Genomic DNA, 71,243 nt, shown 5'->3' with positions numbered 1-71,243 from the left:
AAATGTATGCATGACCACGTATCAGGGATTGCTGAAAACCCACAAGTGAAGCTAACTGTAATTAGTGCTCTCAACTCAGCATCCTTACTGCCAGTAGATGAGGAGAGCCCAACCCTTGATTGTCTCCGAACCATCGATGAAGTTTACTCTAGCCGAAAGAACCTGACTGATGTCCCCATGCCAAACCCAGACATTATTTTACTGACGGCAGCAGCTTTGTCGAAAATGGGGTTAGAAATGCAAGGTATGCAGTAGTAACTTGGACAAAGAATATAGAAGCTAAACCCTTGCCACCCAATACCTCTGCTCAGAAAGCTGAACTTACTGCTTTAGCCAGAGCTCTTCAGTTAGCAGAAGGATTAAAAGGTTAACATTTGGACAGATTCTAAATATGCATTTCTTACTCTGCATGCTCATGGAGTTTTATACAAAGAGAAAGGTCTCATCACTGCTTCATGAAAACGAATTAAAAATGGACCTGAGATTTTGCAATTGCTCCAAGGCTTTAAAAAGCAACTGTCATGCATTGCAGTGGCCAGAGAAGAATTTTTGCAGCCATCCCATTTTCAATGTCCTTTTCCAAGTCCAGATGTCTGATTGGACTCCAAAGTATTCCCATGAGGAGGAGGACTAGGCTAGTGCTCAGAATACCCAGAGACGTGATGGCTGGCTTCAGTTTCCAGACAGAAGACTCTTTGGGCCAGAATCAATTGCTCATGCAGTAGTAAAAGCTGCCCATGAAGCCACTCATTATGGAAAGTCAGCACTAGCAGAGTTACTAAACAAGGACTTGTACATTGCTAAACTACATGGACTGTGTGCAGCTGTTTCCAGAAGCTGTGTCGTGTGTGCCAGAAACAACCCCCGACAAGGACCAGGTCCACCTCCTGGGTTCCAACCCCCGGGGTCTCTGCCATTTCAGTCACTAGTTGTAGATTTTACTGAATTGCCACGGTACCAAGTATTCCGATACTTGTTAGTGTTTGTTAACTCATATTCTGGGTGAGTAGAAGCGTTTCCTTGTAAAACTGAAAAGGCCAGAGAGGTAGTTCGGTGTCTCTTAAAGGAAATTGTAGGACGGTGGGGTCTGCCAGCAGTTATTTTAAGTGAAAATGTCCCCATTTGAGTTAATGTTTGGTAGGCCACCTCCTATTTTACAAGGTGTTACAGGAAACCCTTGTCAGTTGGGAGATCTGAGACTCAGGGAACAAGTTGTGGGCCTGGGCAAGACTTTGCAGAAAATTCAAAAGTATGTAGGAGAACAATAGCCTTTGCCAGTCTTTATTCTAGTCCATAAGTTTCAGCCAGGAGCTGAGATTTGGGTAAAGGACTGGCAAGTAATTCTGCTAGGACCTAAATAGAAGGGCCCATACACTGTCCTGTTAGCAACTCCTACTGCTGTGAAAGTAAAAGGCATTGCAGTTTGGGTTCATTGGACTAATATTAAACCTGCTGCCACGCCTTGAGTTTCAGAGATCTGTCCAGATGATCCCCTCCGTTTCTGACTGAAGATGCTACCCTCTGGATCTCAGCCTACCGGAAAAGGCTAAGATTCACAGGCAACAGTTCCAGGGCCTGGTACCTGAGCACTCCAGGAGGCTGTTCAGGTTCAAGGCTGAAGATGCTCTGGTCTAGCCACTCCTGGGCTGGCTAGTCTACCCACAGCTGAAGCTTCGATCATCGGTGGACTACAGTAACAGTTGATGTTTTTTCGCGTTTTCTCCTATACCTTTACTGGCTGTGCATTTTTCCGGTGTTTTGTTCTCCTTATCTGTTGTTTTTATAAGATCGGGACAGGCATCCAAGAGGTAGTTTGTCCTGACTGTGGTCAACAACATTGTAGTAACGTACCCTGCCCCCAGTGTTTCTTATATACTCCTCCTACTCTCCCACTCCAGGGAGTGGTGCTACTCCCCCACCGCTCTGATATTATATCTAGATTAAGCTTTGCTTGACTATATTATAAGTGCTTTGCTAAAAAGCCTGGTCCAGGGAAAATGTGCTAGACTCAGGCTGCAATTTAAAGTTAAGTTTTAAGAAGAGCTTCATGTCATACTCTGCCTTCATTATTATATCGGGGTGTGTGTTTGGGGTCTGGCTAACCCTTCTTTTCAGCTGCCTACTCAGGTGTATTTTGGGCAGACGACCATAAATAGAGACTTGTCCAGTCTGTAAGTGCCAACACTATGCTATTACGACGTGCCCCAATTGTAGGCTGTCTTCTCCTCCTCCTTATACTCCTTCCAACACAGATGACGCTCCCACAGAGAGGATGGAGGTGTAACCATTGTTTTGGCTTGAAACGGTATATCCGAACTTTTCATGCCGTAACCACCCCTGTTAGTACAAAGTGTTATCACAGACATCTTGCAAAAGTTTGTTATCATGAAGGGAAAATGTATGCAATGGTCCAAAATATAGGGTGGTCCTGGTCTGGTACGGTGCAAGGTTGCCCAACCATACCATGGTTATGCATCCCAGCTGCGTGGGGGAAGGATCGTGTGGCCTACGCCCCCAGAGCAACTCAGCCACCAGAAACTGAGGCCACAACTAAGGCCCCGATTGTGGTATACTCCTCCTTGTATCAGGAGGTTGCCTCAGATGTTCCAATCCCCGCCCCTGGTAGAAATCTCTTTTTGACTCTTGCTGAACAAATAGCCGCCTCTTTAAATGTCTCAGATTGCTGGGTGTGTGGGGGACCCCTTATGAGTGAGCAATGGCCCTGGGTGGCAATGGAAGTGACCCCTGAAATATTAACCCAGTGAAACCATACAGTTCAGGCCCCCCAGCGTATAATAGAGTATTATGGCCCAGCCACCTGGGCACAGGATGGGTCTTGGGGCTGCCACACCCTATTTACATACTGAACCGCCTAATCCGTCTTCAGGCTGTCCTTGAGATTATTACTAATCAAACAGCTGCGGCTATTGAACTCTTGGCCCGGCAGCAGACCCAAATGAGAGCACCTATCTACCAAAATAGATTGGCTCTAGACTACCTGCTAGCCAAGGAAGGAGGAGTATGTAGAAAGTTTAATCTCTCGGATTGTTGTTTATCAATTGATGACAGTGGGCAAGCAGTTACAAACATAGCTTCCAATATACGCAAGCTAGCCCATGTCCCTGTGCAGACGTAGAAATCTGCTTGGGACACTACCTGGTGGGACTCCTTCTTAGGAGGAGGTTGGTGGAAGAAAGCTTTGTTTCTGATGGGGTGTGCTCTAGCCGGTATTATATTCCTCCCTTGTTGTATTCCCTGTGTTATTCGCCTCATACAATCTACAGTTTCAGGCATGACAATGATGGTCACACCGGTGGCGCCTCCACCCAGGGGAGCCCCACCCCTGACTCAGCTATATACTGTTACCTCTGTATCTCCTGAACGAGATTATTCAATTAAGATGCGGGCTCTGAGGTTCCCGTCAGAGGATGAAAAGAAGGAGGGGGGGTATGAAGGGCTAAAGGCATAAATTGTACAGACAAAGTTTTGGGTCAGCCTCTTTGCTGCGCTAATCAGAGGCTGAAAGGGGGGAAATGTAGCTGAAGGAAATACCAATTGTTTAATTACTAATAGATTGCAAATGCTGTGTGCCATTAATACTGAATGATTATAATGAAAAATAAACTTTGTTCTCACATTTTACAGTAGCCTGCATTCAAAGTGAAAGAGGAAGCTATGTAGACATGCTTATCTAAAATAGCCTGCATTCAAAGTAAAAGCGGAAGCAATGTAGACATGTTCATCTAAATTGTCAGTTGAAGTGCCTCGCTGTTAGATGGGAAAACAGATACATTCTAGCTAAAATGAGCTTAGCTTACCTGACACCAACACCATGTGATGTGTCTATATGCTGTATGTATAAAATGAGGAACTGTGAATGAATCGGGAGCTCAGTTCTTTGTGGCACTAGTCATGCTGAGCTCTGCCGACAATAAACATCATTCCTTCCTGAAGATTCTGTCTAGTCTCAATTCTTGGGAACACTGAACCCTGCTACACCAATGCTACAAAAAGAAACTTTTCAGCAACTTGAGGAAGCCAAGCAAGAAGTGAGAAGGAAAACAAAAGGGAAAAGGTGGGAAACTGCCTCCAGAGCTAAGAAATAAACCCACTTCTTAGAGCAAACTGTATCCCAGCAACAACAAGAGAAGAGGCAGAGTGGAAAACACTAAAATCTTCACAGCTATTCTGCTGTGTCTGGAAAGAAATGGGCAGAAAGTCAGCTTCATGGCTGCAATAAAAGGGAGGAAAGTAGGGAAATTCTGCTGTAGCAACGCGCAGAGCATACTTGCTGCAGAGGAACAAGTGCAGGGAAAAATACCTCTGCACTAGAACCTACAACTATATAGCCAAGCTTTTAAGGTTTCCTCAAAATCTGAAAATCCTTTAAAGAGTTATGATGACCTCATCCAATCCTTAAGGCCACTTTTGGTAGGTGCTCGAGAGGGAAAACTGGTCAAGACCAATTTGTCATCTAAACCTGGGTTTGATCAGAGCTGTATTTGTGCTAAAAATGCTTTAATCTATGCCTATAAGTTAGCACTGAGAGCTGATGAAAAGACCAGACAAGATGCATATCGTTCTCTTTCATTTTTTAAAAAGAAATATAAATCACTGGTTGCCCGCTGTAAGAAAGAACATACCAGAAAACTGTGGGCCAATATAATTGAAGCAGCTACGAGCAAAAACTCAGTGGTGTTCTGAAAACTAGTGTCAAACCGCGCCTCCACAGCCGCCTCCCCCTTGGCTTCCTCTATCCCCCCCAGATAAATGGACTTCTTTTTTCCAAAAAATGTATGATGATCCTATTCAACCCCCTCCTGCCCTAACAATAGAAAATCTGGCCAAATGCCCCCCAGTTCATGCCGAAGAGGTAAAAGCTTATATTAGCCAGTTAAAGAATGCAAAAGCCCCTGGGCTTGATGGAATATCTCCAGAATTACGAAAAACAAATAAGGACTGGTGGGAAACTTTCCTAGCCTCCCTATTTACTTATATTGATGAAACCGGCTACATCCCCAATGATTGGGGAATGGCTATAGTAGTCCCCTTCCATAAGAAGGGAAAGAAGGAGGATCCATCCAATTATAGACCAATCAGCTTACTAAGCATTGTAAGCAAGTTGTCTACAAAACATCTGCTGAAGAAATCTTTAGACTGGCTAGAACAGGAGGCAATAATTGCTGATGAGCAAGCTGGGTTTAGAGCTGGCAGGTCAACAATAGATCACTGCCTAGTAATGCAACACCTTGTAGAGAAATACGCTACAGAAAACCAAGCATCACTTTACCGGGCATTTGTTGATTTAAAAGCAGCTTTTGACACAGTCTCTAGAAATAGACTTTGGAGGAAACTGCAGGCCTCCTCTATTGATAGGCGACTGCTGTCCTTTTTGGGGGCTATGCACAAGCAAACTGCCCTGAGTAAGGTGCAGCCGAATTGGGCATTTGACTGACCCCATTCAAACTTACAGGCAGGTGTGCCTTCTAGCCCCCTTTCTGTTTATCTTCTACATCAACAATTTGGTAAACCTTTTGAATGCCCCTGGATTGCATCCTCCCAAATTAGCAAATAGGCACATTCATGTACTGCTCTATGCAGATGATGCTGTATTACTTTCTAGGACCCCCATAGGGCTGAAACGAGCCCTAAAAAAATTCTCCCAATTCTGTGATACTGAACACCTTCTAACTAATTACCAAAAAACTAAGATCCTGGCTTTTGGTAAAAATCCAAAGACCAGACGATGGGAGCTTCAGGGGCGTCAGTTAGAACAACTTACCAGCTTCAAATATTTGGGTGTAGTTTTGCAAGCCTCAGGTACCAAAACAACACATAGCAGCTTCATTGCTGATGTGGGAGAAAAAACAGCACACGGTATACTGAAATTCTATCGATCACAAGGGTGGCAGTATGTACCGGCTGCGCTCAGATTGTTTAAAGCCAAACCATTGGCCCAATTAGTATACGGATCATGGGGCTGCCATCCTCCTCTTTCTCTCGAGAGAGTGCACTCCAAATTCCTTAGAGCTCTATTACAAGTGCCCAAATGCATGCCTAACTCATGGGTTAGACTGGAAACAGGAATGTTAAGGGTAGAGGCCAGAATCACCATCCTTTCAATTTTCAAATGGCTGTCAGGGTGTCTAAACCCGCAACGTCTGCTCCCTCTGTTATTCCAAGACAAATTTCCATCTAATTGGCAAAAGGCGACTCTGAAATCCCTGGGAAAATTGGGTCTTTCCCCTCAAAGTTTGCTAGTCATGGGGTTAGACCGAGAAAAATCACTCATTAAGCAGAGAGTGACAGACATTGAAAGACAAACATTTTCTTAGAGCACCAGGTTTTATTTCTTCAGATACTACTAAATATATTGCCGCTCCTGCAGCCTATTTTTACTTTCTTGAATCCAGTAACTCCAGAAGGGCATTTGCTTTAGCTAGAAGTTCAACTCTACCATCTGCCGTTCTGGAAGGAAAGTTTAAAGCTGTCCATTACTCTCTTAGGCTTTGCTCCTATCCCCTAAGAGAAACTGACTCAATGAAGCACATCTTCTTCAACTGCCCAAGTCATAGTAAAATTAGAGCAGAAACCATTAGTCTATTAGTAGAAAGATTCCCTGGAAGTTCAAATAAAATCAAACTTGATTATCTTTTGTCTGATCAGAATCACCAGACACCATGTCAAGTAGCAAGATTCTGTGCCCAGGTCTACAAGCAACGTAAATCACATAAGGCAGCTTAAACAACTAATTTATGATAATCTTATTTTTTTACTCTTATATTTATTCATCGTTCTTCCCCAGTATCCAGTCTCAACGGCTTTTAAACTGATTTGCAAATGCTTTTATATGTACTGGTCGCAGACTGTAATAATAAACTTGACTTGACTACCTCTGCACTAAGAACAGCAGAAATACCTGAACCTACTTCATGGGGTGAAATATCCTAGCTACCACCAGAAGAAGCTGAGAAATGGAGAAAAGCAGAGGGTGTGGTGTCGGTGTTGAAGAGAATGATAGCACATTGAAAGAGCTCCATCTCTCCCATGCCGGAAATTTAAAATTTATGTTGAAAGGGTAAAGTAAAAGTATTTACCCTTCCAACGTAAAAATACACTAAGAGATCCGAAAGGCAGATTCATATTTATTAAAGGCACTATAGAAAACCAAACTTACACATTTAGCTCAATTTATGCCCAAAAACAAGACAGCCTAATGAAATTCTAAAACAAAGTTCATTAGAATACACATGTATCACTTAGTATAATTTGCTCTAAACCATATTTTCATGACAAACCCAAAGAAACAGCAGCAACATAATCTAAGAGTATAATGGAGAGCAACAAATAGAAACAGAAGGATTAAAAATATCGTGCTCACTAGGTTGGAGGCAAGTTCTGACGACAACAGGGCCAACAACAAAGATTCTCAGGTCAAACTCCATGGTCAAGTAACAGATTCCAAAATCAAAGACTGTGACCCACCAAGGCTCAGGCAGCCAGAGCCTAAGAGCTCACCAACAGCCAAGTCCAGAATGCCACAATTCTGACTAGCTAATCCCATGCTAGCTGCAGCCTTATAAAGGGAGTTTCTCCTACAGGTGAGGCTGGGTTCATTAAGCTTCTTTCTCCAAGCTGGCTCATCTCTGCTACTCATGAGTAGTAGATCAGATCCTGTCATTACAAACCTGGAGAAAGAAGCTTAATGAACCCAGCCTCACCTGTAGGAGAAACTCCCTTTATAAGGTGGCCTGGCTTGATGACTCTGTGGTTGTCAACCCTCCTGGAGATCCCCACAAATTACAACTGATCTCCAAATGCCACAACTTGGTCTTGACCAGTTTTCCCTCTCGAGCACCTACCAAAAGTGGCCTTAAGGATTGGACGAGGTCATCATAACTTTTTAAAGGATTTTCAGATTTTGAGGAAACCTTAAAAGCTTGGCTATATAGTTGTAGGTTCTAGTGCAGAGGTATTTTTCCCTGCACTTGTTCCTCTGCAGCAAGTATGCTCTGCGCATTGCTACAGCAGAATTTCCCTACTTTCCTCCCTTTTATTGCAGCCATGAAGCTGACTTTCTGCCCATTTCTTTCCAGACACAGCAGAATAGCTGTGAAGATTTTAGTGTTTTCCACTCTGCCTCTTCTCTTGGTGTTGCTGGGATACAGTTTGCTCTAAGAAGTGGGTTTATTTCTTAGCTCTGGAGGCAGTTTCCCACCTTTTCCCTTTTGTTTTCCTTCTCACTTCTTGCTTGGCTTCCTCAAGTTGCTGAAAAGTTTCTTTTTGTAGCATTGGAAGCTATTTCCCCACCTTTTTCCTGGCTGGCACAACAGAGTGTCTTCTACTCCCACCCCCTTCTCATGTTTGCTGTGAGACAATGAGAGAGAGAATTGTGTTGTACTTGAAAAGGAGATACTTTTGTCTGCAGATACTTAATTTGTTTGCTTTCTTCTTTTTAGCTGGCTCTCTGGAGAGCTAAAAAGGAGTAGTTTCACTAAGGATTGTTCCTCTCAAGTTGACTGAGACTTCTGAGATAACTTTGAGTAATTGAGAGGGTGGTAGCAGAACAGCTGCAGGTATACCTGGGTGATGCCTCTATCCTGGATCCATTCCAGTCCAGCTTCAGGCCTGGCCATGGTACAGAGATGGCTCTGGTTGCCCTCACAGATGATCTGCGGCGACACCTGGACCGGAGTGGGTCGGCACTGCTGATACTTTTAGATCTTACAGCAGCATTTGACATGGTCAGTCATAATCTTCTGACCCATTGCCTTGCCGATGTGGGGATTCGTGGAACAGCCCTGCAATGGCTGAACTCCTTCCTTCACAATCTAGGACAGAGGGTGGCACTCAGGGAACAGATGTCTGCTTACCATTCTTTGGTATGTGGCATCCCTCAGGGGGCGATTCTTTCCCCGATGCTATTTAACATCTATATGTGCCCCCTTGCCCCGTTAGCCCACAGCTTTGGGCTAGGTTGTCACTGGTATGTGGATGACACTCAGCTCTATCTGCTGATGGATGGTGTTATGACCTTTACTTTCTTTAGGGTAGATTTTTCTTTTAATCTATCCCTTAACCCTCTGGGTAGTCTGCTGCCACCTGGAATATTTTATTCCAAGATATTTTATTTAAATTTTCCCTTTGGTAACGTTCCTAAGCGTCAGGCTCCTTCGTGGTTCTATGTGGCCCTGAAGATAGGAATGGGATATAGCAATGACAGCTACACTGGGATATAGCAAAACAAAAATAAGCTTTTATTTATTCGAGAAGCGTATTGGTTTCAAAACGTAGTTCTCGGTTCTTAAAGTTACTTCATTTACTCTCATTCACACAGCTGGTCTCTCTTTCCCTGACTGAGTGTCCTTTCACAAACATGCTCAGTTCAGGTTCCACACAGGTTATATTTCTCTCATAAACACTTCAACATATTCAGGCAGCACACAGCTAGTCTGCTTCCTTCTGACTAAAAATTTTCTCTCTACTCTCAGTCTCAAACTGCATTCACTCCACCCACCCTCTCAGTCCTCAACCAATCATATTGTCAGAAACTGTTTTAACCTAAGTAACGCCATATTTAATCGTATAGTGTTTAGACTTCTTTCCCTCCAGGCAACACCAGCAAGGAGCCGATTCCATGGGAAAGGATCCTGTCTTATCTGCTGTTTCGACCTTGGCCAGCTCAGCGCACCTATGAGAAGTTTTGCTGTATGAACTTGGGGGGGGGGGGGGAGAGGCTGGGCTCCGGGAGTGTGAAATGTAACAACCTTTACTCTATGATTCATTCCTAACAACGCTTTGCTCGGCCAGGATCTCTAATCCTGGAATATGCACGTCTGGGCTTGAATGCTGTCTTTCACAATAAACCTTTTGAAATCAAAAGACCTCGTCTTCTTGCAGAAGGGAGTGAAACAGACTATCAAGGATGGAATGCCATAGCCTGACTCATATCACTCACTCATCCATCTCCTTCACCCCCCACTCTTCACCTATCTCACCAAGCATTTAAAGATACATGCACACATTTACTTGGAATCATTACAGATGGCCAGTCCGATCTTGCTTTGGATTCCTTGGTCAAGGGTCTTAAGGCTGTGACGGTATGGTTACATCAGAGTCGCCTGAAATTGAATCCCCTGAAGACAGAGGTTCTGTGTCTGGATCATGGGGCAATCGAGCTGGGAACCGGCTCCCAGCTGTTGATGGGGTACAATTGAAACCTTCCCTGATGGTGAGGAGTCTGGGTGTGACCTTGGATGCTACACTTTCAATGGAGGCCCAGGTCATGACTGTTGCCAGGTCTGCCTTTTTTCATCTTCGACAGGGCAGGCAACTGGCGCCCTATCTTTCACCACAGGACCTGGCCACAGTAATCCCTGCAACGGTCACCTCCAGGCTAGACTACTGCAACTCACTCTATCCTGGACTGCCCTTGGGTCTGACCCGGAAGTTACAGCTGATCTAGAATGCAGCGGCACGCATCCTTACCGGAACGCCCATCCAAGCGCACATTCATCATGTGCTGTGCCAGCTGCACTGGCTTCCAGTGGAGTTCCAGATCTGGTTCAAGGTGTTAACCTTGGTATTTAAAGCCCTTCATGGACTGGGACCTCCATACCTGCCGGACCGCCTCTTCCATTACGTCCCCTGCAGGGTGTTGCGCTCTGCAGACAAGCAACTCCTGGTGGTCCCTGGCCCAAAGGACATCCATCTGGCCTCAACCAGGGCGAGGGCTTTTTCTGCCCTGGCCCTGGCCTGGTGGAATGCTCTCCCGCTGGAGATCTGGGCCCTGTGGGACCTGTTACAGTTTTGCAGGGCTTGTAAAACGGAGATGTACTGCTGGGCCTTTGGCTGAGTGCCAGCGAGTGTCCTTCTTCTTCCATCTAAGACCACCATTTCTTCCGGAGCTGCCCTCAGCCATCTGCCATGCCTGTATACGGACTCCCAATATTTGTTTAAATAGCCTGCTCCTGGACCATTTTAATTATTTTTTATAAAAAATTATTGATTTTATGTTTCTGTGATTTTAATGTATTTTTTAATGTTGTTAGCCACCCTTAGCCCATCTGTGGGGAGGGCAGGGTATACATCAAATAAATAAATAAATAAATAAAAAAGTTACGGTGAGCTTTTGAGCTGCTTGATGTCTGTGGACAAGACCATTTAGGGGGTGCTCAATAGGTTTTCTCAGTTGCATTTTTTTCAAGAAAGTAATCTGTTTAAAACTATGCCCCTCTTGAGGTCTGTGCCCAAGGCGGCTGCCTAGTTGGTCTAATGGTAGCATTGGCCCTGTCTATAGTTATGGCAAACAGAAATGGGGAAAGGGGACAGCCTTGTCTAGTTCCCCTTGCTATATGTATATCTATTGAATGTACATTGTTAGTCCTAACTGTAGCTTTTGGAGAAAGATAAAGAGCATTAATGGCATTTTAGAATTGGTCGCCAAAACCCATTTTTTGAAGTAAAAGTTTTAGATATGGTATTTCCACTTAATCAAATGCCTTCTCTATATCAAAGGCCAGAAGTAATGCAGGGGCTTTGTATGCTTCACAGAAATTAATTATAGTTAAAGTGTTATGTGTATTGTCTGGTCAAGGTGAATGTAGTTGGTTATTTAAATTTAGACAATGTTTTGGCAAATATGCTTGAAAGATCTTTTGGTCTTGATTCAGGAAGGGTATTGGTTGAGAAGATTTAGTATTTGTAATATGGTTGTCCTTTTTTGGAGTAACTACTATCTCGGCCTCTGACCAAGATAGAGGGATGCTACCTCCTAACATAACAGAGTTGCATGTGGCAGTTAGTGGAGTTGAAAGTAGGTGAATGTATTTTTTTGTAAAAATTTGGCAGGGAATCCATCCCTGTCTGAAGCTTTGTTGTTTTTTTCAAGGATTTGATAGTGACTGTAACATCTTCTGTTGTGACTGGTTGGTCCAGATATTGTTTATGTTCTTGTGAGGTTTTTTTCCAAATTTCCTGTGATGATAAATAATTTAAAATATGATTAGTGTCAGGATTGTCTGATGTACAAATGGTTTGGTAGTATTCAGCAAATACATCGGCTAATTTTACAGAATTAGTTTGAGTTTTTCCTGGGTGCCTTTAATAGCTTGTATAGAATGTGAGGAGGTTTTTTCCTCTAATTTTCATGCAAGCAAGTTTATAGATTGGGTGGCCTTTTTGTGTTCATCTTCTAGTTTTCTTATTCTAGATATCATTTCATTTCTAATGTTTTCTTTTTGCTCTTCATGACAGGAGGCAACGGAGATTAATTTCCCTCTAAGTACCACTTCCATAGCATCCTACACGTGGATTTGAGGAATGCCACATAGTTTGTTTCTATTGTTTAATTTCTAAAGAGACTTCAGAAGAAATTTATTTGTTAAATAAAAGTGATTTATTTAGTTTCCAATTTGTTTGATGTCATTTATTCTCAGTGTACATTCTGTCCAAGCGTAGTCTGTCCACAACTTGTCACCAATCCTTGATGTAAGAGTTTGACTAATTAATTTAGGAGATAAGAATGTCATTTAAATATGTAATTTAGAAGATAAGAATATGTAATTAATCCTTGTGTATATATTGTGGATAGAAGAGAAGTATGTATAGTCTGTTACCAGTGGGTTTTGAAGATGTCACTAGATCAATAGATAAAACCTAAGAGCCATTAATTGATCTTAGCAGCTTAGTAACTGTATTGTTAATTTTAATTGCTTTGACACGATAGGCAGTAAAATTTAAAAGGTCATTCAGAGAGGAGTGATACAAATGTTTACTGCTGACACATCGATTTACCCATGTTGAACGAAAGCAGAATTGAAAGCCAAGAGAATCAAGCGCACTCTGCATGAAGACAGCTCGTCAGGTTGTTTTGATCTACAAGCAGCTCTCCACACTGAAAGCAGTGAAAGCAGCTTTCTCAGTAATCATGCTTTGCAGTATTATCCAATACAATTTTTAAAGTTTGTATATGTACACTCACACATTATGCAATGCATTTATATTTGGTATCACTTTCATATTTATCAAAATACTTAATTTCACAGGTCAAGGGATGGTGTCATGGAAATATAAATAATAATAATAACCGTGCTTATATACCGCTCTTCTACACATATTAGTGCCTCACTCAGAGCAATGAACAAGTTAGTGTTATTCTTATCCCCACAATGGAGCTGGGGCTGAGAGGAGTGGCTGACCCAAGGCCACCTACTGAACTCATGTCAGTAGTGGGATTCAAACCAGTAGACTGCTGATTATGGTTTAGAACACATACTTAGTGAAACATATGCATTCTAAATAACACTGTATGAACATCACTGTAGTTCTTTTTCTAGTATGGTGTATAACTGGTGCTTCTTTATCTTTGACAGCCAATTAAAAATAGTGAACAGTATCAGATACATGTTCTGTAATTGTTAGCAGAGACCAAGGATGATCTGGTCATGTAACTTTTCTTGTCACTTTTACTATCCATATCTCTTATCTTACAGCTGGGCATAGTGGTACTTTTGGCTAGGTAAAATGTCACATGATTGGAAATAGTAAAAAAGAATTAAATTATGATTGGTTTGATATTTATCTTTGTTATCATATGAAAAGATCTTAGATTTCTGCATAAGATAATATATAAAAATGGTAATCCAAATAGCAGATCAGGGTTTTGGCCAAAAGAAATCTCATGAAGATCTAGGCAGGAAACTTACCCTTGTAATATGTGCTACGGTAACTTGAATGCATTTCATCGTTAATCTGACTGAGTTAGATTTCATTAAGAAATGTTAGGAAACTTAATTCTTGTTGCGTTCATCTGTTCTATTTTTCTATGTTTTATTTAAATAAACATTTATATTTTGATACCTCACGTAATGAAAACGACTAGCGTTTGTTAATGAAAGAAGCCATTAAACTCTTAGGAGGAGTCTGTCTCCTGGTTGGGAGAGTGCAACAAAAACATACATCCCGTTTATTTTGTACTGAAAAGCAGTTTCTCTAAAACAGAGAAACATGTTTTCAGTTCTCACTTGAAGGTTTCAAGCTGCTCAGGATTTAAGATAAAACGTTCAACCCATCTCTACCGAGCGTTTAATACTTTTTACTTAATGTTTAAAAGTTATGTTTAATATTTATGCCTAATATGATTATAAAAGCAATACTGTCTATAAACTTATTTGAGTTGGATTGTTAGTAAAATTACAATTTTATGAAATTTTTACCATTTTATAACATTACAACTTTGTACCAAAAAAGTTTTGCATGTAGAAGAGGTTGCCAAAAATAAATTTGCCCATGCCCATGCCCATGCCCATGCCCAGGACGAGGACGAGGACAGCCGGGCCCCCAAGGGTTGCGGCTGCGCCGCTCCCCCCGACGCCCCCCGCCCCGCCTCCGCCATCAGTTATCAAACTCAGTTCAAAGTCTTGACTGTGAGATGGCCTTGGCCTGGCATATCGGTAGGACAACCTCTTCCTCTATGTTCCACCACAGCAGCTTTGCTCACCTGATCAGGGCTGTCTTCAGATACCGTCAAGGAGGGAGGGAGAAAGCTGCCATTTGTCTACTGAATGTAAAGCCTTTGTCCTTCACATATGTGAGAAGCTGTTCTCTTCCACATATGTGACAGGGGGAGGTAACCCCCCCCCCAATCCTTGCCTTTTGAGTGCTGACATCTACAATGGATGCCCTGGCTCCATTTTTTGGGGTTCACCAACCCACACTTTACAAACCAGTGGGTGAAGAAGACATCATTTGTGCATGTTATCTACCTACCTCTTTGTGGCTGCATGGCAGACAGATGTTTGGGATATAAACTTCCCTGTGTCCCAAATACCTGGTTCCAGGTCACAGCGTTAGCAAATATGAATGCTGTGCTGTCACAGGATGGCGTTGTCAACGATATCAAAAGGCACTAAGAAGTACAGGAAAACAAACAAGGATGCAGTTTCCAAATAAGAGGATCAGTGTAGGGCATTCATCAGGGCAACAAATTATCTTAGTCTGCCATGATGAGGGCAACAATCAGACTGAAATGGATCATCTTTATCACGTGGCAACGGGGGTGGACAGGGTTGCCAAAGAAGCCATGGAAATTGGTTCTTCACCATTGGTCCCATCCCTCTTCCATCAACACTGCCTCATCTGGAGGAGATCCAACAGATAATGGGCTAATATGCAAGTACAAGCCAGCAGCAGGAGGCAGCACCACAGTGAAGCCAAGGACTATTGCTGCCTGTCTCCCTCGGCTCGTCTTTGCCTCACTTGCCTCATCATTGGTCATCTGTGGCTGGTGTCTCTGATCAAGAGGGATCACTGATGGGGCAACTGAGGCAAAGGCAAGCCAAGTGAGGAGGATAGGCAGCATCTGCAGCACCAGGCTTTTCTGCACCACTAGACCACTGGCTGATTCTTGCCTAGCCAGCCTTATTGGCCCTCCTGGCTGCCTGGGCACTGACGTGTGTGTGTGTTGTGTGCAGACAAGTGGTACCCCAGACCACCATCCCATAGGAAATTTTCTCCTAGAGGCCATAATGGCAAACCTGATCTTGCTTAGAAGCCCTTTATCTGTTACATTCTAGAGTATGATATTTGCTGCTTCACCATCCTCAGCCTCCCCAGTCTTACAGTTGCTGACTCCTGCTTGTGCCAGAAGATTTAGGGGTAATATCAGAGGATGGTGTGGTTTAGGAAGGAAAGGAACCTCGGTGGCATATAATGTCATAGAGTCCTCCCTCCAAAGCAGCTATTCCAGGGGAGTTGATCTCTCTTATCTGGAGATCAGCTGTAATTCCAGGAGAACTCCAGGCTCTATCTGGAGGTTGCAACCTTACCCAGTCTCCTTCTCTTCAAATCAGCTCTGCTGTTCCCTCCTGTATGCTTGAACCGTCTCTCCAAGCACCTGCTGACACTTTAGTCAAAACCCTCTTCAGATACCAATACTTCATGCAGCTTTCCAACCAAGCTGTCACGAATTTTTGCATCACTGATTTTGTTCACATTAATCCACTGTTCACTGTACAAACACACACACCCTTCGCATCATTTTTGCACTCACCTTCATTTTGACCCTCTAACTGAATTGGTCTATGGGAAGCAATCCTTAAAGTGGATTCCTTTTTTTTGTTTATTATATATATTAATTGGACATCTCTTAATTTTTTTTCCAAATAAATAAACAAATAAATAACTGAAAAAATAGGACATATTTTTTGATTGTTACTTGGAGCATCCAGCCAGGTAACTCCTCTTCGCCTGAGGCTAAGTCCCAGGCTACCAACAGATAATTGTTGGGGTGGAGGGAAGCGAAAAACATGGTCTGGGTGTGCTTTCAGTCCCGAGTCTGCAGAAAACTGCAGTCTGTTTTGTGCTGTTCCGTGAGCATATTGGCATAGAAAGGGTTAATTGAAGGGTGCCAGTCCAGAGTTTTCATTTCTAAAATATTGTTCTGGAGTGTCTCTAACACATCCCACTGTTTTTTGTGGCACTGGCATTTCTTTAGTGCCCGTTCCGGGCTGTTTTGTGCTGTTCCGGGAGCTTTTTGGCATGGAACGGGTTAATAAAAGCGGGGCAGTCCAGAGTTTTCATTTCTAAAATATTGTTCTGGAGTGTCTCTAATACATCCCACTGTTTTTTGTGGCACTGGCATTTCTTTAGTGCCCGTTCCGGGCTGTTTTGTGCTGTTCCGGGAGCTTTTTGGCATGGAACGGGTTAATAAAAGCGGGGCAGTCCAGAGTTTTCATTTCTAAAATATTGTTCTGGAGTGTCTCTAACACATCCCACTGTTTTTTGTGGCACTGGCATTTCTTTAGTGCCCGTTCCGGGCTGTTTTGTGCTGTTCCGAAAGCTTTTTGGCATGGAACGGGTTAATAAAAGCGGGGCAGTCCAGAGTTTTCATTTCTCATAGAATCATAGAATCATAGAATCATAGAGTTGGAAGGGGCCATACAGACCATCTAGTCCAACCCCCTGCCCAGTGCAGGATCAGCCTAAAGCATCTCTGACAAGTATTCATCCAGCCTCTTCTTGAAAACTGCCAGTGAGGGGGAGCTCACCACCTTCCTAGGCAGCTGATTCCACTTTTGAACTACTCTGACAGTGAAAAATTTTTTCCTAATATCCAGTCGGTACCTTTGTAGTTTTAGCCCATTGCTTCGCGTCCTACCCTCTGCTGCCAACTGGAACAGCTCCCTGCCCTCCTCCAAATGACAGCCTTTCAAATATTTAAAGAGAGCAATCATGTCCCCCCTCAACCTCCTTTTCTCCAAACTAAACATTCCCAAGGCCCTCAGCCTTTCCTCGTAGGGCTCAGTCTCCAGACCCCTGATCATCCTCGTCGCTCTCCTCTGCACCCCCTCGATTTTGTCCACATCCTTTTTGAAGTGAGGCCTCCAGAACTGCACACAGTACTCCAGGTGCGGCCTGACCAAGGCAGTATAGAGAGGGGCTATGACCTCCTGCGATTTCGATGCTATGGCCCCTTTGATACAACCCAGGATTGAATTAGCCTTTTTTGCCACCGCATCACACTGACTGCTCATATTCAGTTTACAGTCCACTCTTACCCCAAGATCCCTTTCACATATACTACTGCCCAGAAGTGTATCCCCCATCCAGTATTTGTGCTTCTCATTTTTGTGGCCCAGATGTAATACTGTGCACTTGTCTTTGTTGAATTGCATCCTATTCACAGCTGCCCACTTCTCCAGAGTATTCAGGTCTTGTTGAATTTTAATTCTATCTTCTTGGGTGTTTGCTACCCCTCCCAATTTGGTGTCATCAGCAAATTTAATGAGCAGCCCTTCCACTCCTTCATCCAGATCATTGATAAAAATATTGAAAAGTACTGGGCCCAAAACCGAGCCCTGCGGCACCCCACTGGACACCTCCCTCCAATCTGATGAAATGCCGTTGACCACCACTCTTTGAGTGCGGTCCTCCAACCAGTTCCCTATCCACCGAACTGTCCTATAGTCTACTCCACAGTCTTCCAGTTTGCCCATCAGAATGTCATGGGGGACCTTATCAAAAGCTTTACTGAAATCCAGATAAATCACGTCAACAGAGTTCCCCCGATCCAGCAAGCTGGTCACTCAATCAAAGAAGGAAACCAGGTTGGTCTGGCAGGATCTGTTAGGAACAAAACCATGCTGACTTCCCCGGATCACTGAGCAGTCCTTCAGATGCTTACAGATTGATCCCTTTAAAATCTGTTCTAGTATCTTCCCAGCAACAGAAGTCAGACTGACTGGCCTGTAGTTTCCTGGGTCATCCTTCCTCCCTTTCTTAAAGATTGGGATAACATTCGCTCTTCTCCAATCTTGTGGCACATCCCCAGTCCTCCAGGAGGCCTTGAAGATGATGGACAGGCCTTGAAGATGATGTTCTGGAGTGTCTGTAACACATGCCACTGTTTTTTGTGGCACTGGCGTTTTAGTGCCCGTACCGGGCTGTTTTGTGCTGTTCCGGGAGCTTTTTGGCATGGAACGGGTTAATAAAAGCGGGCCAGTCCAGAGTTTTCATTTCTAAAATATTGTTCTGGAGTGTCTCTAACACATCCCCCTCTTTTTTGTGGCACTGGCCTTTTTTGTGGCACAGCCGTTCCGGGCTGTTTAGTGCTGTTCCGGGCTTTTTGGCATGGAACGGGTTAATTGAAGGGTGCCAGTCCAGAGTTTTCATTTCTAAAATATTGTTCTGGAATGGCTCTAACACATCCCACTGTTTTTTGTGGCACTGGCATTTCTTTAGTGCCCGTTCCGGCCTGTTCCGTCTCGTTCCGGCTTTTACCCTGTCCCGCCCACTTCGAAGTTCTTGCTGCCTGCGCTGCCCCAGGCCAAGAACGCGCGTCGCTCCAAATCCACACGCAGATTCTCCCCGTGTTGAACTCCAAGCGGGCACTGCGTGACTGCGAAGGGGGCGCAGCACAGGGTGGAAGAGGAAATGCCTGCCCCGCCTGCCCTGCCCTTTCTAGAGCCTGTTGGTTTTTTCCCCCCACAACGGGCTTTGTTGCTAGTCCTACTTTATAATTCCCTTAGCGGGTTTCCGATGCACCAGTAAGTGCATCAGGCAGGCCGCTTCTGGAGGGTGCCGCTCGATGCCGCAGGTTTCGCAGCCCGTTTGGAGGGCGGTGGCAGCGGCACGGGAAGGGCGGCGCGTCGGCAAGCCCTGGGGGAGCAATGGCGGGAGAGAAGCCCGCCACCCTCTGATCCATGCTGGAGCCAAGCCGCACCGCTTTTGGAAGGGACGGGGTGACAGGGCGAGGGCGAAGTGCTCGCTGCCGCGTCAGCTCTGCTGGAGCCAGCTGTGCCACTCTGCAAAGATCCGGGGCTTTGCACGGCAGCAGCACTCCGCTCAGCCCTTGCACCACAGCGGTGCCCCTCTCAGCCCTTCCCGCGGTGGCGCAGGAAGGGCAGCAAGGGCGGCGTGTCAGAAAGCCTCAGAGGAGCCGTGGCAGGAGAGAAGCCTGCTGCCCTCTGACCCCTGCCAGAACCGTGCCGCGCTGCTTTCGGCAGGGACAGGACGAGGGCAAAGCACCCGCTGCCATGTCAGCCCTGCCGGAGCCGGGCACGCCACTCTGCAAAGACCCGGGGCCTCGCATGGCAGCGGTGCTCCTCTTGCGGCGTCTCAACCCGGGTTCGAGGAGAGCAGTGCACACGGCTCCTGGGGCTTCGCAGGGCAGCAGTTCTCCACTCTCCTTGGGCCCGGGGAAAGGCGGCGTGAGCGGAGTGCCACCGCCCTGCAAGGCCTCTGGAGCCACGGCACTCCGCTCTCTGATCCAAACCCCCATTGCCTCCCTCCCTGCCTTTCCTTTCCACACCCTACCTGCCTCTGACCCCTCCCAAAAACCCCATTGCCTCCCTACCTGCCTTTCCCCTCCACACCTCACCTGGCTCTCAGCCCTCCCCAAAACCCCATTGCCTCCCTACCTGCCTTTCCCCTCCACACCCCACCTGCCTCTGACCCCTCCCAAAAACCCCATTGCCTCCCTCCCTGCCTTTCCCCTCCACACCTCACCTGGCTCTCAGCCCTTCCCAAAACCCCATTGCCTCCCTAACTGCCTTTCCCCTCCACACCCCACCTGGCTCTCAGCCCTCCCCAAAACCCCATTGCCTCCCTACCTGCCTTTCCCCTCCACACCCCACCTGCCTCTGACCCCTCCCAAAAACCCCATTGCCTCCCTACCTGCCTTTCCCCTCCACACCTCACCTGGCTCTCAGCCCTCCCCAAAACCCCATTGCCTCCCTACCTGCCTTTCCCCTCCACACCCCACCTGCCTCTGACCCCTCCCAAAAACCCCATTGCCTCCCTCCCTGCCTTTCCCCTCCACACCTCACCTGGCTCTCAGCCCTTCCCAAAACCCCATTGCCTCCCTAACTGCCTTTCCCCTCCACACCCCACCTGGCTCTCAGCCCTCCCCAAAACCCCATTGCCTCCCTACCTGCCTTTCCCCTCCACACCCCACCTGCCTCTGACCCCTCCCAAAAACCCCATTGCCTCCCTACCTGCCTTTCCCCTCCACACCTCACCTGGCTCTCAGCCCTCCCCAAAACCCCATTGCCTCCCTACCTGCCTTTCCCCTCCACACCCCACCTGCCTCTGACCCCTCCCAAAAACCCCATTGCCTCCCTCCCTGCCTTTCCCCTCCACACCTCACCTGGCTCTCAGCCCTTCCCAAAACCCCATTGCCTCCCTAACTGCCTTTCCCCTCCACACCCCACCTGGCTCTCAGCCCTCCCCAAAACCCCATTGCCTCCCTAACTGCCATTACTCTCCCCACCCCCACCTGCCTCTGACCCCTTCCCAAACACCCATTGCCTCCCTCCATGCATTTCCTTTCCACACCCCACCTGCCTCTGACCCCTTCCCAAACACCCATTGCCTCCCTAATTGCCTTTCCTCTCCACACCCCAACTGACTCTCAGACCTCCCCAAACCTCCATTGCCTCCGTACCTGCCATCCCTCCCCAGACCACTCCTGCTTCTCACCTCTCCCCAGACCCACCTTGCCCCCCACCTGCCAGACCTTTCTAACCACAACTTCCCACCAGCCCTCCGCAGCCCCAGCTTTCTAGAGCCCATTGTATTTATTTGCACAACGGGCCCTGTTTCTAGTATAAAATAACAAAACTTCACCCCCTACCCACCACCCATTGAAAGAGAAATATAATGTTGATAACAAAAACTATTGAACTCAAATTAATAAGAAAGCAATTTTCATACCAAATGCTAAATCAAAAAACATGATATATGTACAGCCTCTGAGAGACCCTGTGGAAAGTGAACTCATTTGGGCCTGTTGAACAAAAGTGCAAAATCAAGGGCCTGTCTTTATAATGTTGACTGTCATTCCAGTCCCAGAGCCCTTCTGGCCCACCCAGGGGCCGTCATTCCAGTCAGGGGCCTGTCATTCCAGTCCCCGAGCCCTTCTGGCACACCCAGGGGCCGTCATTCCACCATGGGGCCTGTCAATCCAGTCCCCAAGCCCTTCTGTCACACCCAGGGACCGTCATTCCAGTCAGGGGCCTGTCATTCCAGTCCCAGAGCCCTTCTGGCACCCCCAGAGGCCGTCATTCCAGTCAGGGACATGTCATTCCAGTCCCCAAGCCCTTCTGTCACACCCAGGGCCCGTCATTCCAGTCAGGGGCCTGTCATTCCAGTCCCAGAGCCCTTCCGGCACCCCCAGAGGCCGTCATTCCAGCATGGGGCCTGTTATTCCAGTCCCCGAGCCCTTCTGTCACACCCAGGGTCCGTCATTCCAGCATAGAGCCTGTCATTCCAGTCCCAGAGCCCTTCTGGCCCACCCAGGGGCCGTCATTCCAGTCAGGGGCCTGTCATTCCAGTCCCCGAGCCCTTCTGGCACACCCAGGGGGCTTTATTCCAGTCAGGGGCCTGTCATTCCAGTCAGAGAGCCCTTCTGGCCCACCCAGGGGCCGTCATTCCTGTCAGGGGCCTGTCATTCCAGTCCCTGAGCCCTTCTATCACACCCAGGGGCCGTCATTCCAGCACAGAGCCTGTCATTCCAGTCCCAGAGCCCTTCTGGCACACCCAGGGGTCGTCATTCCAGTCAGGGGCCTGTCATTCCAGTCCCAGAGCCCTTTTGGCACACCCAGGGGCCGTTATTTCAGTCAGGGGCCTGTCATTCCAGTCCCAGAGCCCTTCTGGCACACCCAGGGGCCGTCATTCCAGTCAGGGGCCTGTCATTCCAGTCTCAGCGCCCTTCTGGCACACCCAGGGGCCTTTATTCCAGTCAGGGGCCTGTCATTCCAGTCCCCAAGCCCTTCTGGCACACCCAGGGCCTGTCATTCCAGTCAGGGGCCTGTCATTCCAGTCCCCGAGCCCTTCTGGCACACCCAGGGGCCTTTATTCCAGTCAGGGGCCTGTCATTCCAGTCAGAGAGCCCTTCTGGCACACCCAGAGGCCATCATTCCACCATGGGGCCTGTCAATCCAGTCCCCAAGCCCTTCTGGCACCCCCAGAGGCCGTCATTCCAGCATGGGGCCTGTCATTCCAGTCCCCGAGCCCTTCTTTCACACCCAGGGCCCGTCATTCCAGTCAGGGGCCTGTCATTCCAGTCCCCGAGCCCTTCTTTCACACCCAGGGCCCGTCATTCCAGTCAGGGGCCTGTCATTCCAGTCCCCGAGCCCTTCTGGCACACCCAGGGGCCGTCATTCCAGTCTGGGGCCTGTCATTCCAGTCCCAGAGCCCTTTTGGCACACCCAGGGGCCGTTATTTCAGTCAGGGGCCTGTCATTCCAGTCCCAGAGCCCTTCTGGCACACCCAGGGGCCGTCATTCCAGTCAGGGGCCTGTCATTCCAGTCTCAGCGCCCTTCTGGCACACCCAGGGGCCTTTATTCCAGTCAGGGGCCTGTCATTCCAGTCCCCGAGCCCTTCTGGCACACCCAGGGGCCTTTATTCCAGTCAGGGGCCTGTCATTCCAGTCAGAGAGCCCTTCTGGCACACCCAGAGGCCATCATTCCACCATGGGGCCTGTCAATCCAGTCCTCAAGCCCTTCTGGCACCCCCAGAGGCCGTCATTCCAGCATGGGGCCTGTCATTCCAGTCAGAGAGCCCTTCTGGCCCACCCAGGGGCCGTCATTCCTGTCAGGGGCCTGTCATTCCAGTCCCTGAGCCCTTCTATCACACCCAGGGGCCGTCATTCCAGCACAGAGCCTGTCATTCCAGTCCCAGAGCCCTTCTGGCACACCCAGGGGTCGTCATTCCAGTCAGGGGCCTGTCATTCCAGTCCCAGAGCCCTTTTGGCACACCCAGGGGCCGTTATTTCAGTCAGGGGCCTGTCATTCCAGTCCCAGAGCCCTTCTGGCACACCCAGGGGCCGTCATTCCAGTCAGGGGCCTGTCATTCCAGTCTCAGCGCCCTTCTGGCACACCCAGGGGCCTTTATTCCAGTCAGGGGCCTGTCATTCCAGTCCCCAAGCCCTTCTGGCACACCCAGGGCCTGTCATTCCAGTCAGGGGCCTGTCATTCCAGTCCCCGAGCCCTTCTGGCACACCCAGGGGCCTTTATTCCAGTCAGGGGCCTGTCATTCCAGTCAGAGAGCCCTTCTGGCACACCCAGAGGCCATCATTCCACCATGGGGCCTGTCAATCCAGTCCCCAAGCCCTTCTGGCACCCCCAGAGGCCGTCATTCCAGCATGGGGCCTGTCATTCCAGTCCCCGAGCCCTTCTTTCACACCCAGGGCCCGTCATTCCAGTCAGGGGCCTGTCATTCCAGTCCCCGAGCCCTTCTTTCACACCCAGGGCCCGTCATTCCAGTCAGGGGCCTGTCATTCCAGTCCCCGAGCCCTTCTGGCACACCCAGGGGCCGTCATTCCAGTCTGGGGCCTGTCATTCCAGTCCCAGAGCCCTTTTGGCACACCCAGGGGCCGTTATTTCAGTCAGGGGCCTGTCATTCCAGTCCCAGAGCCCTTCTGGCACACCCAGGGGCCGTCATTCCAGTCAGGGGCCTGTCATTCCAGTCTCAGCGCCCTTCTGGCACACCCAGGGGCCTTTATTCCAGTCAGGGGCCTGTCATTCCAGTCCCCGAGCCCTTCTGGCACACCCAGGGGCCTTTATTCCAGTCAGGGGCCTGTCATTCCAGTCAGAGAGCCCTTCTGGCACACCCAGAGGCCATCATTCCACCATGGGGCCTGTCAATCCAGTCCCCAAGCCCTTCTGGCACCCCCAGAGGCCGTCATTCCAGCATGGGGCCTGTCATTCCAGTCAGAGAGCCCTTCTGGCCCACCCAGGGGCCGTCATTCCTGTCAGGGGCCTGTCATTCCAGTCCCTGAGCCCTTCTATCACACCCAGGGGCCGTCATTCCAGCACAGAGCCTGTCATTCCAGTCCCAGAGCCCTTCTGGCACACCCAGGGGTCGTCATTCCAGTCAGGGGCCTGTCATTCCAGTCCCAGAGCCCTTTTGGCACACCCAGGGGCCGTTATTTCAGTCAGGGGCCTGTCATTCCAGTCCCAGAGCCCTTCTGGCACACCCAGGGGCCGTCATTCCAGTCAGGGGCCTGTCATTCCAGTCTCAGCGCCCTTCTGGCACACCCAGGGGCCTTTATTCCAGTCAGGGGCCTGTCATTCCAGTCCCCAAGCCCTTCTGGCACACCCAGGGCCCGTCATTCCAGTCAGGGGCCTGTCATTCCAGTCCCAGGGCCCCTCTGTCACACCCAGGGGCCGTTATTTCAGTCAGGGGCCTGTCAATCCAGTCCCAGAACAGGTTATCTGAGCCCAGACACTTTCCTTCAATATCCATTCCACGTTTTCTTTGCACCTCTTTTTTTGCTCTAATGTGTTTCAATGGAGCCCATGCAAGACAATGGGCATTCCAGTTTCCCATTATTTCCTATGGGCATTCAAGCCTCTCCCATTATTTCCAATGGGCAATCCTGTCATTCGTTTTAGTACATCCCGCTTAGCTGTCAAGATCTGACAACAGTGGGCTGGCCTGGGCTGGCCAAGTCAGCGTACACTATTGGGTACTGTGTGCTGATGTAGATTTGCATGTACTAGATCATTTAGAAAAATATTGAAAAGCACTCTGCCTCGGAGGCCCCTTTCCTTCCTATCTCCCGGGTCACTTCTTAAGTTGGGAGCTCCTCTCCAAGGGTTAAAACAAGAGAGTCTGCAGTCCTAGAGAGGCACAGGGGTGTGTGTGTGTCTGTGTGAGTGTGAGTGTTTGTGCAGAGCCGTTTCCTGCCCTCCCCGCTTGCAGGAGTCCCGCCTTTGTTTCCCGGCCGCTGCTTGCACGGCTGGAAGGGAATCGGGTGAGTTCAGAGGGGCTTTGCGGGAGGAGATATTGGGGGGGGGGGTGCAATGCAAGAGCCGAGGCCGAGCAAAAGGAGGGGGGGCTATTGATTTGGGGGGAGAGCCCCTCCCTTCAGTTAACCCTACCCCCCACCCCCCGAGTTTCCTTTGCTCCACTCTGCAGTCCCCAAAGAAAGGCAGGGGAATAAAGACGGGCAAGAGGCACGAATAAGAATGGGTCCTGCTTGTCCTTTTGGGCTGGGGAAGGGGGCGAGGGGTCAAGGCTGCAGGGCGGCAGGAGGGGTGGGAGATTGGGGAGGGAGGAGTGGTTTCCCAGGGTTATGATCCAGAGTTGCAGGATCTCTTCAGGGCCGGCAGGTTGAGGAGCTGGTCGGAAGAAAAGAGACCAAGCCCCCCACTCGGCACACCTTGAAGAGGTCAGTCTCTGACCTAATTCAGACAAGCAGAGAGGGTGGACGCCCAATTTCTCCTTGTATGGCTAGTTTTCTGTCTGCAGGGAGGAGTTTTCCCATGATGAAAAGGAACATGTTGAGTTGCCAGGTCCAGGGCTGGAGCTTCCCCTTGCTGCCTTGAGTCCCACGGTCCCATCGCAGCCGCTCCTGGCTTCTCCCCAAGGGGTGGGGCAGGCCAGAGGGTCCCTCAGAGGAGAGGAGGGTGTGGCTTCTGGCAGGTTTAGGGATTCCTCAGTGCCCCGGAACGGATATGGCAGGCTTGGAAGGAAACATGGCCAGTAAGGGAGGCTGGGGGGGGGCATAGACAGACAAGGGAAATTGGACCTTCTTCCCGAAAAGGGGCTGGTTTGGAGGTAAAATGACAGGGTGAAGACTCTGGAGCCTTCCTTGAGCAAACCCAGTACGTTGAATTCTGTTCTGAAGCAAATCCAGAGACAGCCTCACTGAGGGATGCTGGCGCAGAAGATGTTTGTGTAGCCTGAAGGGTTTTCAGTCATCTTTCTTTCTCACCTTCCCAGGCAGCCCAGAAGCAGCCCTGATGCCTTCTCTACCGTCTCCTCCATGTGGTGAAGTGAAAAGAGCCGCCATGAAGGCAGCTCAGGTAAGGCGGGAGAGGACAGCTGTGCCGGAGGGAAGGAACGGTTCCTTTGGAGGACGGGGCTCTTTGCCAGAATTGGCAACCCTAGTGGACAGCTAGATGTTGAAAGATATTGTGGAGGGCTAGATGTTGTGTGTGAGGGTGAGACAGATTCCTCTTGGAAGGCCTGGCAGAAGCCCATTTTACAATGTTGAGGGCCAGGTGCAAAAAGGTCAAACTCTTGGAAATAAATCAATATAGGAAGCTGGTTTCGTATGGGTGGCCCTGTTATTCTGCAGAAGACATCCATGGCTTAATGTCCAGGAGCACCTCGAAGTCCAATGAGAATTTTTACTGTATAAGATTTTGTGAGTCAGGTAGAAGTAGACAGAGATCTCCAAGTCTTTCTATCCCTGGTTGTTGTGGGTTTTCCGGGCTGTATTGCCGTGGTCTTGGCATTGTAGGCACTACAATGCCAAGACCACGGCAATACAGCCCGGAAAACCCACAACAACCATCGTTCTCCGGCCGTGAAAGCCTTCGACAATACTTTCTATCCCTGTCAGAAGGTTTGTAAGGCAGAGAATTAGCCCCTGTTTTGAGATAAGAATTGTATGTCTCTGTTCACGCTGGGGGCTCCGTTGCCCTGAATTTGTGAATGAGCTCAGTTTCAGCCATCTCATATTTTCATACCCCCCACCCCACCTTTAACATTTCTCTGTTTGAGCACAGCCACCCACTCTTAGATGCGCAATGGAATGTGCTGAAAGATTAAAATGTTCTCCCGTTGATTTTTTAGTGTTGCAATTTTTCACGTCTGATTTATGTCCATTTATTCCTTTGCAAAGGGACTGACCTGTTTGTCCAATGTAGAGAGTGGAAGGGCGTTGTTGTCACTTGATGGCATAAATAACATGGGGAAACAATGAATGGACCCGAGATGCTGTGGCTGGTGTTGTTTGGTCCAGAGATTGTGTTGTTAGGGTGAATACGGGGACAGAGTTGGGATCTTGGTTTATCGTAGGGCCTGGTCCCAGAGTCCGTATCCATGTTAGGAAGTTCATTATTGTGAGTGAGAAGTTGTTTAGGGTTTAGGGGGTTTCTATGGGCAAGAAAAGGTTTGCCTCCCAATGACTGCGAGAGAGGAATATCATCCTCCAGCGTAGATTGCAGGTCATTAATGAGGCCTTGAACTGGTTTCAGCTGAGAGCTGCGTGTGGCCACCAGGGGGCGTTCTGTTCTTGTTTTGTTTGGGCTCTTCTAGCAGCTTATCTGTTGGTATCCTTATGGCTTTTTCGACCTGTTTCCTAACTATGTCAGTAATCCCCAAAATATCTGTTGTAGATGCTGCCGGTGAGCCTCTCTGGTAGAGGGATTGGAACAAACATGACTGTAGCGTAGAGCTTGGCTGTGGACGATGGATTCTTTGGTTGCTTAGGATGGTGGCTGGAGACATGCAGATACATTTGGCGATCAGCAGGTTTCTGCTCTAAAATGGTTCTTGTGCCTCCTTCCTTTATTTGTACAGTGGGGTCTAGAAAATGTGCTTTTCATGAGGATTGAGTGGTGGTAGAGAGGAAGTCGATGATGTTTTGGTGGAATTTCTGTAGTGCTTCTTTCCCACATGTCCAGGCTATAAAAATGTCCTCCATATATCTCAGGTGTAAGAAGGATCTCAGTGCGTGGAGATGAGGAAGCGCTGCTCCGAGTCAGCCATGAAAATGTTGGCGTATTGTGGGGAAAGAAAAAAAATGGTGGCCTTCCAAGTTGCCAACAAGTAGTTAAGTACAAAGGGAGACACAGGGAAAGTGGAAAAATGTAAAATGAATCCAACTTGTATCCAAAACAGAAACAGCGAAAAATGCAAAATACAGATAAGAGACATCAACCAGAGACGGGGCCTTTTCCATCATGGCTCCTGCTCCGTGGACTGGGATCCCTGAGGAGGGGAGGGGAAAGGGGGGCCCCTCGTTGGCGATCTTCAGGAGGCTCTGCAAGCCTGGCTTATTTGTCGTGGGTTTTGAGGGGGTGTGAAGGGCAGGCTTCTTTTAAGGGTGATAGGGAGGGACTTTCATCTTAATCTTTGTTTGGAAAGTTTTTGAGCATTTTGTCAGATACTTAGAACTATGTGGAAAGGTGAGCTATAAATATTTCAATGACGAAACAAATAAATGAATCGCACAGCGGTCCAGTAACTCACTATTCACCCATTATAACAACAATACATACATTACAACAATTTTTTCATTATAATAACAATACATTCATACATTATAACAACAAACATCGACAGAGTGGCTTCAGTCATCATCTACAGTAAGATCCTAAATAGAAAGGAACAAACGAAAATGAAGCGGAATAGAATGACGTGGTCTATCCAGTCATTTCAATGCATAATCTTCCTCCGATTCAAATCATGTTCCTTTTCCATCTCCTTAATAACAACAATGTATAGAAAAATTCTTAAAATGAGACCACCTGGAACAGTCAGATACCTGACAGGTGAGCTTCAGCTAAACTCTTCTTGAAGTAATTCAAAATATGTGACAAGATCTACCCTTTTAATATTCACCCTTACAGAAATTATCTACATCTTTAGCTCTTGAATCTTTTCCTGGTTTGCTTGGTGCCTTCTTCTCTTTGAAACCCATATACAGTAATATGGGAAATTCAAATAATAATTAAAAAAAAAAATTGGTCAAAGCCACCCACAAACCAATTCTATTAATCTGACTTTTGAAAGCCAGGTGCAGGACTCTGTCTCTGAGCCAAGGTGTCATTTTGAAGACTTGACTTTGCTTTGGGCCTAGCAAGGCTTAGACATTCAAACAGCCAGCTAGCTGTTCAGGCCCAGAGACCCTTGAAGGAGGGTAGAAAGCAAACCCAAAAACGTTTAGAAATGTCCAGTCTTACACTTGGGATTTAGCCATATATTAGTCCATACATTGCTAACAGCTTTTCTCTGCTCCTCTTATTTTTAATTTTTTCTCTTTTCTTCTTCAGGGCTGGGTGTCCTTCGAAGAGGTGGCTGTGTATTTCTCCAAGGGGGAGTGGAGCCTGCTGAGCCCGGCCCAGAGAGCCCTGTACAAGGAAGTCATGCTGGAGAATTTTGGGAACGTGGCCTCTCTGGGTGAGGGTCCCTTTCCCCTGGGCTGTCTCCATCATGCTCTGAGGAGGTCCTTAAAGAAGAAGGTTAGGCTTTGTGCTCTGGGTCCAATGGCTGATCGCTGCCCCCTTCTATGATTCGTCTTTTGATGTGTGAGGAGTTCTGTGTTGTCCTACGGACAGGAAGGCCCTGCTTAGCAGTGCTTGGACCACCTGAGAGGGCATGAGAAGAGTTGCCAAGAGATGCCAGGTTTGGGGAAAGTGAGAGGGTCTAAGCAGGGGCTTCCCCACAGGCTGGGCCTTGGGTGTGGCTCTGTGTGTGTGTGTAAGATGTCATCAAGCCATAGCTGACTTAAGACCATTCCAGAGGATTTTCAAGGTGAGAAAAGAATAGAGGTGATTTGCCACTGCCTGTCTGTTGGTAGCAGCCCTGAATTTCCTTGGTGATTTCCCATCCAAGGACTTCGATCTGATGAGATCAAGCGAGCCTGGGTGGGCCTGTTTGAGATGGGGCTATGGAGGGAAGTCTGCCGGCTTCTTTGCCTCTGAGTTCGCAGCTGGCATTTCCATCTCAGCTGGCCTAGGAGCAGCAGTAAAACTGCCAATAATGGATGGATGTTTCTCGGCCCATTGTGTTCTCCACCTTTATTAGCCCCTGTTTCTTGCCTGTTGTGTATTTCTGGAGGTCTGGAGTGAACTTGCATTGAAATGGCTGAACTGATGCACACAAAAAGCAATAATAATTTTCTGGGCTTCTTTTTCTGATGAAAGGACCTCTGATTGCCAAACCGGACCTCGTATCCAGGTTGGAGGAAGAGGAGGAGCTGCTTATCGGGTTCTCTGATGAAGAAGAGGAATTTGCAGGTAGCTGCCTCGGTTTGTAGTGGGTCTCTGTGTTTCTTGGGGTTCTTTCCAATGGTTGGGGGGTTTCTTATCTATCCCGGTTCTTATCTTCGCACTTGTTTGTGCTCAGAAGCTCTTAAAGGCTCAAATGGTGTCTGTAGATTGCAACATCCTTCTTCTGCCCTCTCTGATCCATTTTTAAAAGCTGAGCTCTGTTTCTTCCACACAGTGGCTCCCTGGCCAGGCCGTTTCCCAGCCCTGTTACCCCTGAGCAGCATGTGCTCCCCGTTCCTGCTTCCTTCCCATGTTTTATTGTTAAAAAAAAATTCTGGAGCTGAAGACTTTGTGAGGACCCCTGCTTTTCATGTGAAATAAACGTGATAGTCCGAAAGTTGCTGCACTCTTTGGCCTCCCCTTTTCAGGAGAATTGGAATTAGACTGTATGTTTCCAGTCAGTGGGCCATTGTTGTGTTCTGTTCATGTTGAAGAAGGATCTTTGCACCAATCACTGTCCCAGTGAAATACTTTTTTTCCGTTTAATTCTCACAAACAAAGGGGTTTTTAATACCATGTAGTATTTTCAGCATAGGATTGAAAATGTCCAGACATCAGTTCCTTAAACTCTTCCATTCTCAATGTCATTTGATTTAGTTCTAGGCTCTTTTTTTATCCTGTGTGTTCATGCTAGGTTTCTCTTTCTTTCTGCAGATGGTGTGTGGAAGTCGGCAACTGAAGATCCAGTGATGGAGAGTGAACACATGTATTCATATGTGGAAGAGAGCATTAAATATAATGATGCACGGATCGTGATGGAGGGAACAAACCAAGTAAATGAGAGGGAAATCCGTGATGCTTTCCAAGGTGACAATTCTCAAGAAATCCCACCCCTTCAAAAAATATCCAAAGTAGACAATAGGAATGAGTGCCCAGGAGGTGCGGAAGGATTTTCTGAAACAGCAGATACGGCTATGCATTGGAAAACCCATAATAAAGGGGGAACATTTAAATGCCTAGAGTGTGGAAAAATCTTTGGACGGAAAGATACTTTAGCTTCTCATCAAAGAATTCACACGGGGGAGAAACCTTATAAATGCCTGCAGTGTGGAAAAAGCTTCACTGAGAGTGGACACCTTAATTCCCACCAAAGAATTCACACAGGGGAGAAGCCTTATAAATGCCTGGAGTGTGGAAAAAGCTTCAGTCAGAATGGACACCTTACTGCCCATCAAACAATTCACACAGGGGAGAAACCTTATAAGTGCCTGGAATGTGGGAAAATCTTTAGACGGAAAGATGCTCTAACTTCCCATCACAGGATTCACACAGGAGAGAAACCATATAAATGTCTGGAATGTGGAAGAAGCTTTAGTCATAGTTCTGCCTTTAGTTCCCATAAAAAAACAGTTCACAGAGGGGAGAAACCATATAAATGCCTAGATTGTGGGAAAAACTTCAGTCAGAATGCAAAACTTACTCTTCATCAAGCAATTCATACGGGGGAGAAAAAGTATAAATGCCTGGAGTGTGGGAACTGCTTCAGCCAGAGTTCATCCCTTATTTCCCATCAAAGAATTCACACAGAGGAAAAGGAATATAAATGCCTGGAGTGTGGAAAAAGCTTCAGACACAGTTCAAGTTTTTCTTACCATCAAAGATTCCACACAGGAGAGAAACCATATAAGTGCCTGGAGTGTGAGAAAAGCTTTAGACACAGTTCGGAACTTTCTTCCCATCAAAGAATCCACACGGGAGAGAAACCTTATAAGTGCCTGGAGTGTGGAAAAAATTTTAGACACAGTTCAGGTCTTTCTTACCATCAAAGAATCCACACAGGAGAGAAACCATATAAAGACTTAGTGTGGAAAGAGCTTCTTTTCAAACGGCTACCTTGCTCAACATCACTGGATTCACAAAGGGAAGAAACCATATAAATGCCTTAAGTTTGGAAAAAGCTTCAGATACAGGTCGTATCTTTCTTCCCATCAAAGAACCCGCACAAGCTAGAAAGCATATAGTGCCTGGAGTGTGGGAAAAGGTTCAGTCAGAATGCAAAACTTCTTCTCCATCAAGTAATTCACAAAGGGGAGAAAAAGTATAAATGCCTGGAGTGTGGGAAAAGCTTCAACCAGAGTGGCCACCTGACTGTCCACCAAAGAATTCACACAGGGGAGAAGTTGTATAAGTGTCTAGAATGTGGAAAAGGCTTTAAATGGATGAACTAGCTACCCATGGAAGAATCAACACAGAATCCATGTAAATGCCTAGAGTGTGGAAGAAGCTTCAGGCAGAGTTCAGCCCTTATTACCATTAAAAAAATTCATACGGGAGAAAAAATATACATGCCTGGAATATGAGGAAAGCTTTGGGAGAAGGGACAGATTGAATTCCCATCAAAGAATTCATACACAGTTGAGGAGTCTTTATACAAACTGCAAGCCTTACTTCCCATTGAGTATAATTCATTGGGGGGGGGGGAACCTTATATATTCCAAGCAAATTGGATTATAAAATTAGATGGGAATGGAGTAATATAACATTACAAGTTATAATTCAGTAAAATTTCATTCATGCTTTGTAGATTAAAAATATGTCCCTATTTTCTTTAAAATAATGTTTTTTTAAAAAAAAAATAGTATTGTTTCCATTTACAGATTTATCTTATCCAGTTTGTGCCCCACCCTCCCCGTGAATGCGCTCAGGTCATCTAACAACAAAAGAAAACATTGTACATTATAAAAGCATAAATAGATATCTAAAAACAATAAGGGGGACCAGTGTTGTCTCCATGCCATGGTTAGGCCGGAAACTGGATTGTTTTTGTATGGAATGATGCAATTTTTGGAGCTTTCCGGACTTCGAGGGGCAGGGTATTCCACTAGGAAGGAGTTTCAAGAGAATGCTTCTGTACGGGCAGCCCTTGATCTTGCTCGTCAAGTTTTCTCAGGTGAGTGAAGCTGTTGCTGCAGATCATGTTGAGTGAGGAAGTATAACGAGAATATGGATTAGAGTACATTATACCTTACTGATTTATGTGCATTCTAGTGAACTCTGTATGGATCTTAATATAGTTCTCTTAACAAAGTGTATAACCACACAGATATTCTTTTCATCTTTAACAGCCAATTAAAATAGTGGACAATAGCAGATAAGTGGATTTGCAGTTCTTCATTCCCGCCAGGGGATCAAAGAAGGTTTTTCACAAACAACACAAGTAAGTTAGGGTGAATCCTAATATGAGACCAGATGAACCCGCCGCAACTCAGAGTCTCAATGAAGCGAAACTAGGTAGCTGCTAGATAGCTGAGCTACCAGCATCAATCAAAGATTATGCTCTGAGCTCGAGGCAGTTGATATTGCTAGCATTACTGATCTAAGCCTAGTAGGGAATAATTCAAGCCCTGATATATAAAGATGAGTTACATTTTGAAAATTTTAGCCATGAACAAATCTAGGACAAAAAGAGGTTACCACAGGTACAGATGTAAAGACAAAAGGGACACTGGTCCCCCGTGGGCTATCAGTCAATAACTATAAACAATACATTGTTGAAGGCTTTCACGGCCGGAGGGCGTTGGTTGTTGTAGATTTTCCAGGCTGTATGACCACGGCGATACAGCCCAGAAAATCTAAAATAACCAATTATAAACAGAAAAGAGTCCAGTAACACCTTTAAGATTAACCAACTTTACTGTAACATAAGCTTTCAAGAAACACAGTTCTCTTCATCAGATGCATCTGACGAAGAGAACTCTGTATTGTCCAAGGCTTTCATGGCCGGAGAACAATGGTTGTTGTGGATTTTCCGGGCTGTATAGCCGTGGTCTTGACATTGTAGTTCCGGACGTTTTGCCAGCAGCTGTGACTGGCATCTTCAGAGGTGTAGCACCAAAAGACAGAGATCTCTCAGTGTCAAACTGAGAGATCTCTGTCTTTTGGTTTGACACTGAGAGATCTCTGTCTTTTGGTGCTACACCTCTGAAGATGCCAGTCACAGCTGCTGGCAAAATGTCCGGAACTACAATGCCAAGATCATGGCTATACAGCCCGGAAAATCCACAACAACCATAGAAGAGAACTGTGTTTCTCGAAAGCTTATGCTACAGTAAAGTTGGTTAGTCTTAAAGGTGCTACTGGACTCTTTTCTATTTTGCTACTACAGACTAACATGGCTAACTCCTCTGGATCTACAATCATAAACAATACACTGCCGGAGAACAATGGTTGTTGTGGATTGTCTGTACATTAAACTCTTTATAATTTATAAAGTGCAAAGTGCTCAAAAGTGAATATATACTTGTAAATATCCTAACAATATACCTAAAAGTGATATACAGTAATAAATATAGAAGCAATAAGTAGTAATATTAAATATAGTGGCACACAATGCTCAATAGAAACATAACAGTATTCCAAGTCCAACTTTTATATACAATCCAATGGGACACTAGAGTTTAGAAAGTGCTTGTGGTACTTCACTCGTCAAACTGACAAAAATCTTCATATGGACAAGTGGCATGTGGTGTTGTCGCTTAAGTGTGCCAAACCTACTGAAGGTCTCGCTTCAGTGGCTGCAAAATGTGTCTGGGATCCTGGCCGAGAACGCAGGAAGTTGCATGAAACTGAGGGCCAAGCTACAAGTGACGAATGACACTTGAACAGCAAGTGGATTGAGTGGAGGGCAAGTGAACAGGGAGGAATACACTTGCTGTTCAATTGTCATTCGTCACTTGTAGCTTGGCCCTCAATCAGGCAATTGATCACCATCAGTCATCTACCCGGAATAACAGCAGGTCTCCAAAATCTCTGGCAGAGGTCTTTTCACTTCACTTCCTGCTTCAGTGTCACAAACAGAGAATAACAGTGCAAGAGGGGATGGGTAGCAGAAATGTCAGTACATCCCGAAAACCGATATAAAGCTGAAAGCAATGCAGAAATAAAGCATTAGCAAAGCAAAACCAGTTGGACATGGCATTTTAAATGATGCAAAAGCTACTCAGCAGGGACACAACAGAACAGTTCGCAGACCCCATCCCTTAACCAACGCATCTCTTTGAAGGTTTTCCTTACAGTAAAGCCCTCCTGAATAATTCAGCATAGGACAGGTGGCGGAAAGCGAGGAGAGTGGCAGCCCTCCAAACCACGTCCATGAGGTGGGGGCCACAACAGGCGAATCACGTCTACGGGCAGCTCTTGATTTTGCCCATTTACAGGGTGGCACCTGCAGAAGGCCCTGCACAGATGAGTGAAGCTGCTATGATGGAGCAGGGAGAGAGAGGTTCTTCTGTAGATAGGGGGCCAAGGCCATGAACGGCTTTGTAGGGGATCGCCCAAACCTTCAAGTGAGCCCAGAAACTAATAGCTATTCTATGGAGCGATGCTCCTACCAAGTCCCCAAAGTAACAGCTGTGATGTTCTGCACCAATGGGAGCCTCTGCTGTGTCTATGAGGGGAGACCTATTTAGAGTCCGTTCATTCCAGCCTTGACATTGCCCTGGGGGGGATGCCAGCGACCAGGCCAGCAGCGGCAAGGGAGGGGCCCTCTTCCAGGCTAGACTGAATTGGGAGAAGGCCTTTTGGTAGCTGCCTTAACTTGCTTCTCTGGAATCAATGCTGGATTCAGCGTTGATGTTTTCCTGGCAGACTTTTTACGGGATGGTTTGCCATTGCCTTTCCCAGTCATCTACACTTTACCCCCAGAAAACTGGGTACCCATTTTACCAACCTTGGAAAGATGAAAGGCTGAGTCAACCTTGAGTCGGCTACTTGAATCCGGCTTCCGCCAGGATCGAACTCAGATCGTGAGCAGAGCTTGGGCTGCAGTACTGCCGCTTACCACTCTGCGCCACGGGACTTCACAATGGGAGGTGAAATTCAGTATAAGGAAGTGCAAAGTGATACACAACTGGAGCAAAACAAAAAAGAAAATCCTAATCCCACATGTACACCGGTGGGATCTGAGCGGGGGGGTGACGGATCAAGAGAAGAATGTATCTTATTATTAAACAGGAATTTTGAACATGAATATGAGGATTATCTCTGCTGTGAAGCCGCAAGCCTACGGCCAGGAAGGGGGAACTCCGCACGCTGCTCTGAGACCCTTGGAGGATGGCAGGACCTTGATTCTGCTTTGCTCAGTGAATGTCCCAGCTGTCGATTATATTGAACTTCTACTCACACTACGGTAATCCGCCTTAGATCATAATGAGAAGGACGGACTACAAATAAAGAAATACATTCTACTAATTTGGGACTGTTTCAGTGCTGATTTTTTTGGTCATGTATTAAATATGTCCAGCATGGTAGATCTCAAAGAGTTCTCTGATCCCTAATCAGTTTGTGAGAGAGTCACCGTGCCCCCCCCTTTCTGCCAAGAGATTTGAGTCTGGTCTCCCCACTCCCATTCTCACGCTCTAACCATTACCCTTCACTGCCTTTCCAATGCACTGCTTTAATTTAAAAAGGAGAGAGATTGTAAAACATGGTGATTTACTGAAACTTGAGCCTAAGGGGAAAAGTCTCGTTAAGTTTCTATGAAAAGGCCTTCCCAATTTTTTCAAGAAAGAAAGGCCTGAAATAACGGGGTCAACAAAATCACTGGGGGTGGGAGTGGTACTCCAGCTTCTTAGTGGAGTACCTTGTGTGAGTCCCTCCCAAAGCTGAGTCTGCCAGGCTGGGCTCCAACCCTCAGAAAAGATCACCCCTTGTGAGACTGTTACGTGGGATTTCCCCCAATTCTGTCAGGCAAGAGAGAGAGAGCCTGACTTAGCAACTGTCCAGTCGCTGCCTCATTGCAAAGAGCGCCAGTTGCTATTCTAGGCTTTTGCCCAGAGACCTGGAGCTGGTGGGCAGTGGGAGGCTGGGGCTTTATTTTTATTTATTAATTTTCTCTTCAAGTAAAACACTCAAGGTTAAAGAATTAATGGGACACAGGAGCATTTAAGTGGGAAAATGGGCTGCGATGTGACTGGGAGAAGCAGTGCCCTAATGGAGCGTTGTGGAAGCGAGAGAAACTGCCCCTTTCCCAGGATATTTGGGTTCCCCCTGAATTCTGTCCCTGCCTTCGAGGGTGTTTGGCGTTCCTCCCAGTTTGGTGTCATCTGCAAATTTACTGAGGAACCCCTTCACACCCTCATTCAGATCATTTGGGCCCTGCGGCTCTCCACTGGACACCTCCCTCCAATGTGGTGCCGCTGACTGACAACTACTCTTTGGGTTCAGTTATCCAGCCAGTTTCCTGTCCATCCAACCATCCTAGACAACAGTCCAGAACATCGTAAGGAACATCATCAGACCGTCACAAGGAATGCTCTCAAAAGCTTTACCAAAATCGAGATAAACTATATTGACGTTCCTGTGATTCTCTTCCACCTATGACTGCCACTTTTTCTGGGACTGCCCTTGGCCATATGCTGTGGCCATCCATATCTATATCTATATCTATATCTATATCTATATCTATATCTATATCTATATCTATATCTATATCTATATCTATATCTATATCTATATCTATATTAATGATTTTTTAAAGATTATTATTGATTTTATAGTTTTACGATTAATTTACTGTATTTTTGTGAACATTGTGAGCCCATTCGTGGGGAGGGCAAGGTATAAATCAAATAAATAAATAATAAAGCCTGTCACTCAGTCCTAGAAGGAGATAAGGTTGGCCCGGCAGGACCTATTGGGGACCAATCTGTGCTGACTTCCCCGTATCACCACGTTGTCCGTCTGCTGCTTGCATCAGATGCTTTAATATCTGCCCCAGTATTTTCCCTGAGACAGAAATCAGGCTGCACTAGGGAATACCAGTTACCAGTAGACCTTTGAGGAGGTGATGCACGGGGTATGTGCGTGAAATGCTTGTTTTAAAAATTTGCTCCTCTGGATTTTTTCTTTGCAAAATGTTGCTGTCATTTGGCAGAAGTCTCGAGGGACCTTTGAAAGGAAAGGGGAAGCCCAGGTTCAAACTAGGAAAAGAGAAGAAAAATGAAAGTGTAATCCCCATGAGGTCCTTGGTTTAGCCCAGTGGGGTGGAGGCAGAAGCTAGAGGCTGGCTGCTGAGGAGGAGGCTGGTTCCTGGGGAGCTTAATAATTTATATGCTCTTATCACCTTGCATAAGGTAATCAAATGTTGTATGTAAACAATAAGATTTTAAAATGGTGCTTGTGTATTCTGTTTGATTGGTGTTACTGGGATTGTATTATTTTTGCAGGGCTGTAATTCCCCAACAAGAAGACAGAAGCCACAGTTGCTCCAAAAAAATTATAAAAAGACTCACCACTTCCTGGAATGTTTTACCTTTTTAAAAAAACATTTGTTGATTTAAAGTTTTCTGTACGGTTGCACTTGTGAGTTAGTTTAAAAAAAGTTGTATGTTCTTAATTGTGGTGTTTTTTTTAAAAGTTTTAAAACAATTTCTTTCTTAAAATTTTGTGAAAGTTGCTTCCGAAGCCCCATAGAACCCACGAAAAGAGAAGTTACAAAAACAGCCTCCTTCCTTTTTAATGGGATCATTCAGGGCATCTGAGAGCCAAGCTACGAGCGGCGCCTGCCACAGGTTGGACGCTTGTCAGCTTCCCTCAAGTTTTGATGGGAAATGTAGGCGCCCTGGTTTTACAGCTTGGCTCTCCATTACAGCTGCAAGACCAGGACGCCTACATTTCCCATCAAAACTTGAGGGAAGCTGACAAGTGTCCAACTTGTGTCAGGCATCACTTGTAGCTTGGCTCTGAGAGACTCCAGAAACCAAGACTTGGAAGGGGAAAAACAAAATTTCTAATTTTCCGGGGAAAAGAAAAAGTTTTATCTACCAGTGTCCCATTCAAATAGGCACAGCGTCTCCTGACCTTTTCCTGTAGGATATCCCCTCTTTTATTTCCATTCTCTCTCTTTAAGTTGGGAGCTCCAAGGGTTAAAACAAGAGAGTCTGCAGTCCTAGAGAGGCACATGGGGGGGGGGGTGTTTGTGCAGACCCTTTCCTGCCCCCCCCCTGCAGGAGTCCCGCCTTTGTTTCCCGGCTGCTGCTTGCACGGCTGGAAGGGAATCAGGTGAGCTCAGAGGGGCTTTGGGAGGGGGAGGAGATATTGGGGGGGGGGCAATGCAAGAGCCAAGGCAGAGGAAAAGGAGGGGGGCTATTGATTTGGGGGAGAGACCCTTCCTTCAGTTTATCTCCCCCTACTCCCGCAGTTTCTTTTGCTCCACTCTGCAGTCCCCAAAGAAAAGCAGAGGAATAAAGACCTGCAGGAGGCACGAAGCGGAAAGGGTCCTGCTTGCCCTTTTGGGCTGGGGAAGGGGGCGAGTGGTCAAGGCTGCAGAGCAGCAGGAGGGGTGGGAGATGGGGGAGGGAGGAGTGGTTTCCCAGGGTTATGATCCAAAGTTGCAGGATCTCTTCAGGGCCGGCAGTTGGAGGTGCTGGCCGGAAGGAAAGAGAAAAGGCCCCCATCCGGCAGGGTTTGAAGATATCAATCTCTGACCTAATCCAGACAAGCAGGGACAGTGGGCATAAAATTTCTCCTTGCAGAGCTAGTTTTCTGTCTTCAGGGAGGAGTTTTCCCAAGATGCAAAGGAACATGCCTAGTTGCCAGGTCCAGAGCTGGAGACTCCCCCCACCATTGCCTTGAACCCTTTCCCACCCCAGCCCCTGAGGACCTTCCCCCACTCCTGAAGGAGTGAGGCAGGCTGGAGGGTCTGGGGCTCCCTTAGAGGGGAGAGGGACTGGGGGGCTTCCAGCAGGGCCAGGGATTCGTCCGTGCCCAGGAATGGATTTGTCAAGCTTGGGAGGAAAATGGCCAGGAGGGGAGAGGGATGGATAGAGAAGGACAGTTGGACCTCGCTCCAAACAAAAGGGGTGGCTGGGAGGATAAAGAGCTTTCAGTCCTCTTTGTTTCTCTCCCTACAGGTAGCCCAGAACCACTCCTGATGCCTCCTCCACCCTCTCCTCTATGTGGTGAAGGGAAAAGAGCCACCATGAAGCCGGCTCAGGTAAGGGCAGGGGAGGAAGTGTGTGTCAGAGGGCAGGAACGGTTCCTTCTCAGTTCCCAGGCTTGGAGGACGGGGCTCTTTGCCTTTAGTTCTGGCCACAGCCTGTCTCGGTTTACATCTGCAAAGAAGCCCCAGCAGAGACAATGAAACCATACTGGTTGCCAGCCTCCAGGTGGGGCCTGGATTTCTCCTGGAATCACAACTGATCTCCCAAATACTGTGATCGGGGAAGACTTGTGTTATTGTGTCCCCACTGAGCTCTGTCCACAGATATTGCATGTAAATCTCTAGGAATTTCACATGCCGCAATTGGCAACCCTAGTGGAGGATTAGATGTTGACTGATTCAGAAAATGTGTCTATTTGTGTGTGTTTGTGTGTGAGAGAGAGACAGAGAGAGAGAGATTCTTCTTAGGAGGCCTGGCAGAAGCCCGCATTACAATGTTGAGGGCTGGTGCAAAAATGTCAAACTCTTGTAAGTAAATCAATATAGGAAGCCGTTTTTCATGTCAGATTTCTGTCCATTTATTCTTCTGCATACAGACTGATGTGTTTGATCTGGAGAGTGAAAGCACTTTGTTGTCACTTGGAGGCATAGATAACATTGGAAGGTAATCAATGAATGAACTACAGATGCTGGGGCTGATGTTGTGAGGTCCAGAGATTGTGTTGTTAGGGTGAATACAGGGACAGAGTTGGGATCTTGGTTTATTGCAGGCCCAGGTCCAAGAGTCCGTGTCCATGTTCGGGAGGCCATTGTTGTGAGTGAGAAGTTATTTAAGGTTTATGAGGTTTCTATGGGCAAGAAAAGGTTTGCCTCCCAATGCCTGTGAGAGAGGAACATCATTGTCAAGCGTAGATTGCCGTTCATTAATGAGGCGTTCAACTGGTTTCAGCTGAGAGCTGCGTGTGGCCACCAGAGGAGTGTTCTGTTCTTGTTTTGTTTGGGCCCATCTTCTAGCAGGTTTTCTGTCGGTATCCTTCTGGCTTTTTCGATCTGTTTCCTTACTACATCAGTAGACCCAAGAATATCTGTTGTAGATCCTGCCAGTGAGCATCTCTGTCAGAGGAATTGGATCAGATGTGGCTGTGGATGATGGATTCTTTGGTGTGTATCTACCCAGAGGCTCTCATCCCCCGTCCCTGATGGCTCTCTGGCCATTCAGGTCCCCTAGGGGCCTCTAAGAGCTCTGGTCACTTGTTTGAAGCCCCCTGGCTTCCTGGGTTCTTTTGAGTGTGTGTACCCCCTTAGCAAGCAACAGGGGACACAGGCTGGTAAAATATATGATTGGAGTTGATTAAAGAAAGAAGATAGGAGCGTATGCTAGGCAGAAACTGCTCATGAAAGCATTCAAGCAAGGCAGAAAACAAGTAACGGCTTGCTAGTCTATTTATGTTCTAACTGGATAAATTCTACTTGCTGGCTGACTAAACATTCTCTGAGTTGGTTCCAAAGCTGGTTGGTCTTGCCAAAGTCCATTCATGCCAGCTTGAATGCCTACAAAGTAGCATAACTGGTCAAGACTGGTCTGGAATGGTGGAGAGTGGTGGAATGGTAAAGTGCCTAAAACGGAGAGGCTTCTTCAAAGCGGAGGGGGCTTCATCCCACTGAAAGGAACCAATCAGGGCTCGTTTCTTCATTGGACGTTGCCTCAGTGTGAAAGTTTAGGGAGGGTGGCAGGAGCTGAGAACGTCACCGAACACGGGGGCTTCCCCAGGCCACTTTCTCAGGAAGGAAAAGCCGTGCAGGTGCAGCTTATTAGCAAAGGCTGTGCCTTTCTCAGCAAGCAGGCCTGGTAAGACTGCTTGCAAGACATGGGGCTGAACCAAAGTTTGACTCTGTATTGGGGGGAACAGGGCCTTCTCCTTACCGCAGGTTTCTGCTCTAACGTGGTTCTTGTGCTTCCATCCAGTATTTGTATAGTGGGGGGTCTAGAAAATGTGCTTCTTGTGTGGATTGACGGGTGGTAGAGAGGAAGTCTCTGAAGTCCTGGTGGAATTTCTGTGGTGTTTCTTTCCCACCTGTCCAGACTATAAAAATGTTATCAAGGTATCTCAGGTGTAAGAGGGATCTCAGTGCGTGGGGATGAGGAAGCGCTGCTCCAAGTCAGCCATGAAAATGCTGGCATATAGTGGGGAAAGAAAAAAAAGGTTGCCTGCCAAGTCTTCCTCCAATCCAAATCATGTTCCTTTTCCATCTCCTTAATAACAACCCCTGTACAGAAAAACTCTTAAAATGAGACCCACCTGGAACAGTCAGAAACAGGTGAGCTTCAGCAAAACTTTCCCCAAAGTAATTCAAAATATGTGACAAGCTTTACCCTTTTAACATTCACCTTTACAGATATAATTTACGTCTTTAGCTCTTGAAGCTTCTCCTAGTTTGCTTGCCACCTTCTTCCCTCTGAAACCTTCTAATATGGAAAATACAAATTCAAATGATTAAAAACAAAAGAAATTTTTTTAATTCATCAAAGCCATCCAGCTTCTGTTTTGTTTCCAAATCCATGTTCCAGTCCTATGCTGTCTTTTGGTCATTTTGACATTATTCAGAGTAAATATTCTGCTTCTATTTGTCTGAGTTTTGACAGCAAGGAGCAGGACTCTCTCTCTGAACCATGTCCTTTTGAAGAGCTGACTTTGCTTTGGGCCTAGCAAGGCCTATATACACTCAAACAGCCTGCAGTTGAGGCCCAGAGAGCCTAAAAGGAGGGTGCAAAGCAAACCCAAAAACTTTCAAAAAGGTCCAGTCTAACAGCATTTAGCCATCTATTGGTCCGTACATTGCTGACACCTCCTTCCTCTTCTTCTTTTTATTTTTCCACTTTTTCTTCTTCAGGGTCAGGTGTCCTTTGAAGAGGTGGCCGTGTATTTCTCCAAGGGGGAGTGGAGCCTGCTGAGCCCAGCGCAGAGATCCCTGTACAAGGAAGTCATGCTGGAGAATTTTGGAAACGTGGCCTCTCTGGGTGAGGATCCTTTTCTCCTGGGCTTTCTCCTTCATGCTCTGAGGAGGGGCTGAGGAGGGGTCCTAAAAGTGAAAGGATGTGGGCAGCTTTGTGCTCTGGGTCTGATGGCTGATCACTGCCCCCCTCCATGAGGCTTCTTGTGATGTGGGGGGGGGGAGGGTTCTGGCTTCTCCTTACAGAGAGGGAGCCCCTGCTTGGCAGTCTTTGGACCACCTGAGAGGGCAACAGGAGAGGTGCCAAGAGATGCCAGGTTTTGGGAAAGTGGGAAGGTCAAAGCAGGGCTTCCTTCTAGGCTGGGCCTTGCCTTGGGTGTGGCAGTGTGTGTCTAATTTGGTGTCAAGACACAGTGGCTTAAGACAGCCCCAGAGGGAGTTCCAGGCAAGACATGGTTTATCAGTGCCTGCCTGTGCATAGTGACCCAGGACTTCTTGGATAATTTCCCACCCAGCAACTAACCAGCACCAGACTTGCTTAGATCTGAAGAGATCAGGCTAACCTGGGCCATCTAGGTCTGGGCAGGTGTGCCTTACCTGTGCTGAGATGTGGCAGAGGAGAGGAGTCTTCCAGCTTCTTTGCCTCTGACTGAGTTCTCAGATGGCTTTTCTGTCTCAGCTGGGCTGGGAGCAGGTGCAGAACTGCCAATAGTGGATGGATGTTTCTCAGCCCATCGTGTTCTCTGCCCTCCATTGGCCCCCTCTTATTTGCCTGTTGTGTATTTCTGGAGGTCTGGAGTGAACCTGCATTAGAATTGCTGAACTGATGCACTCAAAAAGCAATACTAATTTTCTGGGCTTCTTTTTCTGATGAAAGGACCTCTGATTGCCAAACCAGACTTCATATCCAGACTGGAGGAAGAAGAGGAGCTGCTTATCGGGTTCTCTGATGAAGACGAGGGAGCGACTGGTAGCAGCCTAGGTCTGTGGTGGGTCTAGGTGTTTCTTGGGTTTCCTTCCAAGGGCTGGGGGGTTTCTGGGTCCTTATCTTCACACTTGTTTGTGCTCAGAAGCACTTAAAGGTTTATAAAGGCTCAAATGGTGTCTGTAGATTGTGAAAAAATGCAGCATCCTCCTTCAACCCTCTCTGATCCATTTTAGAAAGCTGAGCTCTGTTTCTTCCAGGCAGTGGCTCTCTGGCAAGGCCGTTTCCCAGCCCTGTTACCCCTGAGATGCGTTTAATTACAGCTGTCAGGGATTGAACCGCAGAACTTGCACTTGGAAAGCGTGTGCTTTACCACAGAGAAATTGCACAACACAACTCCAGACAATGTGCTCATGCACACACCGTCCCTCCTCCCCCACCCCCCAGCACAGAACGCTCTTGTAAGTGATTCTGAGGGAAATTCAACTCAATACAGAGGCTTCTCTAAGGGAGTGTGATGCACAACTACAATTACTGTATCAAATCCATATTTAACAACATTCAAAGTGCTCAGTGCATATAATAAATAATACGCATATATACTCTTTTAGCAAATAGTACAAAATATATAATCTAAAGTTACAATTAGAACAATATGTTGAGATAACAATCAACTATGTAACAATTCCGCTTTTGCATCTGTTGCTTCCTTGCTAGCAATAAATTGTACAGTCCAGGGGGTCATTTCGTAGAAAAAGAGCTGCAGGAACTCATTAGCATAATAGTATATGCCACTCCTCTTGATCAGGCCGAAATGGCCGGGATTTGGCTGGTGCCCAAAATGGGCCCAAAAGTGGCCATTTTGGGCCTTTTGGACCCAGATCAGGGCCGAAACAGCCTGGATTGGGTTGGACCTGGTCCTGGCTGTTTTGGCCCTGATCTGAGCCTAAAATGGCCAAAAATGGGGCCAAAATGGCTCAGATTGGATTGGTGCTGGGTGGGGGAGGCTTCCCCCACCTGGCACCAACCCGATTCAGGCCCATAAGGCCCCGATCCATGCTGAAATGGGCCCAAAATTTTCAAAAATGGCCATTTGGGGAACATTTGGGGAACATTTCGGCCTGGATAAGGGCCGAAACAGCTGGGACCGGGTTAGTGCCGGGCAGGGGAGGCTTCCCCTGCCCGGGTACTGACCAGATCAGGGCTGTTTTGGCTCTTGGCCAGGCCAAAACAGGCCAAAAATTCCCGTTTGGGGCCTGTTTTGGCCTGGATTGGGGCCAAAATGGCCAGGATTGGATCAGTGCTGTGAACCTGCATTGAAATTGCTGAACTGATGCACATAAGAAACAATAATAATTTTCTGGACTTCTTTTTCTGATGAAAGGACCTCTGATTGCCACACCAGACCTCATATCCAGGCTGGAGGAAGAGGAGGAGCTGCTGATCTGGTTCTCTGATGAAGAGGAGGGAGTGTCTGGTAGCAGCCTAGGTCTGTTGTGGGCCTCTCTGTGTTGCTTGTGGTTTCTTCCAAGGGCTGGGGGGTTTCTGGGTTCTTATCTTCATGCTTGTTTGTGCTCAGAAGCACTGAAAGTCTTATAAAGGCTCAAATGGTGTCTGTAGATCATGAAAATACGCAGTGTCCTTTTTCTGCCCTCTCGGATCCATTTTTGAAAGCTGAGCTTTGTTTTATCCAGACAGTGGCTCTCTGGCAGGGCCGTTTCCCAGCCCTGTTACCCCTGAGATGTGTTTAATTAGAGCTGCCAGGAATTGAACTGCAGACGTTGTGCTTGGAAAGCATGTGCTTTGCCACAGAGAAATTACACAACACAACTCCAGACAATGTGCTCATACACACACCTTCCCATCTCCCCCATCCCCCATTACAGAGCAGTCTTGTCAGTGATTCTGAAGGGCCTGGCCTGTAAATATTTGCCTAAGTAAAATCCAGCATCCAAAGGAAAATCCGGCATCTGGCAGAGGCAGAGGCAACCCTTGGTTTCCAAGCATATTTTCACCCATAAGTAGGATTCCCGCCTTCCAATTGTTGGGAGGAAGGATTCAGGAAGCTGCTTGAGTACCCCAGGCAAGATGCAGAAGTCATGTTTGTGATGGACGAGGACAGATAGGCAGGATGTTTGATAACGTGTGACCAGCTGTGGCAGCTAAGCTGAAAATTGTTGGAAGGGCATGATTTTGGAGGCAGACATGATAACCCCGCTCTGTTGGCCAAGCTGGTTCTAGCAGACTCCTTTCTCCAGAACTCAAACACAGAATTCATTAATCCAGATACACAAGATTTGGCAGTCTCAAGTGGCTTAGCAACTTTTCCGGATTCCTTTTTTTAAAGTCTGGATTCCTTTTTTTTAAGTCCTGAAACTATATACTAGAGTTGTGCCGGTAGTGAGAAAGCTGATTAACTTGGAACACATGACCTGGCTTCTTCCCCACGAGCCTTGTCTCTTGCTCACACTGCAAATGTTACCCAGTTCTGGCAGCTGCTTCTGGCTTCTGAAATATGGAGGAGGGAGCAGGAAACTGGGTGCAGGGGGGGGGGTGATGAAGATTTTGTTCTGAACTTGAGGGGTGCTTTTCTGAGGATAGCAGGACATGTCTTTCCAGTTATGGCCAGAGAGAACTTTGTGGCAGATCAGTGCCGTGGGGAAATACTATTTACTATTTAATTCTCACAACCAAGGGATTAGTCAATACCTCCTAGCATCCCCAACATAGGCTTGGAAATGTCCAGACATCAATCATTTAAACTCTTCCATTCTCAATGTCCGTTGATTTTCTTCTATGTTATGTGTGTCGATGCCTGGTTTCCCTTTCTTTCCACAGATGCTGCGTGGGAGGTGGCAATTGAATATCCATTGATGGGGAGAGAACACACGTATTCTTATGCAGAAGAGAATATAGAACATTGTGATGCACTGAGTGTGGTGGAGGGAACAAACCCACTTAATGAGAGGGGAAATTGTGATGTTTTCCAAGATGACAATTCTCAAGAAATCCCACCTTTTCAGAAAATATCCAAAGGAGACAAGAGGGATGAGTGTCCAGGAGGTGCAGAAGGATTTTCTGAAACATCAGATATGACCATGCATTGGAACACCCATAATACAAGGGGAAATTTTAAATGCCTGGAGTGTGGGAAAAACTTTGGACAGAAACATGGTCTAATTTCCCATCAAAAAAATCATACAGGAGATAAAAAACATAAATGCCTGGAGTGTGGGAAAAGCTTCAGACAGAGTGGACAGCTAACTGCCCACCAAAGAATTCACACAGGGGAGAAACCATATAAATGCCTGCAGTGTGGAAAAAGCTTCAGTCTGAGTGGGAGCCTTACTGCCCACCAAAGACTTCACACAGGTGAGAAACCATATAAATGCCTGGAGTGCGGAAAAAGTTTCAATGAGAGTGGATCCCTTACAGCCCACCAAAGAATTCACACAGGGGAGAAACCATATAAATGCCTGGAGTGTAGAAAAAGCTTCAGATGGAGTGGACAGCTAACTGCCCACCGAAGAATTCACACAGGGGAGAAGCCATATAAATGCCTGGAGTGTGGGAAAAGCTTCAGTGTGAGTGGAAGCCTTACTGGCCACCAAAGGATTCACACAGGGGATAAACCATATAAATGCCTGGAGTGTGGAAAATGTTTCAATCGGAGTGGAAACCTTACTGCCCATCAAACTATTCACATAGGGAAGAAACCATATAAATGCCTGGAGTGTGGAAAATGCTTCAATCGGAGTGGAAACCTCATTGCTCATCAAACAATTCACATAGGGGATAAACCATATAAATGCCTGGAGTGTGGAAAATGCTTCAATCAGAGTGGAAACCTTACTGCCCACCAAAGAATTCACAAAGGGAAGAAACCATAAACATGCCTGCAATGTGGAAAATCCTTCAGTTTGAATGGCCACCTTACTGCCCACCGAAGAATTCATACAGGGTAGAAACCATATAAACCAGCTGCACTGGTTACCAGTTGAGTACCGGGTCTGGTTCAGGGTTTTGGTTTTGACCTATAAAGCCCTATGCGGACTGGGCGCAGCATAGCTGCAGGACCGCCTCTCCCCATGTGTACCCCAGAGGATGCTTCGTTCAACAAATAATCAACTGTTGGTGGTTCCTGGCCCAAAGGAGGCCTGCCTGGTCTCAACCAGAGCCAGGGCCTTTTTGGTCCTGGCACCAACCTGGTGGAAGTCTCTGTCTGAGGAAACCTGGGCCCGGCAGGATTTGTTATCTTTCCGCCGGGCCTGTAAGACAGAGATGTTCCACCAGGCATATGGTGGAGGCTAGGTTGGGCCTTCACTGGCCTCACTAAAGATCTGTTCACATATGAGCCTATATATGAGCCAGGGCTTGAACAGCAGTATTTTATCGACACCATCTGAAGAGAAGCTGTATTGTATTTCTTTTATAAAGTTGTTTTAATGTTATTTGTATAATATTTTATCTGTTTTTTAACTGTTCTTTATGTAAATTGAAAAGTTGTACTCCACCTTGAGCTCATCTGGCATGGTGGGCGGACTAAAAATCTAATATATAATAAATAAAATACTTGAAATGTGGGAAAGCCTTTGGATAGAAAGATAGTCTAATTTGCCATCACAGAATTCACACGGGAGAAATCATATAAAGGTCTGGAATGAGGAAAAGGCTTCAGTGACCTTGGAAGGCTTATTTTCCACCAGAAAATTCATGGAGGGAATAAAGAATATAAGAGCCTGGAGTGTGGGAAAAGCTTCAGTTCGAGTATACACCTTACTTCCCACTGAAGAATTCACACAGGGGAGAAACTTTATCAGCGAGGACTGTGGATAAGAGAGCTGTGTTTGCTGGGGGAGTCCAGATATTGCCTAGCATTCTGCCAGTCAACGTCTGATTTGTGTTAACTTCATGTTGTTTGCAACTTTAAGAAATTATTTTTATTGCACATTGGTTTTTTGTGATGATAGGATTAATTATCATCTGTATGTACCTGTCTGGTTTTTGCCTTATGAAATGAGTTATGTTTTATATTAAGTAAAATAATTTACTTGACGAAGTTTGTTTTATCGGTGAAAGATCTGATGTTTTGTGCTAGAAAGACAGGTCTGTCTCAAGAGAGTGCCTCTTCCATAGATTTGAAAACACATCTTCGTAATCTAAATAGGAGAGGAATTTGTCTTCTGTTGTGTACAACAACGGAAGGGCTTTGTGACCTTTTCCAGCAAGTGGCTCAGAAAACAGCACACACCTGATGCTGTATATGTCACCATCTGTGGAAGTGAGATTTCTCTAACAAAGGAGCAAGAATAAAATGAATGATCTCGATTTCAGTTCCCAGCACCATTTCCTTCTCCTTAAGGATTGTTTCTCATTCCCTCATGGCTGCCCTTCCCAGTCTCAATCTCATAATTCCATTTCCACTGGAGAAAGCAGCTCCTTGGTAACCTGGAGTCTGGAGTGATTCCCTGCTGAGGTCCCTCTGCCCTCTCTAGGCTCCACCCCCCTGTATCCAGGAATATCCTGATCCAGAATTGGCAACCCCAAACTTGCCTCAAAGTTGGATTTAGAACAAAAAGTCCCACCCTGCTTTTTCCCCTGTGGGAAGCCAAAGTGGCTTCCATTTTACCCTCCCAACAAAGCTATGAGGTAGGTTAGGCTGAGAATGTGTGCCTAGTCCAAGATCAGCTGGAAACTTTCAGGGCAAAGTAAGGATTCGAACCCACATCTCCTAGGTCCTAGTCAGACATTCTACCCACTAAACCACACAGGCTCTCCCAGCTCAGGAAGTTGAGCCCCCTTTGTTTTGTGAAGGGTATTTTCCAGTGTCTCTCTGGGTAGTGCTTTTCTCCCCAATGGGTACTCAAATGGGCTTTCATTGATTGCCCTTCCATTTATCCTCACAAGGACCCAGTGAGGTAGGCCTGCCTGTGAGGGTGTGACTGGGCCAAGCCAGGCAGAATCTCCTGTGGCAGGATGGATTTTTGAGCCAGGATTTCCTTGACCTTACTTTGACATTCTACCACTACTCCACACAGGCTCTTATAGGTCAGGGAAGTTGTTAACACTTGGGGTTTTTTTCTACAGAGGAGCTATTTTCCACCATTTTGAGGCTCCTCATTTTATTTTCAAGGGTTTTATGCCTGCCACAGACAACCATGGCTTCCAATGCAAAAAGCAGGGGTGAGGAGGGGGTCCCGGAGCTTGCATGGGGCTTTGTCACATCAATGACAACACATTTATCCTTATCTGAAGAGCAGCTAAGGAGAGAGAGAACAATTACACTCACATACTGGAGGCTCCGTATGAATCTCCACCTCGGCCTTAGAATGCAGAATAAATCCTGGCTTGTCAGATACCCTGGACTGAAAATCGGGGAGCCTTTCTTGGGCTGAAGTCAGGTCCAGGACAGCAGAATCACCACCCTTTCTATGTGTGAGGAAACAACTTTACGTCTTTCCCCATGTATACATGTTCAGACACACAGAGATAAATAAAAATGGCCACAGGGAGATATATTCTCATCTCCTCTGTCTCTATTTCTTTACAGGAAGTCCAGACACACAGAGATAAATAAAAATGGCCATGGAGAGACATATTCTCATCTCCCCTGTCTCTTTTTCTCTAAAGGAAGTCCCAGAGTACCAAAATCAACATCCTCCATCTGTTCCACCTCCCTTCCAAGACATATGGCTAAAACCAGAAATATTCTCCTCTCCTAGGGAGAGATGCTGAACACAACAAAAAAGTGTTCTTCGGTTAGGTTCACAGCAAGGAAAAGAATAAGGAAGTGAAAGGCCCACTATGAGGGGAGAAAAGTGAGATTTTAACAGGTAATAAAGAGAGGGTGGAACAGTTCTCAAGTCTTACTTTGCCTCAGTCTTCTCTTGCAAGGGGAACATGTGAAGAGGAAGAACAGAAAAGGTGGTTAGGAAGGTGGGAGAGGAGAAAAGCCTTCGCAAAGCCTTTCAGAGCTGTGGAATTGTGCTTTCTCTGTGGACAGCTAAGGCTGTCAGGAAAGCCCCCACTCTCCTGGCTTTCTGCAAACTATGCAAAACTGAATTATTCAGGAGAGATTTCCACCCAGACTACAGGACTAAATGCTATGCTACTGGGCACTGTCTGCTGACATAGATATGCTTCTAGTAGGGCTTGGCTTTATGCTTCTATAAGAAATTTTCAGCTGCCGTTCCCTATTGTACCTCTTAACCTGAATGTCCTAACTATTGTTCATTATGGTACTTTGCTCAGTGACTGTCCTAGCTGTTCATTATATGGCATTTTACTTGCATTGTTGCAATCCGCCTTGGATCTCAGTAAGTAACGCAGACTATGAATGAATGAATGAATGAAATATGTCCAGCACGGTAGTTCTCGAGGAATTCTCCGATCCCAAGTCAGTTTGCGTGATAGTCACCATGCCCGCCCCCACCAAGAGATTTGAGTCTGGTCTCCCCCCCCCCACTCCCATTCCCACACTCTAAGCTCTCCACTGCATTCCCTATGCACTGCCCCAAAATGCTTTAATTTAAATTTAATTTGAAAAGGAGGCTGTGAAACAGGAATTGAGTAAATCTTGAGACCAAGGGTAAAAGTTTGCTTACACTTATCTGAAAAGGCCTTCCCATTTTTTTTTCAAGAAATGAAGGCCTGCAATAAGGGGCTAAACATATTCACTGGAGGAGGAATTCCCAGAGTCTTGGCGGAGTACCTTTGCGTGAGTCCCTTCCAAACCTGGTCTGCCAGACTGGGTTCCCGCCGGGGCACCTGGAGAATATATCACACCATCTAGTCCAACCCCCTACCCAATGCAGGAACAGCCTAAAGCATTGCCAAGAAGGATTCGTCTAGCCACTCCTTGAAGACTGCCAGTGAGGGGGAATCCATCACGTCCCTAGGCAGCCAACTCTACTGTTGGATTACTCTTAATGTGAAGAAGCTTTTCCTCATGTCCAACTAGTATCTTTTCTGATTCCTGTACTCTGTTGCCAACAGGAACAGCTTCTTTCTCTCCTCTAAGTGACAGCCTTTTAAATACTGCAAGAGAGCCATCATGTCTCCCCTCAACCGCCTCTTCTGCAAACTGAACGTAACTCCTATGAGGTAATTGGTTTAACGCAGTAGGGTGGAGTGAGTAGCTAGAGGCAGGCAGCTGCGGAAGAAGCTCGTTGCTGGTGAGCTGAATAATAATTAGCTTATCACCTTGAATAAGGTAATCGAATGTTTTTTGTGTTTGGTCGGTATGACTGAGGGCCAAGCTACACATGATGAATGACACTTGAACGGCAAGTGGATTGAGTGGAGGGCAAGTGAACAGGGAGAAATACACTTGCTGTTCAAGTGTCATTCGTCATGTGTAGCTTGGCCCTGAGTGTACTGTTCCAGCAGCAAGCTGACTATATTAATCAATATGTACCAGGCTAGACTGTATGCCTATAGTTTTAAGAGAAGTGCATCTTGGGAGTTGTAGTGCCTTACCCTGCAGGTTCCGTTCCGGAGGCATTCAAAGCCAGCCAAAACTTGTTAAGGCCCTTTCCTCTTTTGTTCATTCACACCTCAGCGGGGAGAGGAGCAAGTCATCTCTGTTTTTTCACCACATTCATTGGGTCTACAAAGCTCCATCAAGTGCCTTTATGCATGAAAGATGCACTCTCTCCTTTCGTTATTTAGAAGAATTGTGAGTAGAGATTCCTTACGTGTATGAAGAAGTTAAATAAAACCATTTAAGTCTGTAACCCATGCCTGTGCGTTGACACTTGACCACAAAGGGTTGGGATTCCCTCCTCGCGTTGGAATACTGGGATTGTATGATTTTAGCAGGGCTGTGATTCCCCAACAAGAGGACAGAAGCCTGGGCTACAGCTGCTTCAATTAGTGAAAAAGGACTCGCCACTTTGTGGAATATAGAACTGCTTTACCTTTTCAAAGACTTTTTGATATAGTTTTATTTTTTGGTATGGTTGCACTTATGAGTTAGTTTTTTAAAAAGTTGTCTTTTAGTAATTGTGTGAAAGTTTGCTTCCTAAGCCTCATAGAACCCATAAAAAGAGAAGTCACGTGAACATTCCTGGGCCCCTCCGTCTTTCCTCGCAGGGCTTGGTCTCCAGGCCCCTGAGCATCCTGGTTGCTCTCCTCAGCACCCGTTCCAATTTGTCCACATTCTTTTTGAAGTGAGGCCTCCAGAACTGCACACAATACTCCAGGTGAGGCCTGACCAATGTGGTATGTAGTGGGGTAATGATGTCCTGTGATTTGGCTGTTATGCCTTCTGTTGATAAACTCCAAGATTGTGTTTGCTTTTTTTGCTGCTGCATCACACTGACTGCTTATATCTGGCTTCCCATCCACACATCACCCAAAATCTTTGTTCACACGTACTGCTATCCAGAAGTGTATCCTTCATCTAGAATGTACACTTTGTATTTTTGTTACCCAGGGCAAGCACCTGGCACTTGTCCATGTTAAATTGCATCTTATTCAAACCTGCCACTTGCCTCACTTTCCTCACTGCTGAATTCTATCCCTGCCTTCAAGGGTGTTTGGTGCTCCTCCTAGTTTGATGACATCTGCAGCTTTAATGGGGAATCCCTTCACACCTTCGTCCAGATCATTTATTAAAATATTGAAAAGCGCTGGGCCAAGAACCAAGCCCTGCAAGCCCCGGACGCCTCCCTCCCATCAGATGTTCAAACTGGGGAAAGAGAAGAAAAATGAAAGCAGCCTTCTGCCTTTATTAATGGGACCTTTCGGGGTATCCTAGAGACTCCAAACACCAAGACCTGGAAAAGGGAGGACAAAATTTCCAATCTTCTAGTGTCCCATTTAAGTAGGCACAATAGCAGCTGAATCTTCCATGTAGGGTATCCCATTTATTTGATAATATATTTCATTTCTCTGCCCTTTCATTTCTCTCTCCTTGGTCAGTTTTTAAGTGGGGAAACTCCTCTCCAAGGGTTAATAAAAGATAGTCCACAGTCCTAGAGAGGCACATTGGGGAGGGGGTGTTTGTGCAGAGCCGTTTCCTGCCCTCCCCCCTTGCAGGAGCTCCATCTTTGTTTCCTGGCTGTTGCTTGCATGGCTGGAAGGGAATCAGGTGAGCTCTTTGAGGAGGAGATATTGGGGGGGGGTGCAATGCAAGAGCTAAGGCAGAGAAAAAGGAGGGCTGTTCTCAGGCCCCCCCTCCCAGGCGTGTGCTCAGATTCCTTCCTGGCTGAATTCACTGTGGCTGGAGCACCAGGAGCCCCCAATGCAATACTTAGAGGAGGTCAGGTGAAGGCTCTCCTCAAGCTATGCTAAGGAAGGGCCATAACTTTGGGCAGGGGACGGATTCACTGATGGGGCATCTGCATGCCTTTGCCACAGGGGCTTGCACCCAGGTAGACCTGCCAGTGTAATCTCATCAGCAAGGACCAGTCTTCCTGAGCCAGAAGTCTCCTATCAAGCAGCTCCAGGCATGGGAGAAGCCCCCACCCTGTCAGCTCCCCTCCCCCCTCCCCCCAGACAATCACCTTTTGGTTCCCTTACTGGGAAATCCCCTTCCTGTCTCAGTCAAGTTCAGGAAATACTCAGATCTGCACCCAGGGCTCACCCTGAATCCCTGATAGTTACAATTATTTCTTATATCCAGAGGAGTTAGCCGTGTTATTCTGTAGTTATACAAAATAGTAATTACCCTCCATGTATCTGACAAAGAGAGCTGTGGTTCTCAAAAGCTCAGGCTAGAATAAAGTTAGTCTTAAATGTACTACTGGACTCTTAATTATTTCTTAGATATTCTTTTCTGCAGGCTCCTATAACGATCGCTATTTGGGCAGCCAAAGGCAGGCAACCTAATCCACTTTGGTGGCTTAGGGGCTGCCCACCCCACTCTTTCTGATCTTTTTCCACCCTCCTCTGTCAGCCGTCCTTCAGGACAACTTAATGCCCACTCAGAGCGGTTTACAAAGTATGTCATTATTATCACAACAACAATCACCCTGTGAGGTGGGTGGGGCTGAGAGAGCTCTGAGAGAGCTGTGACTGACCCAAAGTCACCCAGCTGACTTCAAGCGGAGGAGTGGGGCATCAAATGTCTCGTTCTCCAGATTCAAGTCCCACGCTCTTAACCACTAAACTGGCTCTCAATGCCTGCCAAGAGGGATGTTTATGGTTCTTGAAATTCTGTGTAGCCTCAAAGTATGCAAAACTACAGGAATTCTCCTCTAAGAAACCCTATTGAAGCCTTTGGAGGGAACCGTACTGACTGAGGACATGACTGAAGGGGAGCTCCGTTTTGTGCTTCCCTGGCTATGGTTTTGTTGCATCAAGGACAATATTGTTTACTCAGATTGGCAGCATCTCTCTCAGGTCTCAGGCACAAGACTTACTAACACATTGGGCTTTGGCCTGTATGGGGGTGAACAGAGGGGGGAGGGTGAAACCCAAGTGGGGGGCACAGAGGAAAGGGGAGTTCCATTATTGTCACTTGCTAAGAGTCTCTCTCTACATGAGTCCTCTAACACGAGGACACTCAACTGAAGGGAGATGCAATGTTAGCTGGGAAATAAGGTTTTAAAGTGTTAAAGGTTTTTAAGTTCCTCTCCAAGGGTTAAAACAAGAGAGTCTACAGTCCTAGGGAAACACACGGGGAGGGGGTGTTTGTGCAGAGCCATTTCCTGCCCTCCTCCCTTGCAGAATTCTCTTCTTTGTTTCCTGGCTGCTGCTTGCATGGCTGGAGTGGAATCCGGTGAGGTCAAAGGGGCTTTGCGGGCAGGAGATATGGGGTGTGTGCAATGCAAGAGCCAAGGGCAGAGGGAAAGGAGGGCTGTTGTCACACACCCCACATGTGAGCTGTGCTGTCTGCTTTGACTCTGGATTCACTGTGGCAGGAGTTTCAGGAGCCCCCAATGCAATACTTAGAGGAGGTCAGGTGAAGGCTCTCCTCAGGCTATGCTAAGGAAGGGCCATAACTTTGGGCAGGGGATGGATTCACTGATGGGACATGTGCATGCCTTTGCCACAGGGGCTTGCACCCAAGTAGACCTGCCAATGTAATCTCATCTGCAAGGAGGAGTCTTCCTGAGCCAGATGGGTACTGACTGACGCTGTCTGGATGTTAACTATCAAGAAGCTACAGCATGGGAGAAGCGCCCCCCCCCCCGGCCTAGAGACAGTCGCCTTTTGGTTCCCTTTCTGGGAAACCCCCTTCCTGGCTCAGTCAAGTTCAGGAAATGCACAGATCTGCACCCAGGGCTCACCCAGAATCCCCGAATGTTACAGTTATCTCTTAGACATTCTTTTCTGCAGGCTCCTATAACTAAAGGCAGGCAGCCTAAGCCGCTCTGTGGCTCACAGCCTGCCCACCCCACTCTTCTCCAGCCTTCTCCTGGGGACCTGCAGAAGCCCCCCCCCCCGAGGCCCTCCTCTCTCAGCCTCTGGGCCACCAAGGGGGACAAGGAACTCTCCGCAGCTCAGCAGAGACTGAGGACAGGTGAACTGCTCTTCTGTTCTCTCCTTTCTTTCCCCCTTCTTTAAATCTCTTTCTCCTCCACTCTCACTTCTCCTTCTGGCCATCCCCAGGTGCAGAGATCCGTCTCACCAGAGGCTTGGCTTTCCTCTCACTTTGTCTCCTTTCCTGTAACTCTCCATACACACTCGTCCTTCTGAGTACAACAATCGCACTCTTCCTATGCGGTACCGTTTCAGTTCCCGAACCCCTCTATATTTCCCTCAATAAGTTCTGATTCTTGCTTTGGAAAAGATCTGGTTGTTTCGTGGTTCCCAGGGGCAATTTGAACTTGCCTTCCAACTGTTGGAAACTGCAATGTCTGGTGTACTGCAGCAGCAAGAAGGAAGAGGAGCCTACCATGCAGGGGGGGCGGGGGGCAGCCAGGATCACCTAGTTAGGACAGTGAGAGCAGCACCTCTCTTGTTCCCTGGGGGTCATTTCCTTGTCTCGTCTCCTATTGGGCTAAACAGGGCAATATCCGGCTTCTTCTCTCTCCTGCCTCATTCATTCTCTCTCCAAGATGTAGTCAGATAGCAAGGATTCTATCCCTATCCCTCCTCTTCACTATCAATCATGTATTTCCTCAAATAAACTTTTTGCCTGTTTAATCAGCGCAGCGTAAATTCACTGCTCTGTTTTTGCACTCAGCTAACACCAACTAGGCAGGTAAAAGATCCCTAAATCGCATGTTGGTACGCCTTGAAGAGGTCATTCTCTGACCTCATTCAGACAAGCAGAGACACTGGGCACAAAATTTCACCTTGTAGGGCTAGTTTTCTGTCTGCGGGGAGGAGTTTTCCCATGATGCAAAGGAACGTGTTTAGTTGCCAGGTCCAGGGCTGGACTTTCCCCAGCCCCATCCCATCCCCTCAGGGCCTCCCCGCTCCTGGACTGTCCTCAAGGGCTGGGGCAGACCAGGGGGTCCTTCAGAGGTGGAGGAGAGAGTGGTGTGGCTTCCGGCAGGGCCAGGGATCCCTCAGTGCCCAGGAATGGATTTGGCAAGCTTGGAAGGAAACATGGCCGGGAGGGGAGGGGGATGGAGGGATGAGGAAGGGAGGACCGTCCTCCAAGCAAAAGGGGTGGCTGGGGGGGGGGGAAGATTTCTGGGTGAAGACTTGGAGCCTTCCTTGAGCAAACCCAATACATTGAATTCTCTTCTGACGCAAATCCAGAGAGAGCCTCACTGAGGGATGCTGGCACAGAAGATGTTTGTGTAGCCTAAAGGGTTTTCCATCATCTTTCTCACCTTCCCAGGCAGCCAAGAAGTACCCCTGATGCCTTCTCCACCCTCTCCTCCATCCGGTGAAGTGAAAAGAGCCACCATGAAGCCGGCTCAGGTAAGGGCAGGGGAGGAAGTGAGTGTCAGAGGGCAGGAACGGTTCCTTCTCAGGTCCCAGGCTCAGGGGATGGGGCTCTTTGCCTTCAGTTCTGGCCACAGCCTGTCTGCTGAGAAGCCCAAACAGGGTCAGTAAAACCCTCTTGGTTATGCTCTCCCAGGTGGGGCCTGGATTTCTCCTGGAATCAACTGATCTCCCAAATAGAGTGATCAGGGCTGACTCTGTGGTATCTCCCTCGTCATCTTATTTTTAATTTTTTTCCTTTTTCTTCTTCCAGGGCCGGGTGTCCTTCGAAGAGGTGGCTGTGTTTTTCTCCAAGGGGGAGTGGAGCCTGCTGAGCCCGGCCCAGAGAGCCCTGTACAAGGAAGTCATGCTGGAGAATTTTGGGAACGTGGCCTCTCTGGGTGAGGGTCCTCTTTTCCCAGGCTGTCTCTGTTATGCCCTAAGGAGGGGCTGAGGAGGGGTCCTTAAAGAGGAAGGACATGGGCAGCTTTGTGCTCTGGGTCCAATGGCTGATCGTTGCCCCCCTCCCTGAGGCTTCCTCTGAAGTGTGAGGAGTTCTGGGGTTTCCATGCAGAGAGGGAGCCCCTGCTTGGCAGTGCTTGGACCACATGAGAGGGCATCAGAAGAGGTGCCAAGAGATGCCAGGTTTGGGGAAAGTGGGAGGGTCAAAGAAGGACTTCCCTCCAGGATGGAGGGAGTGGCTGGTAGCAGCCGAGGTCTGTGGTGGGTCTCTGTGTTTCTTGGGGTTCCTTCCAAGGGCTGGGGGGTTTCTGGGTTCTTCACACTTGTTTGTGCTCAGAAGCACTGAAAGGCTTATAAAGGCTGAAACGGTGTCTGTAGATCATGAAAATATGCAGTGTCCTTCTTCTCTCTCTCTGATCCATTTTTGAAAGCTGAGCTCTGTTTCTTCCAGGCAGTGGCTCTCTGGCAGGGCCGTTTCCCAGCCCTGTTACCCCTGAGATGCGTTTAATTACAGCTGTCAGGGAATGTACCGCACTTAGAAAGCATGTTCTTTACCACAGCATAATCAAACAACACAACTCCAGATAATGTGTTCATGCACACACCTTCCCTCCTCCCCCTTCCCCCAGCACAGAACGCTCTTGTCATTGTTTCTAAGGTGCCTGGAGCATTGATATGTGCCTAAGAAGAGCCTACCAAAGTAAAATCCATTATCTTGGAGAGGCAATTGTAGCTTTCCAAGCATATATTGGCCCCTAAGTACAATTCTCTTCTAATTGTTTGGAGCAGGGAGTCAAAAGCTGCTGGAGCCCCCCAACCATGATTGTGATGGAGGAGGATAGATAGGGCAGGATGATTGATGACAAGTAACTAGCTTTGGGGCTGAAAAACCTTTATCTTGTTGGATAGCCTTGATTTTGGAGGCGGGCAGGATAACAGGTAGTCCTTTTTCTGTTCACCCCTCTCTATTGACTGAGCTGGTTCTAACTCACTCTTTGCTCCAAAACTCAAGGACTGGATTCATTCATCAGGTGTGTGGGGGTTGTAAGATTCAAGTCAGTCAGTGGGCTTTTCTTGGTTTGTATCCAAATCCTGAAACTGTGAGCCTGTAGTGAAAAAGCTCATTAGATGGAACACCTTGGATGGTTTCTTCCCCACCAGCCTTGCTTGTTGCTCACACTGTAAAAGTTAACCAGTTCTGGCAGCTGCTTCTGGCTTCAGAAATACGGAGGAGGGAGCAGGAAACTGAGTGCAGGGGGGTGGAGTCGTGAGGGATTTCAGCTGAGATGAGCGGATCTCCATCACCCACCAGGACGACTTACGTCTTCATTTCTGAGCAGGGCTGCATCTCTCTCAAGGGTCATTTCCCTCATGGGGGAGTACAGAAGCCTCCTGAGGTGTTGTATGAAAGAATCACAGAGTTAACAGGGGAGGTCTGAGCTGAGCTGGATGTAGCCCAGACTGAGGATCTGCAGGGGCCCTGTACCTGCCAGGGGTGGAACTGGAGGTGAAGGGAGAGAGAAGTCCTTCCTCATGTTCGGTTCTCTTCTTGAGTTTACTGTGGACCCTTTACTTTTCCCCGTTTCTGCTTTCTTCCTATGATGTATTGCTAAAAAAAGAGGTGCTAGGACTGAAGACTTTGATTGGAACGCCGCTGCTTTGTTGTACTAAAAGGAAAGAGAGACAGTAATCAAGATTTGTTCTGAACTTGTGAGGTACCCCTCTGAGGATAGCAGGACTTATCTTTCCAGTTACGGCCAGATTGAAGATTGAGGATCAGATAGCTCAAGCAGAAAATCCAGACGACCTTTAGCACTGCCCCAGTTCCATAATCCCCTGTTGACCTGGGAAAAGTAAAGAAACAACCAGTCCATTATCTGAATACAAACTTAGTGTCTTCTTGCTGCATTCTGGGTCAGTCCCTCTGACTTGCAGTTCACATCAAAGAAGGACATTTGGGCCAATCATTGACCCAGTGAAATGCAATTTTTTATTTTTTATTTTTTTTAAAGAATTTAATTGGGTACGTTAATACACACATATATCTAATACATACATCAGTTCCCTATAACACTCTACAACTTTTATACCATATATTAATACATTATTCCGCTTTAGAGTAATGGCGACCTGACATCGTTCAGGGAGCTGAGCGATCAAGAGCTTCTGTTTGGGCAGGGCAGGTACACTGAAATGCAATTTTGTATTTAATTGTTACAAACAAGGGATTGGTCGATACCATCTGGAATTCACTGCCACAGGAGGTGGTGGCAGCTTCAAGCATAGACAGCTTCAAGAGGAGATTGGACAAACATATGGAGCAGAGGTCCATCAGTGGCTATTATCCACAAAGTATAGATGGAATGCTCTGTCTAAGGCAGTGATGCTCTGTATTCTTGGTATTTGAGGGGGAAATCAGTGGGAGGGCTTCTAGTGTCCATTCCCCAATGGCAGACATCCTGAGGACACCTGGTTTTTGGGCCACTATTTGACACAGAGTGTTGGACTGGATAGGCCATTGGCCTGATCCAACATGGCTTCTCTTATGTTCTTATTTTGATCTAGATTTCCCAACATGGGCTAGAAAGTGTCCAGACATCAGTCCTTTGAACTTTTCCTTTCTCAATGTCAATTGGCTGAGTTCTAGGCTCAGTTTCTTGTATGTGTGTTGATGCCAGGTTTCTCTTTCTTTCCACAGACGGTGTGCAGGAGGTGGCAATTGAATATCCAATGATGGAGGGAGAACACACACATTCAGATGTGGAGGAGAACATTGAATATTGTGATACATTGGGTGTGGTGGAGGGAACAAACCTACTTCATGAGAGGGAAAATTCTGATGGTTTCCAAGGTGACAATTTTCAAGAAATCTCACCCCTTCGAAAAATATCCAAAGGAGACAATAGGGATGAATGCCCAGGGGGTGTGGAAGGATTTTCTGAAACATCAGATATGACTATGCATTGGAACACCCATAATACAAGGAAAACCTTTAAATGCCTAGAATGTAGACAATCCTTCGAACAGAAAGATACTCTAACTTCCCATCAAAAAAATCATGCAGGGGAGAAAAAACATAAATGCTTGGAGTGTGGGAAAAGCTTCAGTCAGAATGTACACCTTACTGCCCATCAAAGAATTCACACAGGGGAGAAACCATATAAATGCCTGGAGTGCAGAAAAAGCTTCAAATGCAGAGGAAACCTTACTGTCCACCAAAGAATTCACACAGGGGAGAAACCATATAAATGCCTGGAGTGTGGGAAAAGCTTCAGTGAGAGTGGAAACCGTGCTACCCACCAAAGAATTCACACAGGGGAGAAACCATATAAGTGCCTGGAATGTGGAAAATGTTTCAGTCGGAGTGGACGCTTTACAGCCCACCAAAGAATTCACACAGGGGAGAAACCATATGAATGCCTGGAGTGTGGGAAAAGCTTCCGTCTGAGTGGAGGCCTTACTGCCCACCGAAGAATTCACACAGGGGAGAAACCATATAAATGCCTGGAGTGTGGAAAATGCTTCAGCAACAGTGGACACCTTACTGCCCACCGAAGAATTCACACAGGGGAGAAACCATATAAATGCCTGGAGTGTGGGAAAAGCTTCAGTGTGAGTGGACGCCTTACTGCCCACCAAAGAATTCACACAGGGCAGAAACCATATAAATGCCTGGAGTGTGGAAAATGCTTCAGCAAGAGGGGACAGCTAACTGCCCACCAAAGAATTCACACAGGGGAGAAACCATATAAATGCCTGGAGTGTGGAAAATGCTTCAGTGTGAGTGGACACCTTACTGCCCACCAAAGAATTCACACAGGGCAGAAACCATATAAATGCCTGGAGTGTGGGAAAAGCTTCAGTGAGAGTGGAAGCCGTGCTACCCACCAAAGAATTCACACAGGGGAGAAACCATATAAGTGCCTGGAATGTGGAAAATGTTTCAGTCGGAGTGGACGCTTAACTGCCCACCAAAGAATTCACACAGGGGAGAAACCATATGAATGCCTGGAGTGTGGGAAAAGCTTCCGTCTGAGTGGAGGCCTTACTGCCCACCGAAGAATTCACACAGGGGAGACACCATATAAATGCCTGGAGTGTGGAAAATGCTTCAGCAACAGTGGACACCTTACTGCCCACCGAAGAATTCACACAGGGGAGAAACCATATAAATGCCTGGAGTGTGGAAAATGCTTCTGCAAGAGCGGACAACTTACTGTCCACCAAAGAATTCACACAGGGGAGAAACCATATAAATGCCTGGAGTGTGGAAAATGCTTCAGCAAGAGGGGACAGCTAACTGCCCACCAAAGAATTCACACAGGGGAGAAACCATATAAATGCCTGGAGTGTGGAAAATGCTTCAGTGTGAGTGGAAGCCTTACTGCCCATCAAATAAGTCACACAGGGAAGAAACCATATAAATGCCTGGAGTGTAGAAAAAGCTTCAGATGCAGAGGAAACCTTACTGTCCACCAAAGAATTCACACAGGGGAGAAACCATATAAATGCCTAGAGTGTGGAAAAAGCTTCAGAGTGAGTGGAAGCCTTACTACCCACCGAAGAATTCACGCAGGGCAATAACCATATAAATGCTTAGAGTGTGAAAAAACCTTCAGTGAGAGTGAAAGCTGTACTGCCCACCAAAGAATTCTCACGGGATAAACCATATAAATGCCTGGAGTGTGGGAAAAGCTTCAGTGAGAGTGGAGGCTTTACTGCCCACCAAAGAATTCACACAGGGTTGAAACCATATAAATGCCTGGAGTGTGGAAAATGTTTGAATCGGACTGGAAACCTTACTGCCCACCGAAGAATTCACACAGGGGAGAAACCATATAAATGCCTGGAATGTGAAAAAAGCTTCAGTGCTTGGAGTGTGGGAAAATCTTCAAACACAATGCAGCCTTTACTTCCGATCAAGCAAATTTTTTCACAAGCATGAAAAAGTACAGATGCCTGGAGTGTGGAAATGTGTCAGGTTCTGACAGTTAGATCTAAATAGTACTTCACATCAGACACTCCAGGTGCATGAGTTAAAGTTGCTATATTCAGGATCTATCAGTTCAGTGCATGCTCACTACAGCCTTGGCAGAAGTGATGTGAGTAGGAATGGGTAGATTAGTTATAGGAAAATTCCCTGCCTTTTAGGATAGGGACGGTTAGGATTCTGGCATGAAGGGCCTGGGGACGGGGAGGGTGAGGGGCCTGGGAAAGAAAGAATGAAGTCATTTTTAGCTTTCAGGCTTCACCTCACATCCAAGGCCATTCTCCAGTCTGCTCTAGAAGTAGCCACTGGCGAGATAAGTGGAACAGCTACAAGCCTAGCCGCAAAAAGCATGACACGTACTCATATATCATCAGTTCAGAACGCAACATACACTTAGCGTATTCTCAGAGGATCAGTATCATATGCAGAACACCTTCATGACAGATATGTTGGCATGCAAAATGCTTCAGTAAAAGTGGACAGCTTACTGCCCATTGAAGAATTCACACAGGGGTGAAACCATATTAATGTTTGGAATGTGGAAAAGCCTTTGGATAGAAAGATACTTTAACTTCCCATCATAGAATTCACAGAAGGGACAAATCATATAAGGGTCTGGAATGAGGAAAAGGCTTCAGTGACCGTGGAAGCCTTATTTTCCACCAAAAAATTCATGGAGGGGATAAAAAATATCAATACTTGGAGTGTGCAAAAAGCTTCCTTTTGAGTATACACCTTACTTCCCACTGAAGAATTCACACAGAGGAGAAACTTTATCAGCGAGGACTGTGGATAAGAGAGCTGTGTTTGCTGGGGGAGTCCAGATATTGCCTAGCATTCTGCCAGTCAAAGTCTGATTTGTGTTAACTTCATGTCGTTTGCAACTTTAAGAAATTATTTTTATTGCACATTGTTTTTTTGTGATGATAGGGTTAATTATCATCTGTATGTACCTGTCTGGTTGTTGCCTTATGAAAAGAGTTATGTTTTATTTTAAATAAAATAATTTTCTTGACGAAGTTTGTTTTATCGGTGAAAGATCTGATGTTTTGTGCTAGAAAGACAGGTCTGTCTCAAGAGAGTGCCTCTTCCATAGATTTGAAAATGCATCTTCGTAATCTAAATAGGAGAGGAATTTGTCTTCTGTTGTGTACAACAACGAAAGGGCTTTGTGACCTTTTCCAGCAAGTGTCTCAGAAAAAAGTACTCACCTGATGCTGTATATGTCACCAGCTGTGGAAGTGAGACTCCTCTAACAAAGAAGCAAAAATAAAATGAATGATCTGGATCTCGGTTCCCAGCACCGTTTCCTTCTCCTTAAGGATCGTTTCTAGTTCCTTCTTGGCTGCCCTTCCCAGTCTCAATCTCATAATTCCATTTCCACTGGAGAACGCAGCTCCTTGGTAACCTGGAGTCTCGCGTGATTCCCTGCTGAGGTCCCTCTGCCCTCTCTAGGCTCCACCCCCCTGTATCCAGGAATATCCTGATCCAGAATTGGCAACCCCAAACCTGCCTCAAAGTTGGATTTAGAACAAAAAGTCTCACCCTGCTTTTTCCCCTGTGGGGAGCCAAAGCAGCTTCCATTTCATTCTCCCATCAAAGCTATGAGGTAGGTTAGGCTGAGAACGTGAGCCCAGCCCAAGATCAGCTGGAACCTTTCAATGACAAAGTGAGGATTCGAACCCGCATCTCCTAGGTCCTAGTGAGACATTCTACCCACTAAATCACAGGGGCTCTCCCAGCTCAGGAAGTTGAACCCTCTTTGTTTTTTCCACTGTCTCTCTGGGTAGTGCTTTTCTCCCCAATGGGGACTCAAATGGGCTTTCATTGTTCGCCCTTCCATTTATCCTCACAAGGACCCTGTGAGGTAGGCCTGCCTGAGAGGGTGTGACTGGGCTAAGCCAGCCAGAATCTCCTGTGGCAGGATGGATCTTTGAGGCAGGATTTCCTTTACTTTGATATTCTAACCACTACTCCATACAGGCCCTTATAGGTCAGGGAAGTGGTTAAACACCTGGGTTTTTTTCTACAGCGGAGATATTTTCCACCATTTTGAGGCTCCTCGCTTTATTTTCAAGAGTTTTATGCCTGCCAGGGGAATATCAAACTAAATATCGTGCCAGGGGAACAAAGGGAAGGTAAATCTGAGTTTGAAAATGGATAAAACGCTACAGGTGCTGACACTGAACGTCAATGGTCTGGGTTCGGATTTAAAAAGGTATAAACTTCTTAGATTTCTTAAACAACAGAATATAGATATAGCATGGCTCCAGGAAACATATAAAGCAAAGAAAGATAAAAGACCTTTATTTAGAGACCCTAATTGGAAGATTTTGGCAGAGGCGCGTGGATCAGCAAAAGCAAGAAGTGTGGCAATCCTGGCCCACAAAAGGAATGATATAAGAGTAATAGAAGTGATAAGAGATGCTGAAGGGAGGTTCGTAATGGTTAAGTGCCTGGTTGAAAATAGATTAACAACATTGATAAACATATATGCTCCAAACACTGGACAGAAAACCTTTTTATTAAAGGTATTTAAAAAAGCGCATAGCTTCTCTGAAGGAGAGGTAATTTTGGCGGGAGATTTAAATAAGGATTTTAATAAAGATAACATAATTAATTGGAAACAATGGGACCTGACTAAAGTACACAAAGTTCTTAACCTAGTGCCCAAACCCACATATCTCTCAAGTAGACATAAAACCACCTCATGTTTAGACTATGTATTTATAAATAGAACGAGTACCTGGGAGGTAAAAAAGTAACCACCCATCCAACATGGATTTCAGACCACGCCCCGGTACGTGTAGAAATAATATTAATGCATAAACAAGTTAGAAGACCATGGAGATACAACAACATGATTATGGCTAGGGAGGAGGACAGGCGATATATTACGGATCAAATTAAGCTATACTTCAAAGAGAATAGGGGAACGGTGGAGACAAATACACTATGGGATATGGCTAAGGTGGTAATTAGAGGGCAATGTATTATGAAAGAAAAGGAGATAAAGAAAAAATGGCCAGCCGATAGAGAAGGGAAACTACAGGAATTAAGTAAGCTGCAAGAGGACCAAATAAAGAAATTTTGCCCCAATAGACATAAATTAATTAAGGAACTGCGGAAAAAACTGGATGTTCTTGACTCCATGGCATTATGGAAAAAGCAGGTTATGGTAAAAAACGAATACCAGAGAAATACACTTAATTCAGCCAAGAGATTAGCAAATTAGCTGAGAAGGGGAAAGGAGAGACAAAGGATGAGGAGTATTAAGATAAATAAAAAGGTGACACAGAATCCAGAGGAGATAAAAGGAGCATTTGAGAAATTTTATAAAAGTTTATATGAGGAAAAAGAGGTGAAGGAATTTGAGGAAGAGATAGGGACAGTGTTAACAGAAACTGAATGAAGGAGGCTTGAGGAGGATGTAACGTGTCAAGAGATTGAGCAGGCGATAGGTAGCTTAAAGACAGGTAGATCTCCAGGGTTAGATGGTTTTTCAGCTGAATTTTATAGGGAAATGAAAGAGGTATTGATCCCTGAATTACAAGAAGTATTTAATAATATACTAAAAGGAGGAAAGGCCCCGGATACCTGGAGGAAAGCAGAAATAACGGTGATTTTGAAACCTAAGAGGGACCCCCAAGAAGTGGGTTCATACAAACCGATTAGCCTACTGAATCAGGATTATAAACTCTTTGCCAAAATACTGGCAAATAGACTTAAGAATATTATTCGGAAAGTGCTAAAAGAGGATCAATATGGTTTTATGGAGGGTAGAAACATTGCACACCCGGTAAGAAATTTAATCAATGTCTTGTGTCATGGTAAATTTAGGAAACTGGCTTTATTAAAAATTAGATGTTTATAAAGCTTTTGATACACTGTCATATCAATTTTTATGGACAGTTATGGCCAAATATCGAATTAGTCAATCAATTATACAAGTATTCCAGGAAATATATAGAGAAGGTACAGCGGTGGTTAGACTCAATGGGGAACATACCTCACAATTCTCAATTCAGAAAGGAGTTAGGCAAGGATGTCCGCTTTCTCCGTTCCTCTTCATAATGGCTATAGAACAATTAGCTCAACACATTAGGAACTCTGGGAGGATAGAGGGATGTCAAATAGGCAAGGAAGAAATTAAATTAAATTTATTTGCAGATGACCTGATCATAGTTATATCTAATCCGGAAGAAGGAGTCAAAGAGACAAAAATTATATTAGAAGACTTTGAGTTAAACTCAGGATTAAAAGTTAATATGGCAAAATCAGAGATAATGTATATTAATGTGAGGATGGAAGAAAGGAAAGCGATACATAAATGGACAGGAATAGGTTTAGGGGTCAAGAAATTCAGATATTTAGGGATAGATATAGTTAAAAATGTTAATAAGATGGTAGAGAGGAATTATACTCGGACGTGGAACACAATATTGAAAGAAATGAGGAGGTGGGGCAAGAAGGCATTAAACATAACAGCTAGGATTAATATAGTGAAAATGTTCTGGACCCCAAAGTTATTATATTTGTTTCAAACGATACCTTTAGAAATCAATAAATAGACAAAAAATTAACAGTTGGAATGTGAGAATAAAAGAATGGATCTTTGGCAGTAAAAAAAGTAGGGTTTCTAGATATTTCATATATGCTCATAGATCTGACATGGGATGGGGTGTCCCAGAATTGGGAAATTATTATGAAGCATTTCAAATAAAAACATTAATGGAAATAGGGGGGAGAAGTGAACAAAAATGGGTTAGAATCGAGAATGAGGCAAATAAAGGGGTTGGAAGATTTGGAGTATTTACAGGAGGAAAGTCTAAATACAGTATGTTAGAACCGAGACCGAGAAAAACAGCATTAATGATTTGGAGGAAATGGCAACCGAAATGGTTAAAGGGAGTATCTAAACAAGTATTATTAGAGGCATTGGATGAGGAGGAGGAAGATGAGAGATGGTGGAGATTACTTAAACAGAAAGGGTACACTAGATTGCAAGATATACTATGCGGGCAGTCACTTAAACCATTACAAACATTACATGATGAAATAGGAAGGCAATATTGGTTGAAGCTAATAGGTCTACATAATAGACTTAAAAAGATAATCGAAAACAGGACTCTGACGGCGGGGGAACAAATGGAGGAGTTATTAAAGGTGATGATAAACACAAAAAGCGGATTAGCAGGCAAGATATATAGAAGGATGATGTCTGATAATGATCGGACAAGAACCCTCCTTCAGGGGAAGTGGAGCATAGAAATTAGTTTAGCGGATAGAAGGGTTGACAGACTTATAAAAGGTATACAGGAGATAAAAGTGTATAAATTCAGAGAGCTGGAATTGAAATTCTACACGAAGTGGTATAGAACTCCAGCTATATTAGCTAATATGTTCCCAAGACTAAGCTCAAACTGTTGGCACTGCAGAAACGGGAAAGGATGGTACTCCCATATGTGGTGGGAGTGTGCAGAAGTTAAAGCTTTTTGGGAGAAGGTAACAGAGCAACTTTATAAGTTCTTCGCAATAAGACCAAAGATAGACCTAGAATTGATGTTAGGTAGTACTTTAGGTCATAAAGATATTAGAAAAGAAGGACAGGACTTATTTAAAGCAATGGTGCTAGCCGGTAAAGCAGTAATAGCATTTGGTTGGAAAGACAAAACGAAGTGGACGGAACTAAACTGGCAGGATTATTTATTTGAATACATTCAATCAGACATTATAGCCATAATTAATCAGGATGAGTCATGGGAATTAAGAATAGGAAAGATTAAGGAAAAATGGCATTTATATTTAAAATGGGTCATGGAGGGTCAACAACGGGACGTTCGGTGGAAGCTCCTAACCTTGTGCCCCTGGCTAGAAAGGATGAGTAGCTAAAGTGAGCGGGGGAGGGATAAGGGTATGGAAATACAGATGAATAACTTGATTGGGAAATAGCCATCCAAAATACACTAAAACTCTCAACCCTCCCTGGCTATAGGATACAATACCTTCGGTGATGAATTAAGCAAGGAGGAAGAGGAAGGAGAATCAAGGAGGAATAGAAGAAGGAGAGGACTCAGAGACTAACTCCTCTTAGACGGATGTGAAGAAACAAGATAAACAGAAGAATGATTCTTACAAGGGATTTCTGCCAAAGATATAGAAACTGTATATGAACTTATGGAGAGGGGTGGGAGGGCAATGGGTATATATGTATGGGAATAAGGATGTTTTGAAGGAATGGAAATTAAAAAAAAAGAGTTTTATGCCTGCCACAGACAATCATGGCTTCCAATGCAAAAAGCAGGGGTGAGGAGGGGGTCCCGGAGCTTGCATGGGGCTTTGTCACATCAATGACAACACATTTATTATTATCTGAAGAGCAGCTAAGGAGAGAGAGAACAATTGCACTGCTCACATACTGGAGGCTCCATATGAATCTCCACCTCAGCCTTAGAATGCAGAATAAATCCTGTCTTGTCAGATACCCTGGACTGAAAATAGGGGAGCTTTTCTTTGGCTGAAGTCAGGTCCAGGACAGTGAATCACCACCCTTTCTACTGGAACCAGCTGTACGTCTCTCCCCTCTACACATTTACAGACACACAAAGATAAATAAAAATGGCCACAGAGAGACATATTCTTTTTAAAAAAATTATTGGGTGAGTAAAAATTAATATTACAAATTTTCAATTAAAACCCTCACTTCCCTGTTCTCCCACCCTTTCCCCTCCCCCCTTAATCTAAGACTTCCAACAGTTTTCCAACCCGCTGTCTGAATCTACTACTTATATCCCCTTTTCTATTCTTAACTGTCTTAACACACTAGTAAAATAGATAATATATATTAGATTAAACAAAACCTAACATCAAACTATCAGTTACATGATGTTTCTAACTTATCTCCTCTCTTCTCTTGTAAAGATCAGTATCTCCTCCTTTCTGCAAAATTAATAGTTATCTAACAACCATAATTGTCCCTTTACGTCCCACTTCTTTTCCAAATACAGTTTTAGTTTACCCCAGTCATTAAGAAATTCTTCTGGATTCTGTTCTCTCAACTTTCTCGTCATTTTATCCATTTCTGCCATGTACAGCAATTTTTGTATCCAATTTTCAATAGGTGGTACTTCTTGCGTCTTCCACTTCTGAGCATATAAAATTCTTGCCGCTGTTGTCATATAGAATAATAAAGTTCTTTGTTGCCTGGGAATCTCTTCTAATTTCAGATTTAGCAACAACAGTTCTGGGTTCTTATTTATTGGGATTTTTAAAATTTCAGTTATAACTTCTGTAATATCTCCCCAGAACTGTTTTGCTACCTCATAAGTCCACCACATATGATATAATGAACCTTCATGGTTTTTACATTTCCAACACTTGTCTGACATTTTGTTGTTCCCATATGCTATTTTCTTCGGCGTTAGGTACCATCTATATATCATCTTATGAACATTTTCTTTAATATTGGTACAAGTCTATATCTTCAATGTATTTTTCCACAAATATTCCCATGCCTCCATTGTTATGTCTCTATTACAATTTATGGCCCACTTCATCATCTGGACTTTAACAGTTTCATCCTCTGTATACCATTTTAACACAATCTTATAGACTTTAGAAATCTTTTTCTTGCCTTCTTGTAGTATACTTTCTTCCAGTTCAGAGTTTTTCCATTTAAATCCTGATTTTAAACGATCCTTGTCATATAAGTCTTTAATTTGTCTGTATTGGAACCATCCATAATGAAAAGATAATTTGTCTCCTGTTTTAATTTTAATCATATTTTGCTCCATTTTCAACACCTCCTTATATGACAAACATTCCTCTCTGTTGTAAATTGTTCTCGGGTCAATAACTTCCAGTGGCACTACCCACGTCGGGATACCCTCATCCAAATATTTTTAATATTTTTTCCAG

The 71,243-nt window shown here is 46.0% G+C and overlaps 2 protein-coding genes and 1 pseudogene across 2 annotated transcripts; all 3 read left to right on the top strand.

Annotated features, from left to right (window-relative positions):
• Positions 1-29,306: 29,306 nt before the first annotated feature.
• Positions 29,307-48,931, top strand: LOC129326989 (zinc finger protein 664-like). Its single transcript, XM_054975350.1, has 4 exons — positions 29,307-29,418; positions 44,000-44,104; positions 45,432-45,536; positions 46,886-48,931. Exons 1-4 carry the CDS (start codon positions 29,385-29,387, stop codon positions 47,935-47,937), a joined length of 1,296 nt encoding a protein of 431 aa, XP_054831325.1. The 5' UTR covers positions 29,307-29,384; the 3' UTR covers positions 47,938-48,931.
• LOC129326991 (zinc finger protein 501-like) lies at positions 30,959-33,374 on the top strand. Its single transcript, XM_054975351.1, has one exon. It carries the CDS (start codon positions 30,980-30,982, stop codon positions 32,165-32,167), a length of 1,188 nt encoding a protein of 395 aa, XP_054831326.1. The 5' UTR covers positions 30,959-30,979; the 3' UTR covers positions 32,168-33,374.
• A 12,363-nt stretch (positions 48,932-61,294) lies between the features above and the next one.
• On the top strand, positions 61,295-63,197 carry LOC129328014 (zinc finger protein 845-like; annotated as a pseudogene).
• The last annotated feature ends 8,046 nt before the right edge of the window (positions 63,198-71,243 follow it).

The sequence above is a fragment of the Eublepharis macularius genome, chromosome 4, assembly GCF_028583425.1.
Source record: "Eublepharis macularius isolate TG4126 chromosome 4, MPM_Emac_v1.0, whole genome shotgun sequence".
NCBI lineage: Eukaryota > Metazoa > Chordata > Lepidosauria > Squamata > Eublepharidae > Eublepharis > Eublepharis macularius.
Note: the sequence above shows the minus strand (reverse complement) of the source record. Positions and strands in the feature narration are given on the sequence as shown.

Coding starts and splice junctions, on each gene's coding strand:
- LOC129326989 (XM_054975350.1), top strand. CDS start 29,385: ATGCTGGAGAATTTTGGGAACGTGGCCTCTCTGG. Junction 29,419..43,999: donor TGGGAACGTGGCCTCTCTGG/GTGAGGGTCCCT, acceptor TTCTGATGAAAG/GACCTCTGATTGCCAAACCA. Junction 45,537..46,885: donor AGTGTCTGGTAGCAGCCTAG/GTCTGTTGTGGG, acceptor TTCTTTCCACAG/ATGCTGCGTGGGAGGTGGCA.
- LOC129326991 (XM_054975351.1), top strand. CDS start 30,980: ATGGAGAGTGAACACATGTATTCATATGTGGAAGAGAGCATTAAATAT.